Below are 72,089 nucleotides of genomic sequence, written 5' to 3' on the forward strand. Positions count from 1 at the left end.
ACGGTTGTCATTTTAGCAGTCTATAAATAATGTGTTGAATATGTAACATGTTCTTTTTTCTTACCCATAAGACTTAATATTGATTTAAGCTAACACGATTTAACACGTGATAGGTAAAATTATGAGCGCGTCATCGGTGAAATCCGTGTATAGGGTGTTACAAATATCCGCAACCGCGGAATTTCCGCATTATTTTCAAAATCCGCATCCGCATATAATCGATGCGAAGCTTACTGTAGATGCGGATGTCGAACAAGTCGGCACAGGAACGTCTTAGCGGCGGCGTAAGTGCTAGGTAATTTCGTTGTTACCTATAACAAAATCCTCTAGATCCAGAAAAGTCGGCCAAGTTACTGTTTATTATTAGTACGAGTATTACATACAACGCACCTATATTCTTGCTGAAATACTAATCTTTTTTTTTTAAATAAAACGACGTTTTCCGTATCCGCGGATGTCAAAAAATCTTCATCCGCAACATCCCTGGTTTATAGTGTATAATATATTATGACTCACTGCCGTATTCGAACTTCAAGATATTCACAAGAGACGACACGTACTAGATCCATTCTATATACGGTATAGTTTAGATATCAACTAGTTCTCTTTTGCAGCGCAATTCGGGCAACCAATGTCACTTTTACGTTAGATAGAGTAAGATATCTATTAGATGTGAATTGGATCTCTAAGTCATAATCCTGTGGAAATCGTTCAACAGTATCTCCAGAATCGCGCAAATGTCAAATTTGACAGGTTAGATCTTAAACATATCGTTATCGGTATCTTGGTGATGTCTAATAGATGTCTGTTTCAAAATCCGAATCGGGCCCCTAGTCTATATTTTTATTCTTTATTCAAACACTATGTATAAGTTTACAGCTCAAGCCAAGGCACTTATACTGTTAATTAGGTACATATATGTTGTCAGTATCAGTCAGTATCATAAAATTAGTAGGTACACTTATTGTATTACACACTTATCTTTATAATTGAACATACATATTATGTATTACTAAGTTACATAGAGATAAAAAAAAGAATCTGATATTAAATAACATAGGTAGAGTTTAAAAAAATCCTGATACTACGTTGTAGGGACGGCCACTTGTCTGCGAATATGTCTGCGTTTTGGACTGTAGCTATGAAGTTATTTAGTAATTCTATTGCTCGGTACGTGGGTGCGTTTGAACCGTGATAGGTGCGAACATTTGGATATGCTATATATATTACATGTTCCCAAGCAGTTGGTAATACAAAGCCGATTTCAACGAATGCGGTATTGTATCAACCGATTCGAATTTAAGCATGGACGCCTTATAGAACGTTATGGACCGACTTTGAACAAAAAGAAAACTACACGAAAAAATTGCAAATAGCCGGTAATCTGCAAATAACTTCACAGTATTAACTTTTTACTTGATTCGACTGTACAGTATTTTAAACTAATTTTGCATGTAAACAATAAATCCGCGAAAGAAGTTGAAAGTGAAACAAATTTCAAATATATATTCTTGCTTGCAACAGCTTCACAGATGCTGGCAGCTATTCTTTGCTGAACTTTCAAAACACATTGTATATTCGATTGTTAACTCATCTCCAGTATAGTTTGATCCATAGATTTATAAAAACTGAAAATTTGTACGTGATTCGAGATAAAAGCTAACTGATCAGCTGTGAGTGTGACATTGTTGCCAGTTGGGCGGCTAAAGTTTACATTCGGATCCAAATAGCAGCTACATTACTGACGTTGACGTTCGCGCTCAATCACTGTCAAATTTCTAAATAAAATAAGTCTTGTCAGTAATGCGATAACGATCGTCAGTTATTCTATTAAGGATCATCAGGACATTTTTGGTCATCCAATCCAACAATAAATGATTGAAATTGACACCTATTCCTATTTATTTAATATTTATGAATATTAAATTAGGCACACTTCTTAGTATACTTATAAATTAAAAAATGAGTCTGCAAACCTTACGTATTTCAAATATGGAATGTCTATCCAAACATTGCAGATTGCACTACTAAGGGCCACTTGCACCATTCACTAACCCGGGGTTAACCGGTTAAATCTGGAGTTACCATGGTAACCAGTCCAATTTGATACTAGGTTAACGTTTTAACCGGTTAACCCCGTGTTAGTGGGATGGTGCAAGTGGCGCTTACTAAGGTAAGGTACTTTACATCGAAGGTGAGTTACTTAAGTTATTTTACCTTTAGCCAAGAAAAGTCCACATTTTTGCTATGTCTGTAGAGAAAGTTTGTGAACTTTGTGAAGAACCGCTCTGATATCATGACTTTGATACATTGAACGTAGCTGCCAAGTCGAGGTGGCGCATTTGAAGTTAATGTACTTGTACCTACCGAAATAGTAATAGTACCGAGCCATTCAAGCAAGGTTTTTAAAATATTGAAATCTTGTTACATCTTGTTTTCTATTTTGTGTATTATGTTTAATATATTTTTTATTGCCCTAAAAACTAAACTTTTGAACTATGGTAAACAAGAAAAATGGATGATATAGACCTACGAGCAACCATGGAGTGGTAAAGCTTGTAATTTTTTTTTGCAGAAGTAGCTTTGCGGACGATGTGCTCAATAACATACAGACGGACTGCAATCCGACTGCAAGTTACAGTCGGGTTGCATTTCCTTATTTTCTTAAGCATGACAGTTTTGTTAAGTTTAATCTGGCCACCTCTCTCTACTTAGCAATTATTGCTGCTAAATAGTTGTAGGTACCCACCCTACTTGAACTGTACCTAGTTGTAATGTTGGTTAACATGTAACAGCAAACTTTGTTGTTTCACTATCCAAATAAGATAAAGGACACAGCAAAAATAAAGCATAATCCAACACTGTCGTCAGATGGAAATTAAGTGAAGCAGAACGTCGCACTTGCATTTTAAATGCAAGCTTTCAGCTGCACAAAACGGTTTCTGACAGTAGTTTAAATTTGGGGAGCGCATTTTTAATCTACCACGTTGATTGCAAACAAGCATACATACCTAGTGGTAAGCGGTTATACTATAAACAGTAGCTTACGGTCGGTAGCTTTAGGCTTCGTAGCATCAGTCATTTTTTCTTTGCGTCTTGAGTTAGACAAAGAAAAGTTTGCAGCGATTTTGATAGCCCACGCAGTGCAAGTGTTATTTATACGTCATAATTTCATAGAAGTTTGACGTTTAAATTAACACTTGCACTGCGTGGACCATCAAAATCGCTGCAGACTTTTCTCGGTCTAACTCTAATGCCATTAGCTGGCAACGACTATGATTGAACACAAACTCAATTGTCAAAATAGGTAAACTGTCGTAAAAGCCACATAACTGTCGTAAAAATTGAGCGCGCTGGTGGCCTAGCGGCAAGAGCGTGCGACTTCCAATCTGGAGGTCGCGGGTTCGAACCCCGGCTCGTACAATGAGTTTTCGGAACTTATGTACGAAATATCATTTGATATTTACCAATTGCTTTTCGGTGAAGGAAAACATCGTGAGGAAACCGGACTAATCCCCATAAAGGCTAGTTAGATGGAAGTCGCTTTCGTAAAAACTAGTGCCTACGCCAATTCTCGGATTAGTTGCCAAGCGGACCCCATGCTCCCATGAGCCGTGGCAAAATGCCGGGACAAAGCGAGGAAGATGATGAAAACTGTCGTAAAAAGACATTCAATTATTTGCGTATTCTTGCGGGAAAAATTCCGAATTCAAACTGTTTGTTACCTGATATATTGCCGTGTGCCTGCTACACTGCCACATCTCAAAAAACCGTTTTTTCGAGAAATCGCGTTTCAAAGTTCTGAGAGTATAGTTCAGGGTGTTTAATAGGATCTTACTCCTTTAGTTTTAGGTCTATGCATTTAAAATTTAGCTTTTTTTACTCGGAATGATATAACCCTCCTTATGACCACGCCACTTTTTAAAACAAATGTATATTTTTTAAGACACAAGGCCCGAAAGACAGGTATTTAGAGTTGTGGCCAGTGTTTTGGCCGTATTGCAGACACGTTTTTTAAAGATTTTGGGATGCGGCCAAATTTAAACACAAAATTATTGGATAAAGGTTACCATGCAAATATAAATAAAAACACCAAAATAGTTAAAATCCCTTTATTTTATCAACTTTGATAGGAACAAGATCACTGTACGCGATAATATGTGTAACTAGCTTATAATCAGCAACATTATCTAATTATTATTTTCTAGGACGCAACTCAAAAGCTTCATTTAAAACGTGTGCTATATAGCCACAACTCAAAAGGGCCGTCAGGTTCACGTGCGAACGCCGCGGGAGCAGGAGGCGGCAGACTGGCAAGTGGCTGTATTGCAGGGAATCGTCTGACAATTTATGGTCAAATCCATAAGGCCACTTGTGAGAAAAAGGCTCTTAAAGACCTTTTGTGCTGTGGCTCTCGAAATAAGGTCGTAAATTGAACAATTTTGAATACGAATCTGCAATAATCCAGAAAATTAAATTTTTTGAATTGTGGCCGTATAGCACGCACACGGCGAATTATGTGTGGTGGTGAAAATTCAGCCCAATGAATAAGAAAAACAAGGCTCAGGAAAATATTTGGAAATTCAGTGCGACAGTAATTTTCAAACATTCCAAGCGTTGAAGAATCAAAGCGCCAGCGATGAGAGGCCGAATTCAGAAACGAAAATAAAATACATACTTACATGTAACATCAATTTAATACATCAGTTTGTCCTGCTTTTATATATAATGTGGCCTTTATGAAGCGAGCGCGCACGCTCAACAAGTTTTCGTTTTAATTTTGATATTCCACGTGCAGGTTCAAATATAAGGCCCGAGTTGATCTTGACTTAACGATATATTTTTCCTTATTGGGAAGAATCCGGGAAAGGGCTTTGATAAGGACTTACCCTACACCTCGCCGATCAAAAATATAAATGTATAAAATAGAGAGTACCTCAGGGTTATTTCATAACTTTTGTCATGGCTTCACCTACACGTTTTTGACTATATAAGTTGTTTGTCAAAAATTGAATTTTTGATACAAGCTTTTATCGCTGACTGTACTTTTCTTTCATCAGGCAACTAGTACTCATCGAGACAATTGCACAAACCCAAATACAATTAGGTTGCGTTGCTTTATCACAGAGTTCCTATGGCCACCTCCTGTCCCCATAATCAGATCAGCTCGATGGTACCATAATATTGCACTGTCATCCAAATTACATAATTATGCAAATTTTCAGCTTCATCGGAAACCGGCAAATGGGTCAAATTTAACTTCCAAAGGTTAACTAAACAAACATATACACATTTCAAGTTAAATAAAAGCTTGTAAAATAGAACAAAACAATGAAAAATCGTATTAATAAAAAAGCCTAATCTAACATAAGTATCCAAAAAGTACACATGACATACAAGTATATAATTATGATATATGAAGACAAAATGTAAAACATACCTTCAAAGTCAAAACACTTACGACGCTTCAGCTCAATTAAAATTCTTTTAATAAGCTTACAAGGGTAACGATGTCATTTTACAAAATTGGGCACTTCGGAAAGATATTAACTGTCGGCTATCTTCGGGAAATGGTTTGGAAAATTACATTCTAGACTATACGAGTAGGTACTTCTACTTTAGTACCCCAAGCTCAGCTCACATTTCTTTCTTTTAATCTATGAAACAGTAGGGAGTCAAAAAAAAATAGTCACAGCAAATATGTAACAATTATGAATCATATACGATTATTTACATTCGTTTGCTTTCATAAGTAATAGTTACTGATTTTTAAAAAGCGTTTTTCAATTAAAAGACACGTCAAGATCGCGTAGTCTTTTTCTAATGTTATAAAAAACATAACTATACGCTACTGCTTCTTTTAAATTTTGTGGCTGTATTTTTGCGGAGATCTCACATAATTATACTCCTCCTATACTTTTTTTGAATTTTACAACTTTTAGCAAATTCACACCTCTAAATAATGAAAGAGGTAGTGGTTTCACCTGCTAGTGTCCTGAATAAAACGAAGACTTTTGGGCCACTCTCAGTAGGTAAGTAAATAGGTCTAAAGCTTCTAATTACCACCATCTTATATTTTATATGGAGTCATAAAAATTAGTCCTCAGACAATAATTTAAGGACTATGTCAAGTGATTTATCGTAGGGTAGACCGGGGACAATAGAAACACGTCATGATTGAAACAAGTCAAATTTCTCGAAAACTATAATACCTACGCGTCTGACGCAACACTCGGTACTCGCGGTCGGCCATGTTTGAATCCTTGACCAGTAGGGCTCGAGCGATGGTGCGAGACAGGGGTGTCCACGAGTTAAACCAGTTTTTCGCGGTAAAAAGTAAGAACTTCCGCTCTCGTATATTTTCTTATAACTTCGTTTACTCTTGTATTTTGACTAATCAAATTATTTTGGTATTTTAGTTAGGAATAAAAGATTGTTTTTAATGGCCATTGATCAGCGTTCGAGCCTTTCTTATATTTGACTTTGAAGTGATAAACGAGGTGTGGGGACGATAGAAACAACTTGCTTGTGGACGATTGAAACGTTTCACTCGTCCCCAAAAGTAGCCGACTTCAAAATATAAGGAGGTTCTGTATTTGATGCACATATTTGTTCTATTGATGTTCACTATTATTTATGTAGTTTTTGACCTAGTTCATAAATTATGGATCTACGAAGCTTTTTTTAGAAATCTGCAGTTTTTTTATGCGAACATTTGTTTTTAACAGACTTAATAAAGGAAGTTCTCAGTTTGACCCGTATGTTTGTATGAATGTTTGTTCGCGATATTTCGCGTTCGGCTAAACCGATTTTGATGCGGTTTTCAGAAAAATATTTGTTACATTCTGGAGAAGGTTTTGAAGGGAAGGACTGGAAGGAGGATCTCTGTTTGAACCGTATGTTTGTAGTTATACAATATTACAAATGGTAAGTAACTCATGCAGCTGCTCTCGAAAAGAATCATTTGGTGATTGTGACGATAAGCTGATGATGAAAGCAAAAAAACAATATTTTAAATAAAATTATAATGAACCTTAGGTAAAATTATATTTAAAAAATAACGGCCTTAAATAAAAACTGACAAAGCAAAAATAATCCGTTCATTTAGGTACAGATTATGTACATTTTAATCACGTTTTAAAGTCAGTGACAAACCTTACGTAATAGTTATTCATTTTAGAGAGTTAAGGATTTTTTTATTTGGCATATCGCCATGTTTTTGTTTAATAAAACAATTTTAACTGATTATTTTATTGCGTCTATTATTTCATTTTACATCCCGACGTGCAACACTCGTTGTCACAGGGTAGGTACACGGAATGGTTGTGATTGAAACATTGTTATAGTTGAAACAAGCACTTTTGTATGAAACATGATTATGCTTTTTTCTGCGATTCTAATTCGTTATATTTTATAATTGCATTAAAACTACTTTGGTTTAGATAAATGTATAAGGTAGCAGCAACAAAGAAAACTGAAAGTCGTATACTTTTTCTTTTTACCCGCGTGTTTTTATCGAGATGTTCAGATGCTCATAAATTGAGAAATATTTATTTTATGCTTGCGATCTTTTGATGAGCTCATTGTATGCAGAAGTAGTGATGAAAAAGATTAAAACAGATATAAGTACTTTCATTGTGCTGAAGATATTCGAGTGTTTCAATTGACAGTCATGTGAGGTCACAATTGACCTAACCAATAACCAGGGGCGTATTTTGAAATTTGGCGCCCCGGGCCAATACGTTTCGCTACCCCAGAAGTCAAGGACCGTGTGGCCAAGACAAGTGGCCGTCCCTACAACGTAGTATCAGGATTTTTCTAAACTCTACCTATGTTATTTAATATCAGATTCTTTTTTTTATCTCTATGTAACTTAGTAATACATAATATGTATGTTCAATTATAAAGATAAGTGTGTAATACAATAAGTGTACCTACTAATGTTATGATACTGACTGATACTGACAACATATGTACCTAATTAACAGTATAAGTGCCTTGGCTGGAGCTGTAAGCTTATACATAGTGTTTGAATAAAGAATAAAGAAAAAAATAAATTGCAATCCGCCAGGGGCGGCCAAGCCGCCCCTGGGGGTTGGCGCCCCGGGCCATGGCCCGGATGGCCCTAGGGTAAATACGCCCCTGCCAATAACCAATAACCATGCTGCCCCATTCTCTTTATTAAATTATTGTCAAAAAACTATGGATTTGTGGATTGTCAAAAAACCCGCGTGTTTTTATCGAGATGTTCAGATGCTCATAAATTGAGAAATATTTATTTTATGCTTGCGATCTTTTGATGAGCTCATTGTATGCAGAAGTAGTGATGAAAAAGATTAAAACAGATATAAGTACTTTCATTGTGCTGAAGATATTCGAGTGTTTCAATTGACAGTCATGTGAGGTCACAATTGACCTAACCAATAACCAGGGGCGTATTTTGAAATTTGGCGCCCCGGGCCAATACGTTTCGCTACCCCAGAAGTCAAGGACCGTGTGGCCAAGACAAGTGGCCGTCCCTACAACGTAGTATCAGGATTTTTCTAAACTCTACCTATGTTATTTAATATCAGATTCTTTTTTTTATCTCTATGTAACTTAGTAATACATAATATGTATGTTCAATTATAAAGATAAGTGTGTAATACAATAAGTGTACCTACTAATGTTATGATACTGACTGATACTGACAACATATGTACCTAATTAACAGTATAAGTGCCTTGGCTGGAGCTGTAAGCTTATACATAGTGTTTGAATAAAGAATAAAGAAAAAAATAAATTGCAATCCGCCAGGGGCGGCCAAGCCGCCCCTGGGGGTTGGCGCCCCGGGCCATGGCCCGGATGGCCCTAGGGTAAATACGCCCCTGCCAATAACCAATAACCATGCTGCCCCATTCTCTTTATTAAATTATTGTCAAAAAACTATGGATTATAGACCATCCAAATACATTTAATTTAGGAACCAGATAACTAACCTTGAAATATTTTGGGTGTACATCTTTCTACTCATAAAAATATAACGGTTACAGGCGGTTAAAGGAAAATTGTTTCTATTGTCCCCGGTCTCCCCTACTAATTCCGGTACCTAGATCGTCAGGTGAGAATACGTTTGTGCCATACGCCACTTACATGGTTTGCAGGAGAGCGAAAACAAGCAAAAAAAAATATTTTTTGGAAAGTTTTACATTTAGGAATTATTGAACGTATTTATCATTTAAGCACATGTTTACTATTTATAGTACCAAACAAATATTGTGAATACAGTGGTAATCATGAAACAAAAGCATTTTTATTATTGCCATATCCGTTTTTGATGAGTAAATGTTAAACGTATAATGTATGATATGACACAAAAGTTGTGGATATGTCACACTTTTATGATCATTTTCTGTTAACAGACTGTAATTATCCTATAGTAAAATGCGGATATGGCTCAAAAATTTTCAATAATAGTTTTTTTTATAAACCGATTAGTGTCAATTATAGCTATTTTTTTGTTATTTTAGGAATCACTAAAAAAAGATTTTCCCAAAAATGGATATGGCACAAACGTATTCTCAGCCGACGAGATGTGTTTTTAAAGTTCCGTACCAAAAAGGTACAAAAGGAACCCTTATGGTGGGATTCTCTCTGTCCGTTCGTCCGTCCGTCTGTCTGTCACATCGCTAAATATCTCGAGAACTACTGAACCTATCGATTTGTTATTTGGAATACCTAGTCATGAACAACGCTAACCCAGATACATTGAAAGTGTTTTTTATTTTCTTTTCATTTTGCGTTAGTCGATGTATGATTGTCATTTTAGCTAGGCTCCAGGGATCTAAATTATCTCATAAAACCAATAAAATCAGAGACTTTCCTGGCAAGGTGTATGCCTTATGTAGGGATGCCCTGCGCCCCGCTCCCGCGCGTCATCTTCAACCCGGAATAATACTTTCATCATCATCATCATCATCATCTCAGCCATAAGACGTCCACTGCTGAACATATGCCTCCCCCTTGGACCTCCATACGTGCCGGTTGGAAGCGACCCGCATCCAGCGTCTTCCGGCGACCTTAACAAGATCGTCTGTCCATCTTGTGGGTGGACGTCCTACGCTGCGCTTGCTAGTCCGTGGTCTCCACTCGAGCACTTTTCGACCCCATCGGCCATCTTCTCTGCGTGCAATGTGGCCTGCCCATTGCCACTTCAGCTTGCTAATCCGGTGGGCTATGTCGGTGACTTTACCGCGTATAAGTATTTAGACCTATGGCCGATCGGCATTTCTTGCCGCATCGATCACAGACGTGTCTTGGCTGCACTAACAAGTCTAGAAAAGGCTTAAATTTGTGTTGGATACTTAGTTCCACATTCCACCTAGCAAGACGTTACTAACGTTAGCTTTACCATCCGAGCCAAGTGCCTGACGTCATTTATTCCTTCAAGAGTCCCGGGGGCGAGTCCTTGAACAAAGCTTCGTACTTCGCTGCACTTAGTGCATCGCGGGGACAGAATACTTTTACAGTGACACCTTTTTTTTTTATTTAAAACATAGTTATTCACATTGAGATTGGTTTAAAAAAATACTTATTTATTGGCGCTCTACTATATTCAAAGAATATATGTGTCAAATATCAAGGTCTCAGCTTCAACGGATTAGGCTGCCAGTAGTAACGGTGTTACATAATTATAGATTAAAAAGTTAAAAGAAATAATGGTATTTGATAAGTTTTCTTATAGTAGCACCACGTTTGGGAGGCGATAAGTCCAGGCCCCTATTTCACCACGGCGACAGGTGCGACAATTCGACAAATGTCACTGTTGCTGACGTCACCGGCATCCATGGGCTACGGTTACCACTTACCATCAGGCGGGCCGTATTCCTGTTTGCTACCATCATTGTATTATTAAAAAAAAACTGTATTATATCGGCAAAAAACAGGTATTTCTCTTGCGAAGTTTATGATGATGATGATGACAATTATCAGACGATTTAATAGGACTTTCGGTAATTCTTGACAGGAAATGAGTTCTGTGTCGGAATTTCGTGACAATTGTCGTGTTTCTTGTGACAATTGTCATTAGCTTCGCAAAATAAGTACTTATTTATTGGCGATATAATGGAGTTTTTTTTTAATTAATATGTTGGTGGCAAACAAGCACACCGCCCGTCCGATGGTAAGTGGTTTCCGTAGTCTATGGACGCCTGTGATGTCAGTAACAGTGATGTCGACAATTGTCGCACCTGTCACCGTGCTGAAATAGGGGCCGGCGTTTTAAATGAAGTTTCGTATTTCAGAAAATAAATTTTTGGCGTTTTTTTGTACTAAACGACCTCGCTTCGCTAACTCTCGCTCTACTATTTTTTTGCAATATTTGTATCCAAATGTACTTTGACTTATAATTTTGATAATGTTGCATTGAATGCACTGCCTACTCCAAACTAAGCTACACAAAAAACAACGATTCAAGTCAACTATCCTAAAACTCGAGCGAGCACCGAAAACTCTCATTACTCCAGTGCAGTTAAACTCCTTGATTGCATTCATTAAACGACTTTGTAAAGATCCTTAATGTAAGTACTTCTCTCGAAATCTCAATCGAGGGCACTAGATAAGGGGATGATATTCCAAAGCCACTGAGCGCGATAAGGTAAGCGTATTGGTACTCGACGCGGTCCCAGTACATGTCATTTTGAAACTTAAGTCATTGGCAATTTATAGAGGTGTCATCTAATTGGGCATTAGCATGTCGAGCACTAGTACGTTTACCTTATAGGTAAGTCAATCCAAATCATTAAGGTACCTACCGCGAGGATTCAGTCTACACCAGCATCGCTGCATAGTAAGAGCGTTTTCACATTGTCCGATCCGATATCGGATGTCGGAAGGAAGTAAAATGTAAGAAACATGTGTTTATCTGTATTTATTTATACATTTGATTAATCATTATTACTAAAAAACGATAGACTACACAAAAAAGGCGGACTTAATGCCAATGGCACTCTCCTGCACCTGTTTTTGTCATAGGCGCCTTCTGACATCTGATATCGGAAAGGCGCTTCCGATAAATTCTGCCATGTTGGAGCCCCACATCAGCTGTCGAACCGATAATATTTGTTTGTGTGCGTATATGTAGGCTTTATGTTTATTGTAGTGTGCGTGGGCGCGCCCCCGCTGCCCGACTACGGGGATGTAGGATCCTACATCCGATATCGGACCGGACAATGTGAAAACGCTCTAATGCTGCGTGACATTATTGCTGACTGGGCGACCATCCTAGTTATCGGGCATCAACATTGATTTTGGCATTTGCGGCAGCAATACGTCAGCAGTCTTCGAGCAACGGGAGGCGGCATTCGCGCTATTTCCCCTCTGCTTAGGTACAAGATCAACTGATCTAGCGCGGGTAATAAAACTAGTTGCGCTCGGATTTTTCACTAGACCGAGTCCAGACGCGCGCGTGAAAACAGCAGCAGAAAAAATGCCTAATTGCTCGATTTTTTGTCGTAAAAAGAGGTCGGAGACATCAAATTTACAAAAAGAAGGTGTTACATTTCACATGTAATATTTTTTTTACATATCATACGTTTAATTACATTTAAACACAATTATTATATTTAGTCTCATGTAATTGTTGGATTTATCGATTTTGCTCGCCCAGTACATATTGCGGATCGGTCGAGCGACAAATCCGACTTCTCATCTGTCAGAATACAATAAAATACTTCGACGAAAATGTGTTAGTGTGCGTGTTGTGACACTTGTGACTCGTCCGTACACAAAAACAGATCGAGGTTTGCAAGATTTGTCTTTGACGTGTGTCATTTTCTATGTATTTGTGTCGTCATTACAAATTGGATTTTGTATGTAAGTGTGTGAGAAGTGCGACTGTGTGCACCTCTCCCCCCGCAAAAAATGGCAGAAAGATCTGTACGGTAAGATATCGCTTGGGCCCCTCCCTTCCGATGTGTCGGAAGCCGGTGTAGCTCGAAGTCAGCAGTAATGTTGCACCGCAATACGGTACCTTAAATTGTGAATCTAGATATGTCCACAGGCCCATACAAATGAAAAATCCAGAATTTGCCACTGAAATTTGAACCTTTAGTGCAGGGAATAGAGTTGATTTTGCTTTTGTTTGAAAATTGAACCAAATAAAATAAATGCGACTCTGTTCCAATTGAATATGATTTAAATTTTATCGAACTGAATAAGTACTATAGGTACCTTGGGCCTTAAGAGGATAAGAGTTCTTTTTACGTTGGTTCATCTAAGAATTGCCCGCGCTCATTTGAGTAATGAGAATACACGACAAGTCCTTCCTTCGGATCAAAGGGTCTTTTGATATTTGAGAGCAGGATTTCAGTTTCTTGAAATCTCGGAAAAAATCCCGTTATTAAACATGGCGTCTAAAAATATGAAAAACAAATAAAGCTTAATTAAATACCTTTCGCGAAAATTAATTTGAACTTGATCGGTTGACCTATTTATGACTTTTTCCAAAAACCTAATCTTCTTATTAAAAGAACGTAAATGCCGGGAAGATAGGCTCTTTTACTGGTATGGCATTTCATATCACATGTTGAAGGTAGGTACGGAACTCACACAAGTAATTGTATCCTTAAGTAACATGTTTAATGAAGCTTTATTTACCCATTTCCAGAAAATATGTTAGTTGTGTATTTACTTGCCGCGACTATACACCGTGAAATTTTAGTGGTTGTTTTCCCGCAGCGAGATGATTTTGAACATGATACTGAACAACTTTCCCCAAGGAACATAGGTCGAAATGTGAAAAAAAATTTCGACTTCCCATAGAAAATATGCAATCAGCTGATCAAGTCTAGTATGGGAAGTCGAAATTTATTTTTCATATTTCGACCTATGTTCCTTGAGGAAAGTTGTACAGCATCATGTTCAAAATCATCTCGCTGCGGGAAAACAACCACTTAAAAATCAATTTTGTATATCTAAATTACGATATAGTACGATCTAGTGGTAATTAGACTTACCTTAAGGCGAGATATGCCCGAGGAAAATTTTAAGATTCTGTCAAATTACCCCATTTCACACACAAGCACGCTTCACGCACACTACCTCACTTTACTGGGACAGGTCAGTGACCCATCCTGTTTTTTTTAAGATGCAAATGAGAGTATTTTAAGTTTCGTGTTAACCACTAGCCTCCTTTGAGGAAGAGAAACTCTAAAAAAGTTCCATTGAAAGAAGGAAGAGAAACAATATATTTTATCTTACTCTCCTTGTCTGTTCATGTCACATGTGACGTATTTAAATAAATAAACCGAATAAATACAGAAGTCGTCAGATGAAAAACGTTATTTAGGTACTACTCTATTCAATAGGGCTTTCGATAAGGCGCAAAATCAATTCAATGACAATTTCATTGAAATCATATGTGTATTCCGATGATGTTATTATTATATAACTTACTTACCTTAACTTAGCTTCAATCTGTATATATTTAGTTGTAGTGCCTAGCTAATAAGAAAATTTTGCATGCTTTTTCAAGTGAAATGTAGGGGAGAGCGGGGACATACGTAACGGCGGGTGGAAAGGAAAGTAACTATTGCTCTGTAGGGTATCTAATAGTCAAAACACCACTCCGCTGCTATTAGGTAATAGACAGTCAGTCGAAACGGGCGCCACGTGCTATTAGGTTGTGTGAGAGGACGCAACGTGATTTTTCGAATCAAAAGTACGTTTGACTTTTAGTTATTTGATGTTTACGTTGTATTAAAATACATACATTTTCTGAATATTTGCATATCCCCTAGAGTGGCATTGTCCGGCTCCCGGTCTCTACGGTAAGTGGCGGGGAGCCGGGAGACGGACAGACATAACAAGCCGTTGAATGGCGGCGCCTCAGATTTAACGGTGGGTTGAGGTTGAGTGGCGCGGCCATTTTGGAAAAATATACGTCAAGTGGCGGGGCCTCCAGGATGGTCATCGCGAATTTGGCGCGTGTTAGAAATATGACCGTTTCTCAAAAAATATGTATGAATGATATATATTAACTATGTATTATTGAATTCAGCATAAAGTGGTTTATTTGATTGTATACCAATGAATTACATTCTATTTTACGTGAATTATGCTGGACTTGATCAAATCTCATATTATTACCAATTTTTTTCTACTTTCATGTATAAAAATACGTATAATTAGGAAATAAAACAATTGACTGTAGAAAAAGCAGTTTTTATGACAAAACAATACATTTAATATGATTCACACAGTTCTAACAAACTTTATTTTAAGCGGGAATTCGACCGTTAAGGAATACCATCCTTGTTTATTGACGAATGCATCTTGCAAGAGTGAGCAAGCAAGGCATAGTTTTAACGGTTTTATTTTAGGCGCGAAATACGATGTCGCACAGAGGCCGGGAGACGGTCTCTGCCACTCACGGGCTTGTTATGACGGAACCGTCTCCCGGTTCGCCGCCAATTAGGGAAGTGTCCGGCTCCCGCCCTCTGCCACGCAGGGGCATATTTAAAAAAATGGCCGCGCCATTTCTCCTACCCTTCAACCGGAGGCCCTGCCACCCGAAGGGATATTGATTATTGATTAGATTGATTGCAATTTATTTTCTCGAGCACGTTCCGTTTCAAAGATATCTTTCATGTTTTCAGAAAAATGCGGTCGGGTACAAAAGTAACAAAGCCGTATAGGTACAAAAGTAACATTTACATCCCATACAATATATACCTATTGAATCTAATATGGTGTCACATGCTTAATGCGTCAATGATGATTTAAACGATGTATGCCATATTTGTGAGTGAAAAAACTCTGACCCTGAATTATCTGAGTAGAAAACATGTTTATAACAGAATAATTGATCTCATCACTTGAAATAAAAACAATTTCTAACGAGGACTTAATATTGATTTATTTTCTTAAAATGCTAATGTTTATGTAGTTAAAATGCAAATATTAAAGTGTGTGATCAATAATAATTTACATATTTAATTAGTACTTTTTGATTTGATATACCTATCATATTATATTAATTACAGCCCACTGTATCTTGTTACTTTTGACCCACACGTGTTACTTTCTGCACGCCAACGGGGTCATGAGTAACAAAAGACGATTTTTTAGTCACTCTGGTACTTACATACAAAATACACAATTATAAGGTTCATCAAGATGTTAATGTACAGAACATGCAATGAAGTTATATATAACTACATTAATTTCATCAAAATAATAACGGTTAGCCAGAAACTAAGGTCAAAGTACAAAGTGTTGCGTTTCTCCCCGCTCTCCCCTACGCATCCAAAATTACTGTCCACCTATGTTCATCACTACATTTTTGCAAACATATCGTTATCTTCATCAATAAATAAAGTCCTGGCAGGGTGGAAATTTAATTTTGGCGGATTGTTTTTCTCTGCATCTGACTGTACAGCTACGCCAAATTTTTGGTAAACTTACGGTTATATGTTCAGAATCTGAATCTGTGTAGTTATTTAGTACGAAAATACTGAACGAAGATATATGGACATTCCTCTGGTCCTTGAACTACGTCCAAAAGAGAGGTATTGGGCACTGTGAATTACATCTCGCTTTGTGTGGTAGGACACAGCACAGCGGATGTCATTCCAGATCTAGAGCAGAGCTCAACCTTACAGAAATCTGCAGCCAAATAACACTAGATCCTACTCATAATAATAATAAAAAATAAAATAAAATATGCACAGAATATAATTAAACTAGAAACTTTGTTTTATTTTATAGTAAATTTGGATAACAACCGATACATAGACAATCACAGTAAACCAGTCCGCAACGGTATTGGCCTGTAAGCCTCGTAGGCAAGTATATATCGGCCTCACGAGCCGCAAAAACTCACTAGGACTGAGGCTAGACCATAGTCGTTTATTTATTCTTGATTTCATGAAGGTTTGCAGAACAGCACGTAACCGCATTATATATCTGGGCGGACCTCACAGCAACAAAATAGGTGTACCGCTTCAAGATTTTCAAGTAGTACACGAAATATTTACATATCGTTCCGTATTAATAGGTAATATTTGAAGATCAAAAGTTCTCTAACATAAATACAAGATCACAAAATTGTCATCACAATCAGTTCATTGACGTTGACGTACAGAAGTCACATGGGTACGTTTTTAAAATTACGCAATATTAGGTAATACCAGCATAATGAAAATTAACTCCAATCAGTAAGTATGAGTCTTCAAACTTTTTTCATTTTAAGCGGGGTTTCAAGGAGCAAATTACTTAAATGATTTTAGAACCGTATTGTTTTAAGATAGTTTACTGCGTTTTTCAATAATTATCCCCCGTAAACAACAACAAATCAAATTTAAGATGAGACTCGAGCTCTATGTGATGATAATTAATTTACCCTATTTTTGTAAATACAATTTGTCTACTGGTATACTTTTTCGTATACGTATATGATTTAATGTCAAAATAATTGCAAAACACAACTGTCAGTTTAGTGCGCCCCGCGATAGGACCGCCTTCGTTCAAGCCCAGCGGGCATCTGATCAAAGAAGTTGCGTGCTCGGGACCGCTGATATCATGTTTTTGAACTTATTTATTTAATGTTAAAATAAAAAAAAAAGTAATCGCGGAATTCGCTCAAGCATAAAATTACGCGTTATTAGAAGCAGTTTTCATATTTTTATCTTTTGTGCACAAATTGTTACGAATGTTTAAAGTCCGTTTTAGACCTATGTTCGTGATCGTTTTCTATCGAGCAAAAGTCAAAAACTTAGGATTCGAATCGCGGAAGTCACTAGAAAAAGCCCTCAAGATTGCTAATTGAATGTATGGCAGCCGTATTGTGAACCAAAAAAGAGCTACGGCTTTTTAAAAACTTCGTTTTCTGAACCCACTGCACCTTAAGTCCCCGTACAAGTACAAATTAAATTCGAGTTTTGAACTCATATAGAAATTAAAGAAAGTTCCAAATTCAAAAGCTCAAAAATTGCCCTAAGGTATTACGAGGCATTCAATGTGTTTGCCAAATTATACCTATTACATAACCTATTTTTTACGTAAGTTTTTCATTGCATGAATAGTGCTCAATTAAGAAGTAATTTAATTTTATCTAATAAATTAATTACGAAACCAATTTTAGAAGTCATTACTCCTAGTAGAAATATAACTTTGTTTTAGTGAAATCTACATTTCATTGAAGCAGCTATGCAACTTTATCTCTCCTTAGAGACTAAAAGTTTAATCGTATTACTAAGTACTTTACAGTTTAAATTGTTTAGGGAATACTGAATCCAATGTTAATGTTACTCAGTTAATTTAATTTAGAATTAATAGATATTTTGTACGGCATGATCAGTCGCTTGAGCTATTTGTTACTCTCGAGGTTCTTCTACCAACGGTAGATTCTGTGATAAATCAGCCACTGGCGTGTAATAGTACGCACGTACTCTTACACTGTAATATTACTGCGGATTCATGCACACAATGGCCAAATGGTAAACGTGCGGATGGCAACACCATCTATTAACTCTGACCAGAACTGCTCCCGTGTAACGCGGTAGGCAACGTCCTTGGAGATTTAACTGTACCTATACTTCATTTTTACAAAATAATTACAGTCTTGTCTCAAAAAATACTTCCAAAATGCTAAAAAAATTGTAAGAAAAAATTATAAACTTACGTAACTTTTGTATTTTCATTGAACTTTTCATTACTTATTTTTCGCACAGCACTTTTAACCTCCGTTCACTTCAAAATACGACATAACGCGCGTATCCTAAACAGCTTCGTGGATTTTAGTGTAGCGTACTCTGATCGGATGCGTGCTCTTAGACCAGCTTACCCTATACAGGGTGATTCATGAGACGTGAGCAGGACTAATCCTGCACACTCAGTAACTGATAATTGATCGATCACCGTCGTATTTAGGTGAAACAACCACACTTTTTCCTATTTTTTTACTTTTTGGTGAAGGCAAATGTTATTCTCTACAATCATGGTCACCCTACAAGACCTAATTAATAAACATAAAACCTCTTTAACCGTAATAATGACAGCATTTTGATTACGAAGAAAAGAAACTGTCAAACTTGAGTGAGATACAGTAACCAGACCGTGACTGATGAGTCATGAAGTGCTACCTAAATGCCATGATATTCAATTTGACACAATATCGGTACCTAGTTTAGTATTCTAATTTTAGGGTGACCATACATGTCGTAAATAAATTAATTACTTTTTTTTGCAACACGACTTGAAAATTAACGTTAACCTCACTAATACTGATACGAAGCAGTTGCTTATAATTTACGAAATGCGCAGTGTCAGTCCTGCTCAAGTTTACTGAATCAACCTGTATAGACGTGTAACGATATAGTTTTTAGTTTTCTGACGTTTTGTTGCTGATGTCAGAAACAAAACTAATAAGAAGAAACCCATAAGGTTAGGTAATTAATGTATTATCTGTTACATATACAGGGTGTTTCTGACCATAAGGCTTTAAATTCAGGGCTCGATTCTACTCGCTAAACTGAGCTACTTTTATTATGGCACACTTTTTAAACTATCAGCACTTCAGCTATTTATAGTAATATTAGTAGCACCATCGTACAGTAAATAACTATAATACACTTTTAGGACACTTTTTGTCAGCATAGGCTGTTAAGGTCTTACTCCTAAGGCTGCTCAGATAATAACGGTCGCTTCAATGAGGAGCAACGCCTTTTATTAGATCATCACCGCTCCAAGCCTAACCATCACTTCTACCTGTTCGTCAGGTGGGGTAGGCGACCGGTAGTGACGTCACAATTACTTAATTATTTGAACTAAAGTTCAATTGGCAAGTTCAATCACATTACTTTTTATAAATGAACACAAGTAAATAAAAATGTGATGTTTTATTATTCTTATTTTTGGAAAGCCGCTAATATATATGTAAGTATTACACATAATATTCTACACGCACAGTCGTACAGCCTAGACTTTTATGTCACGCAATGTGACCTGACTGAATTTATTCATCCCATTACTGCAGATCAAATTCTACTCCTAAATTCTAGATCCTTATAAAATAGACACAAAAGAAAACCTCTAAGCTACACCTTTCTCGCACGGAAGGGTTATATACCCACTGATCACTTACTACTAGACTACTACTAACTACTAATACTACTACTATACTAATTGTATGTTGTTGTACTATTATTAATTGTATGTTATTTTTAATATGTCCTTTTGAGAGTTTTCAATAAAGAGTTTTCTACTACTACTACTACTACTACTAGACGAAGCATAATGCAAAGAAGACAAGAATGCTGTCACCCAAGATGGATTGATCTCCCATCGTCAAAGTAATTGAAAATAACTGGATATAAAATGGCTAAGTACACATGAAGCAAACGTGGCCTCTAATTTTAGAGGATCTAATAAACCCGTAAAAATGGCATGTAGTTATTGTGGCCGCCACTAAAATCTCTCAAAAAGTGACACTTAAGTTGCCAAATGCACTCACCAAATGTCACTTTCACTAGTCGAAAAATCACTCACCGGCCGCAGGATGCATATCATGCTGGTGTTTAAAAATATAAGAGTGTCGTTGTGTAGTAATGCTAAGTCGTGTAGGTACGTGCTAAGCCAATAATATTACTGACGGTACCTAATTAGGCATATTAGGTATGTGGAGTCTATTAGAGGTTTTCTATGTTGCACCCAATATCGGATACTTCCATTTTGTTCCTGTCAACTTGCTATGTTACCCGAAACGCGTGACAGTCGACATTTACATCGGGAAAGCCTGTTTCTATAATAAACAGGATCCTAAGGGATTTTTTGTGTTATCGCGTTACGTTTCACTTTAGTTCCTGTCAATGTAACGATGCGGCACAAATGGTACAATGAACACTTTCTCAACCTCTGGCGACTATTGTTGCTATAAATATTCCTTAGTCTAAAATTTAAATTGAGATTTTAGAATTCCACCGTTTCATGTTCTGTTAGCTGAATTTTTTGTTAAGATATTAAAATATGAGTAACTGTGGCTTTCCAACAGAAAATGGTCCTTAAGCTTCATGTGTATTAATAGAAGCAATTATTTCATGAAAACTTAGGTAAAATCAAAATCTAAAACCATTATCAAAAACACAAAATAAGTATGATGCAAACACTAAATAAAAAAAAAAATATTTTAATTCCATATAACAAATACATACACATTCAAAAACAATCACAGGGTAATAAAAAAATATTAAGCAAAACAAATACAATAAAGAAGCAAAAAGAAGAAAAACAACACACTAATAACGTTTAAGGGATCGTATAAGACTTAGTACCCGATATGGTGGGGTAAGTCGATTTCGATTCGACCAACATCATTTCCGTCAAAAGGTGATCCTTGAACGTGAATCCACCAGGCTGCGGAGAACATGATTTGCGCTGAACGTGCAGGTTCCAATGTCCACCAGTAAAGTGCATGTACGCAAATGCTGGTACATTCCCAACTAAGCGGCGGGTCTCCACCACGTACCCATAGTCTTTATACTCCATGGCGTAAGTTGTAGCCCCACCTTTTTCTGCTGCAGACAAATTGTTGAACTGGGCAGCCTCTCGACCGCCTTCAACGTGCCGGAGACGCAACATCCCGTTGTTTAAAGGAGTCACTGTCCATGAGCAGCCGCTGAAGTCTGGAGTGAACACGTAATGTGGCTGGTTAGCGTTAGGTGTATGAGGAATGTCAATGGAGCCTCCTTGAGGTAGCCAGTAGGCGTGCTCGCCCGATCCATCAACTTCAAGCGCGTAGATAGATTTTCCTCCTTTCACTTCAGCGAACTTGAAGCTTGCTTCGGTTCCTGGTCTAGGCGATTGTGGATGTCCGACTGGACCGGCGGTGAAAGCTTGCTGTCCGAAGTTGTTCATCACTTCGCTGGGCGTCTTCGTGGATTTTACGGTGGCCTTCAATTCACTAGATGAGCCACAGTGAATAGGAGTAGCGTTTGGTAAGTCTCTGTCAGCGCCTTCTGATAGTCTGTTCCCTGGTAGCTGGGGGAGATTAGAAGCCAAGCTGGTCCCGTAGAGCTGGATGATTAGTATCACAATCGGGGTAATGTGTCGCAACGCCATTGTTGCAACGTTGAAATGAAACTGTAGCAGTGGACAGCAGTCTAAGTCTTTTATACAAGTCTCGAACTCCGGCACAGTACCTACTGACGCAATAGTGCATTTCAGGACAGGAAAAACATGCACGTAAACAGATTTTTTAATTTCGATTGATCGAGTCATTATGTTATTAAGTAGGCATATTTAATAAAGATTGAAATATATGTATAGTACCTACTTGCACAATCAGCATTATACGTTTATGTATGTAAGTATACGTTTTTGCTATTAACTCGTATTTCCTGATAAATGACTTATGATAATAGCAAAAATGGACCTTTGATAATTTTGACATGTCTGTTTGACTGGCTACATTTTTTTTTACATTTTTCGCCAAAAATGTATTTATTAAAAGAATATACCATACACCCTTTTGATGGTACGATTTGTAGTTTGTGGCCCTCATTGTTTTTTAGGGTTCCGTACCAAAAGGGTAAAAAAGGGGTAATTACTAAGACTCCTCTGTCCGTCTGTCTGTCCGGCTGTCTGTCCGTCTGTCTGTCACCAGGCTCTATCTCATGAACCGTGCTCTCTATCTCATGAGCTAGACAGTTGAAATTTTCACAGATGGTGTATTTCTGTTGCCGCTATAACAATGAATAGGCACTAAAAACTACGGAACCCTCGGTGGGCGAGTCCGACTCGCACTTATCCGGTTTTTTTGCTAACTAGTAATACTCATTGTCTGAGTATGTACTGATAACTATAGTCGTAGGTTGGGATTTCGAATGCGTAATAATTATTATTGACGCTTTTTCCCGTCGGTAATACCTGACCAAAACACCAAACAAAAATAGTTAGCCGGTACTTGGCCTAAAAGTTTTCTAGTAATCGATTTTGGCACAAGTCATCTCGGATGTACCTTTTTTGGTACCGTAAAATGGGGTGAGTAGGGTCAAAACTGAAATTCAAACCTCGATAACATTTTATTTTTACATATGAAAACTGAATGGTTTTTTTTTTTGTTTTTTTTTTGTTTTTATTTGCAAGAACACGGTTACAATAAAAGGTCTTAAAAATATAAAAGTTCCACGTATTCAACCTGCAAGCAGGTGTGCAAATTAACATGCAATGTGCTGCTAAGCATCACTTATTTTTACCTACTTAAAATCTAGAATTCTATACTTATTTACAAATATCATTATTATCCTATTTATTAAAGTTATTATTTATGTCAAATACTCCTTAACACTATAAAAACATTTTTCTTGGAGCCATTGTGTCAACCTAATTTTAAATGCATCTCTACTTTCTAATTTAATTTCGTCAGGTAATTTATTAAACAAGGTTATACACATATTGTAACAGTTCTTTTTATAAATATAGGAGTGGCAAGGAGGTTGGTGCAGCAAATTTTTGTATTGTGCCCTTGTGTGTCTTGTACTCGTCTCACTACGAGATGTAAAGAAGTTTGGGTTATCTTTGACAAGTAAACATGCATCTTTAATGTATTGGCACGGGAGTGGTAGTATGTTAAGTTTTTTAAACAATGGTTTACAGCAGCGGTCGGCAACCTTTTTTTGCGTAGTTTTAGTAGCGTAGTTAACGATGAGTAACTTGACGCGGGCCGCACTTTGTTAATATTTATGACTTTATCAGACATTGTCGTTTCTCAATATTACATAGCCAGAGAGGCTTGCAGGCCGCAAGTGAGAGTTTCACGAGCCGCATGCGGCCCGCGGGCCGCAGGTTGCCGACCGCCGGTTTACAGCTTTCTAAAAACCAAGTGTTTTCTATAGCCCGGATACATTTCTTTTGAACAATAAAAACTCGTTCCACGTCTACAGAGTTTCTCCACAACACTAGTCCATAGCATAACACTGAAGACACGTATCCATGATACGTTATGAGCGCAGCTTATGTTGAGACCGTTCGTCTCAGTCGCTTCAGTGCAAATATAAATTTATTTAACTTTTTACAAACTTGATCTATGTGGAGTTTCCAATTTAAATTTTTATCAATATTAAATCCTAAAAATGTGCACATGTCAACTAAGTCTACTTTGGCGTTATCATAATTTATATCTAAAGGTAATGTGTTATCATTATAATTACAAAATGTCATCGCTTTCGTCTTGTTTATATTAATTTGCAACTTATTTCTCTTGAACCAGTAATAGCGTCTAATAAGGTTTTATTAACATTGGCCTCAAAAGTGTTCTTGTCGTCTCCTGTTATTACCAGGGTAGTGTCATCGGCAAATATAATACAGTCTTGGCTAATACAATTCGGAAAATCGTTAATTGCAATCAAAAAAAAGTAAGGGGCCAAGGATACTACCTTGAGGGACTCCAGTATCTTTAACCAAAAATGTAGACCTAAACCTTTCCTTGCATTGGCTCTTATTATTTCTACAAATGATTTTCTCGATTTCCGTACACTGCATTCTCTAGATAGCTTTTGATCCATTTGTTAGCATTCCCTCTTATACCGTATAGCTCTAATTTATTCAAGAGAATTGAATGATCGATGTAATCGAAAGCTTTGTTTAAATCAATAAAAATAGCCATTATAGGAAGCTTCTGGTTTAAGCTCTCTGAAACACTTTTCACTAGATTGAAGCAGGCAAGTGTAGTGGATTTTCCCTTGCGAAATCCAAATTGATTGGGTGTTAGAATATCGTGCTTGTTTAAAAATTAATTCAGTCTCACGTGAAGTGCTTTCTCTAATACTTTGGATAAGACCGGAATTAAAGTTATCGGTCTGTAATTATTCGGGTCTGATTTATCACCCTTTTTAAATAGAGATTTTACAATCGACAATTTTAACTCCTCAGGAAAGATTCCTTCAATAAAAGATAGGTTTATGATGTGACAGAGTGACTTTAAGACCATAGTTACAATTTCATCGTGTCCATAAGCTTTACTATTATTCAGTGATATAATGATTTTATAGACTTCACTCTCGTCAACCGGTCTCAAGAAAATTGTATGTGAATTGTTTACAGTTTTATGATATAAATATTTATTTAATGTCATGTCAGATGAATTATTCCGTTCTTTACTTGTTAAGGCTATCTAATATTTATTTAAATAGTTACAAATGTCATCAGGGTTAGAAATTATTTGATTGTCATAATTCAAAATGTCAATTTCGTTTTTGGAATAATATTTGTATACTGTCGTTGCAATAGTATTCCAAGTAGCTCTACATTTATTTTTATTCTCTTTAATATATTTGATATTATTAATTTTTGGGCCCTAAAGATACAAGACTTGAATAAAGAGTTATATTTTTAAAATTTAAGTTTATTACTCTGTCGGTTTACGGTACTTGCTCTATATATATAACTCACGTTTTGTTCTGCTGGATTTTTTTTAAGCCTTTCGTGAGCCATTTTATTTTCTTTGAGCGATTTGTAATTTTTATTCTAATAACAGGAAAGCATAGTTTGTAAAGTAAACAGAATATATTATAAAAAATTTTAAATGCTTCTGACATCACATTTGAGTTAAAAACGTCATTGAAAGAAAGAGGTGACATATATTGGACAAACTTCTGTATATTTTCCATATTGTAATCCCTTTTGAATTCAAACCAAGTCGAAAATAACTTTGGCTTATTCGATTTTATCTCTAGTAGCTGAGCCGACTCATGGTCCGAAAGTCCTAAATATACCAGTTCAGCATCAGCGCCGTTTTATTACTCGCAATTAAATCTATACAGGAGTTTAACCTGGTCGGACTTTTTGTATGAATGTTAAAATCGCAGTTCTGTAAAATACTTAATAATTCTTTTGTATGTGAATTATCTTTTAATATGTTTAAATTCCAATCGCCACAGATTATAATCTTTTTTCGTTTAAACTTTTCTGTGACAAAGTGTAATAATACTTCTAATTTCTGCAAAAATAGTTCTATTTTGGACTTATTTTCTTCAGGTATTCTATAGATACAGAAGATTACTGTATTTAGACCAGTTATTTCTGTCCCACGACATTCAAAATACAGTTTTGTGGCTAATCCGGCCGGAATATTAATTGGTTTAAACTCAAGCATTTTGTGCACGAGGATACATGTGCCACCTCTACTAGTTTCTCTATGGAATGAAGCCGCGAGCTTGTAATTGTTCAATCTAATATTGGTCTCAACTCCTTGCTTTACGAATGTCTCACTTAAACATATAATGTCAACCTCCTTTCCTTTGTCATATAATTCGATTAATGAAAGTTCAATTATATCTAATTTATTGCACAGTTCTGCTATGTTTTGGTGAAGAAGTCTAATTTTACTATCAGATATTTTTAAGTCATATTTTTTATATACATTATTGTCGAAAAAACATAGACTTTTTATTCGTTGTATCAATTTTGTGGAAATAATAAGGGATAGTCCCTTTTTTTGGGGCCAGCATTTTCGGAAGAGAAGCTTTTGTTGTTAGTAACGGAACAATTGGAAAAAGCATCATTTTTATTGGCAATAAAACTATAGTAATCATACTTATAATCTATTTGGTCCACCATACGAGATATTTTGAGGGCCATATTGCGAAGAAAACTTACTTATATTAACTTGTATATAATAAGTGTTTCGGACGTTTGTATTTTAGTTTTTATTTTATTTTGGGTAGTTCCATTTCATAACTTTGACGATAAAGAGGAAAACCCACCTCACCCCGTAGTGCCTCGTATTTGGGGTGAGAGGGGTTTTCATACAAAGGTGATTTTGGAAGATTGTTGGATCGATTTTTTTTTATTATACGTATTACTATAGCTCCATTTTAAATTGAAATACATTATTTTTATAGCAGTAGCCTTAAAATCCCTTCTCACCGCACTCTCAAACCTTCTCTCCCCATTCATAACCCACCTCTCCCTACGAAACCTACTCACCCCGTTTTACGGTATCAATTAATCTAATGTGATTTTATACCTTTTACTTATTTTAGTTTTTTTATACTCGACGTATTTCCGCAGTCTATTTCTGTAATGTTATACATTCTATCAGTTCAATGTACTTACCTACATTAATTAAATTTTCTTAAAATTTAACGGAGTAATACATTTTCACAATGCTAATATCGCAATCTGTGCTTATCCAGGTTCCTTCCATTGTGCCGTCCAGATAAGTAATTCCGGAAAACAGAAAGCTTGTTATGAAGCAGTTTTAGTAAAAAACGAGCGTAATCCTTCTCGCCGTCTGCGAGGAACAAAGACGGATTTGCGCAAAAAATATAACAAAATTTAGGGAATGAGTACAGAATACCAGTTCCCGGTACATCAGTGCATACTTGCAATAATATTTTTACATTTGAATAGAGAAGATTCTTAGTTGACGACCGATCTGACCTAGTGGGTAATGATCCTGCCTGTGAAGACGATGGTCCTGACTTCGAATCCCGGTAAGGGCATTTATTTTTGTGATGATTTTCTTAGTAGCGTGCGTCTTTCAATCCGGAGGTTGCGGATTCAAACCCCGGCTAGTACAAACAGAAACACTCTTAACTGTCCATCGGTGGACCTTATGCCTTTACGGACTGTCAGTTAACAGTGTGGGTGATGGTACCAATGAGATTTTTGGAACTTATGTTTGATATATCTTTTGATATTTACCAATCGCTTCTGGCTAAAAATCGGACTAATCCCAATGAAGCCTCGTTTCCCTTCTGGATTGGAAGGTCAGGTGGCAGTCGCTATTGTAAAAACTAGGGCCTACGCCAATTCTTGAGATTAGTTGCTAAGCAAAAAAGGCAAAAAGCTGGGACAACGCGAGGAAGACGATGATGATTTAGAGAAGACTTATATTGTAGGCAACCCGAATTGGATATACGATTTAACATGATGTACTAATCGCTTTACCATTAAAATTTGTCCTTTTTGAAAACCTAGTTGTAAATAAAATATATAGTTATATTTAGTCATATAAAATTTTCTTGTTATAAAGTAATTTTATGATCAATCTACTGATTCGGTCAAATTGTGTGTTTTGAAAAATAAATTATAGCCAGCATTCGATGAATAGCGAACTAGTTTGCTGTAGATTGATTATAAAATTATATTTCTGCTATAGTTATAACTATAGCAGAAATATAATGGTTAAAATGTAGGTATAATAGAAATATGAGTCGCCAAAAGTTCGCAGCGCAAATGAGCGTTTAAAACAGAAACCAGAGTTGACACAACTTTGCAGTAACCTAATCAGCTTTCAAAATTGTTCTAAAATTCCCTTTCCAAAGCAAAATTTCCAGTGATAGCGAATTCCCAAGTTAGAAAGTAAAGCACCCAGTTGAACTTTTTGCGGGAGCGAAATAAGCGTTATGGAGTTGAGAGTAATTATATTCCGATATTTGATTTCGTATTTGAACATGAGCCACATGAATGTGGTTTAGAATTTAAATTGCAAATTGATTCGTAACTTTGTGCCGGATTCGTATAAATGAGATGCTTCTTTGTTAAGAGGTGCTTCCAATATTAAATCGTGAACGTATATTTAACCAGGAGTGTAATTTGAATGGAAAGATTTTTAGTTCAATATGATAACATTATTAAATACAAAATGTTAAATGATGATTTAAAATATTCTTTAGGTAAATAAAATACTTAAATTCAACTTTAGAATGTAACAGGCTTTAATTTTCTGACTAAAATTGGAGTTCAATATGTGTGGTTTTAAACTATGAATTTTGAAATAGACTTATGATTATTATGATTTTATATGTATAGCTTTAGGTTGTTTAGCGTCATGAACTACTGAATATCAGCATCGGAGCGAAAAACAAATTTCATACAAATCTTACATAGATTTGTATGAAATTTGTTTTTCGCTCCTAATTTTTTAAATAATTAAAAAAATCGAAAAAATTCAAACGTCGGGGCATAGCTATATACATCAAGTTATGTAAAAATATATTCTATAATGCCAATACCAAAGAGGAAAATGGGGACTACGTTTTAATGGAGAACCAGCCGTCCCCTTTCCTCTTAAACAAAGTGTTTTTCATCATGTTTTCTAGAACAAAAACCGCGTGATGAATTACTGCACAGATGCATTCTAGGTTTCCCATAGGCTTTCTACGTTAGGGCTGGAATGGTTTCGGCCATAGTTAATTATATACGGCCGCAGGTTGATTGAAGATTAAATCCAGAGCTTGCGGCGAATTAATCTTCCCTGGTGCTCCAATCTCAGGATCTAGATGACGTGTTAAGGGGAAGCGTAAGTTTAAAGTACCTACTTACAGTTTTAATTGTATTTAAGTAGTTTACAGTTTCTATCCTACTTACCTACTTTATATACGAGATAAATGTGAAAGTAACTCTGTCTGACTGTCTGTCTTTTCTTCACGCTTCACGCCTAAACCGCTGAAACGATTTAGATGGCATTTGGTACGGAGACACCTTGAGGATCGAGGTTATCCCACGTAGACAAAGTCGCGGGCAGAAGCTAGTCAGATATAAGACTATAATATTTATTCAGATATTTGTAACCACGTTGACCGCTCCAGTATCTAATGGTGAATGTGGGACTGTAGATAAGGTAGGTATGTGCAAGTTTAAAAAAACCGGGCAAGTGCGAGTCGGACTCGCGCACGAAGGGTTCCGTACCATAATAAAAAAAAACGGAAAAAAAATGCAAAAAAAAACGGCTACCCATCCAAGTACTGACCACGCCCGACGTTGCTTAACTTTGGTCAAAAATCACGTTTGTTGTATGGGAGCCCCATTTAAATCTTTTTTTTATTCTGTTTTTAGTATTTGTTGTTATAGCGGCAACAGAAATACATCATCTGTGAAAATTTCAACCGTCTAGCTATCTCGGTTCATGAGATACAGCCTGGTGACAGACAGACGGACGGACGGACGGACGGACGGACGGACGGACGGACGGACGGACGGACAGCGAAGTCTTAGTAATAGGGTCCCGTTTTACCTTTTGGGTACGGAACCCTAAAAACCAGACTGGTTACAAAAGTATTTAAGCTATGTGAATCTCCGTGACTTGTTTGTAAGTCATACTAATACCGCTATAGTTGAAATGTGGAACCACATCATTAATTTACCACAAATCTTCACATCAAATCACTTGTATTCTGAAATGTCTAAACCCTAAATAAATCAAAACCGAAAAGAACCTAGTAGGTGCCTGACCAAATTGGCATAGCAACAGTCTCTTATAACTCGGTCAAACTATTATATTAATGTCACACTTCATTTATCATATTGAGGATAATACAGGGTGATTTCGGGGTCGTGGAGCAAGCGAGCCAGACATCATACAGAATTCAAAGATGAGCCTAATGATGTTGTTAATTATTGTTTATCACCAATAATGATGATTATTTTCCAGATGACAAGTAGAAAAAACTTTTTTGCATACAATTTGGTCACCCTACTCAATGCGACGTCTTGTCGCTTTCCATACAGCGTATGTCAAAAGTCATAGGGTGACCATAATTACTTTGTATAACATTAATTTTACATGAAGAATTCGAAAAAAATAAATAATTCTATTTTAATCAAATACTACCATATGATAATGTGGATCATTTACAGAGTCAGAAAAAGTGGTTCTGGCTCACGACCCCGAAATCACCCTGTATACAACATACGAAGATGACTTATAGGTATTTTTGTTTTGTGTGTTGATCAGGTATTACCGACGAGGAAAAAGTCAATAATTATTACGCATTCAGAATCCCAGCCTACGACTATTGTTATCAGAAAGGCAAAGGCTACAGTACGTCTACCATCAGTTTTGACATTGACATATACGTTCACGTCTGCGTAACTTACTTTCTATGCATCTCGCTCGTACTCGCATATTAGTGCAAGCGAGATGTACAGAAAGTAAATTACGTAGACGTGAGCGTTATGTCAATGTCAAAACTGGTGGTAGCCTTACTGCTCTTTATCATCTGTCACGTTGTAACAAGTATGTAAGTGCGAAAGTGACGCATACATGACAGGTGATAAAAACGCGACCATGATACCGCTGCAGTATTAGACAATTAGGTACTTACTCAATTAGTATAACTTGTTCACAATGAATTACGAAAATAAAAACAATGAAAGCAACCATAAAAAGAGTTGTTATACTAGCTGTTGCCCACGACTTTGTTCACGTGGATTTTTATATTGGTTGATGTAATTCTAGTGTGCAGCTAAAAAAAGTAGTTGAAAACACGTGACATTTCTGTCACAATGTCTTCTTCCAAAGTTACAACACCCTGAATCGAAATAAAATATTTGTTCTCCCCCCTTACAAGAACACTCGATAATATTCACGTGTTCGAAACAAAGTTTCAACACCTTTTTACTCTCTTGACATGACGAAACTAAGAGTTTAATTCTCGCCATGATGATTGTGCAAGTACCTACTTATTTCAATCTTTCAAATATATATATATATATTATATATATATTTACGTCGACCACGTTTTTCCTATTCTGAATAATGCACAATGCGTCAGTCCTACGCCCCTATGTTCGCGGCTTGTATAAAAGACTTACACTGTTGTCCAATGCTACAGTCTAACTTCAACGTTGCAACAATGGCGTTGCGACACATCACCCCGATTGTGATTCTAATTATTCAGCTCTATGGGACCAGCTTGGCTTCTAATCTCCCCCAGCTACCAGGGAACAGACTATCAGAAGGCGCTGACAGAGACCTACCAAACGCTACTCCAATTCACTGTGGCTCATCTAGCCATGTGAAGGCCACCGTAAAATCCACGAAGACGCCAAGCCAAGTGATGAACAACTTCGGAAAGCAAGCGTTCACCGCCGGTCCAGTCGGACATCCACAATCGCCTAGACCAGGAACTGAAGCAAGATTCAAATTCGCTGAAGTGAAAGGAGGAAAATCTATCTACGCACTTGAAGTCGATGGAAGAGGCGAGCGCGCTTATTGGCTGCCTCAAGGAGGCTCCATTGACATTCCTCATAGACCTAATGCTAACCAGCCACATTACGTGTTCACCCCAGACTTCAGCGGCTGCTCATGGACAGTGACTCCTTTAAACAACGGGATGTTGCGTCTCAGACATGTTGAAGGCGGTCGAGAGGCTGCCCAGTTCAACAATTTGTCTGCAGCAGCTAAAGGTGGAGCAACAACTTATGCCATGCAGTATAAAGACTACGGGTACGTCGTGGAGACTCGCCGCCTAGTTGGGAATGTACCAGCATTTGCGTACATGCACTTTACTGGTGGACATTGGAACCTGCACGTTCAGCGCAAATCGTGTTCTCCGCAGCCTGGTGGATTCACGTTCAAGGATCACCTTTTAACGGGAATGACGTTGGTCGAATCGAAATCGACTTACCCCACCATATCGGGTACTAAGTCTTATACGATCCCTTAAACGTAATGTATTGTAAAGGTTATATAAGTGTATTGTTTTTCTTTTTTTAGCTTTTATGATTTGTTTTTCATAATGCTTTTTAATTATCTATGATTGTTTTTGAATGTGTATGTATTTGTTATATAAAAATAAAATAAAATAATATTCTTATACAAAATAAATATTTTCATTATATCTATCTTTTTGAATCTAAAGTATTAATGAAAAATTTTAAGAATCATTTACTTAATACGTTATTGTTGGTTACAAATAAAAAAATATTGCTTCTAAACGGTTAATTGGCTACTTTCCTACTTGTCAAATCAGCTTCTTTTTTAGAACTGTCAAAACGATTTGCCAATATGGAATTTATATGAAAACGTGTATAGTGACGTCACAGTCAACTCACCTACTTTTTATATTTCAATCCGATTTATAGAAATTGTGGTTAAAAATAACTGCTATCTATGTTTTGCTAATAATTATCTGGTGTTTTATTTCGAGCACAGTGTGAAATAATTTATTTTAAATAGAGGAAATTACTCAATTGTCGCTCGGAGAGTGTAATTTTTGACTGTCCATTGTTGTACACCATATTGGTGGCAAACAAGCGTAATTCCCACCTAATGATAACCAGATCCGGTTGTAATTTTCTAGGACACGTGCGCATCACTAAACCTTTAAAACGCTCTTTTCTAAGAGTACAGTATAGGGATCTTGAAAAGTAAAAGGTGTAGTCATTCACAGAAGAACCTCCCCTTAACGTTTCATGTAGTTGTAGCTGAAGATAACGTTACTTAGTGTTCACACCTACGTTTCTCTACCATATCTGCAGTTCCTAATGTAAGGATGTAAGTCCCCTGGCTCGACGTTACAACTTGGAACGTTGTGTTTCAGTTGCAACCTCAGAGCGGACAGTGTAATACACAATCTTTATTTATGTTCTAGAATTACTCGATAGAACGATGACTTTTGGTCAGTAGGTACTAGTGTAAAATTTCATTCGATAGCGTGATGCGACGTACGCGTTTGCGATAAGTGTCATTTTGTATCTATGGGATTTTGAGTTTCCAAAACGTCCGTCTTGGCGCGCTGTTCAAAATATCGTCTAGGGGTTCTAAAATCTGTAGGTAAGTTTGTGTGCAATTGAGTAAACGTATGAGACATATTGTTTTTATGTGTGATGTAGATACCTATAGGATAGAGGGCCAAGACAGGCTAGCATAAAAACTTACTTTTGTTCATATACATAGATCCTCATCATGTCATCATGCTTAATATTATTGCACACAAGGAAACTAAATCAGATGTGATAGGGTGAATGACTTGCAAAACAAAATTGGTATCAAACATGCACACTACGTTAAAGCGCTTTTACATCATACGGTCGCCGGGCATCCGGCACGTGCGAATGGGGGCCCGGGTGCTACCATCCTATTTAGTATTCCGTTCCACGTAATATCAGGACACCATCACTAAAATTATTTAAAATAAAAATAAATCTACATTCAACATTTCTAGTTTTAAAAAGTTATTGTTTAATATATTTTTCGCGATTCGAGACAAAGTATATTTTTACATTTAAATTTGGAAATAGGTATTTTAACAATGTTTCCATATATAGCGAAATGAAAAACTCAGCCCGGCCATCGGGAATCCGTGAAACCGGCCCCGTCCGCCCGATCCCGGCGCCGGCCCGGCGACCGTGTAGATGTAAGTTGCCGCTTTGCTTGTAAACTGCAACAAAGTTGACACAACGCTGCACAAAGCTACTAAAGCTAAATCGCCACCCTAAAATTAAACGCCGTTGACAAAGAAACTAAAATCGACAAAGTTGCTGCTATTCCTTAATTTACATGCCGCGACTGTTGCTAAAATGGGCATTAAACCTTCCAGTTTCGTTGCTTTGTGTTTTCGTTATTTCATTTTTTTACAAAAGTGACTTTGATGTTTGTTAATTAGTTATATAATTGTGACAAGCCTATTATGTTAACTTTTTCAATTACTTACATCTTAGTTAAGTCATAAAGAAATAATAGAATAAGTAAGTACATAGAATAGATAAAATTATCTATTTTGCGTTCAATAAGTGGTACAAGCGTTTACAAGAAACTATACATCGACAGACTTGTAAAATTGTGTTTAACTAGTGGGGTACCTAGAACACGCGTATGATTTGAAGTATTTTAGCATATAAAAATAGTGTTTAGTTTTTAAGTTTATAATATATATATATATGTATGTTAGTCTGTAAGGTATTTGTAATATGGGCCTTGTTGCCTGATTTAAAATTTTAAATAAAATATAATCAGCCGATAAGGCGACCTTATTATTTAAATAACATTGATCAACAAATACTAAACATTTATATTTTTGTACGGTTTAAGGGTTTCAGGAAGAAAAATAATTACACTTAAATACTTAAACACCGTTACACTTTTTTTGTTTTTTTTTATCAATTAGCATAGTACAAAAATAAATACAATTACCAAAGATCAAAATACTTATATATTTTTTTCTTAATTCAGAGTCCGTGACATTAGTGAACCTTAGGCTTAAGACTTCTAAGAATAAATACATATATCAATAAAACTTGTCTCCTTAAAATTATTAAATGCTTTGACAATCATAGAAATTTTAGAATCGTTACCATTTAGGTATTGCCTCTTTAAATTTTAGTTTAATTTTTTTAAAGATAAAGTAAAGACTGAGGATAATAAACTTAATTAAAATACACTGAACTTGTACTTACTACCTACTTCACTAATTATGCTACAAAAAGTCAAGTCCTCTAAGTACAAAAATATTTCGGCCCAGTTGCAACAAAGCATGTCAGCGTTAAAACGATCGTTAAATTTCGTAGTTCACTGCTGATTGACATTTATCAGTCCGTCAATTTTGGTTAGTGCAACCAGCCCTAAAGCTATATAGTACATTATTGTCGAGGCTCGGAAGTAGCTACTTGCAGGCTGAGGATTCGTTTTAAACGGACGACCTTGGGAGTCCGTTTAATTGAATCCGAAGCCAGCAAGTAGCCTTCCAGCCGAGTCATATATAGTGCTTTTCTCAAAAATGGTGCAAGAAATATAAATATCATAGAAATATTTTACAAAAGCAACGTTCTTAGGTATATATTTTCACAGAGAAAAGTAGAAACAATTGAAAAAATTAGCTTTGCCGCCTTTTTATTTTTTTTAATAAAAAAGTAGAAGTGTATTTTTCTCCCGAAAATACGCCAACCTATTTGAGACAGGTAAATAGTCGCGGTACTAATCATCTGTTTGGCTGTTTAATGGGCCTGTGCCTTCATTTGATATGGCCATTTCAACTTTTAAAAAGTTTGGAACTCGACAAATAATGGAATTTGTATGCAACATTGCAGTCCCAAAATCGAGACTGCAATGTTTTTAACTTTTTAATTTTTGACTGACCATAAACTACGCGCTTCGCGACCTATTTTTTAAACGGCAAAGTCGACTTTGCCGTCCATTTTTGAGAAAAAATATTTGATAAACAAGTTGAAAACCTACAGGTAACTTCAACATGGCTTAGCTAACACTCTTATTCTTCAATTTGAGCACAAATTTCTTATTATCGCCAGAATTTTCCGTCTGAGTATTTTTATCAGAGACGCTGTGTTGATTCTTTCCTATATCCTTCACTTGGTCCTTGACATCATTGATTGCAGTAGCCAATTCTTCCAAACGACTCATTATGTCTCCAAACTTTGTTCGTATCTCCATCCCCTTTTCGACTTTCGAGTTTTCTATTAATTCAGTTAATGAATACCTATCATCAGTTACTATAGTCTTGAAAAGCATGTCCATTTGGTCTCTGTACATTTTCTTACTGGCTTCTCGTTCTTTTTGCTGGTATTTTGTCTTTACTTTATGCAATATAGAGTCTAAAATATGAGGTGGTAACGATTGTTCTTTGGCAAAATAATGTGGTTCATCAGCATCAGCAAGAACTTCATAACAGACCTCCCAATGCTTGATAATGCAAGGTCTTATATAGATTTTTCTTATAAATCTTCTACAGTGAAATTTCTTATGAACCAAAGTTCTAAATACGCCTCCAAATACAAAAGCATCTAGATGGCTTAAGAAATTCACTTGTTTCTTTAATCTTCTAACATCCCCTACCATTTTCAGATCTGCTACGTCACTTACTGCCACACCTATTAAGAAGTTCACAAATACCATTGATACCAAAATCAAGAACAGTACAAATAACATATGGTCTATTGTCTTTGTGTATGCAAACTCTTCGGAATGGAAGTCTCGAAAATAGTGATGCAATGGGTTAGCAAGATTTGATGCATTTCCATGATTTGTAGAATTCACAAGATTTGTCCCATTGATAACCGCTGACACATTTGCCCTAATACGCCTTAATGGTCTAGCGTGGGTTACGTTGGGTTCCTTAAATAATCCACTATAGTCAAACTCTGACGTCATCATGGCTACTGTCTTCACAAAAGCCGCCCATGGCCCATCAAAAGGGGGGTATGCGTGATATTGAACCATGAAACTTAGTGCAAAAGCAATAAGTAAGAAGGCGCATGTTAGCAATATCTGAAATAAGAAAATATTGTTTTACATACTTATTTTATTTAATAAATTGTAGTTATAAGCAGCAAAAGAAAGAACGAATACTTGATCAGAAGATATTACTCTTCTCTTTATTCTTATCTATGTTTTCTTAATTCAATATTAAATTTTAAAAAGTATTTATGAACACCAAAGCAATAAAGTACTCAACTAACCTTGAAGAAGTTAGTAGCAACTTTACTGAACATCTGTAGATAATATCCCCAGTATGGGAACCTGGAGAGGAGGTACATCATATAAGCCCACGTCAGAAGCAGAGCTCCAGTAGCCACGTGTCTTAGAGATTCGTGCTCGAGCCACTGATCTTCCTCAGTAAAGAGCAGTACAAGTGTCAGAACTATTGAGCCAAATTTTACCCAATTCTCCAAGCAAGTGAGATAGTGCAGCCTTTTAACGTATATGAATAGGAGTTCCTGTGAATAAATAACACAAATAATTACAAAGATGCAAATAATAGAAAAGATTTGTGATATTTTACGATGCATAATTATATTGAGTATACTCTAAAAACGTACCTGAACGATGACCAAAAGTGTCGGGGCATAGAGCAGATTGCTGCTCATATAGTTATTTTTATCTTTATCACAGAAATTAACTATTAAAACAAAGTTTAGTGTCAAAACAAATATGGTGTAAATTGCTACAATCACGTAAAAGAACGGCACCAAAGTGATCCATTTTAAATAAATGAGACTCTCAATCAATGGATGCTTGAGGATATTTTTCTGATTACATCTGACTAGTTCCTCTAATACTTTAATTTGACTGGTTTCATGATCTTTCAATAAGACTCCATAATCTATACTGATCTCACAACCAGCTTCACCTAATTCTGGCAATTTTGATTCTATAAATTCATCGAATACTTCTTCAAAAAACTGTGTCGCATTGGGAAGCTTCGTTGCTATAGTTTCTATAACAGTCTTTTTTCTTTTATCCCGGTATTCAGAAGGGTTGGATAAAACAGCACCCTTGCGTAATATCGTTGAAACTACTTCTCGATGGCATCGATCAGCGGCTAAGTTTAAAGCAGAACGCCCTTTGTCATCAATATCGTCAATGGCTTCTGGATCAATGTCCATTAGAGCTCCAACTACATCTGGACAATTTTTAGAAGCGGCTATTTGTAAAGGCGTCCAATCTGTTATGAACTCCCCTTTAGTTTTGAGTCTTAAATTTGCTTTCTTGTAGTACAACATCTTAATGCATTCAAGACGGTTATTCATTGCAGCAATGTGCACCGGAGCGTAACCGCGATTGTCGAATGAATTTATCATCGTACGTGTAGCATCGTCATCGTAACTGAGAATATAATCTACAATTTTCTTATCGCCGAACTGTATGGCTTCGTGCAAAGCGGTACTTCTTTCTCCTGTCACTTTGAATAGATTGGCACCTTTTCGGATTAGCGCTTTAACACAGCCAAGATGTCCGCTTCGAATAGCTATGTAAATTGGCGTCTGATCTATTTTATTGAAGAGATCAACATTGACATCATTGGTGCCTAAGAGTATTTCGAGTATTTCCTTGTCTCCGTGATCTGCTGCCAAATGCAACGGTGTTTCGTGGATCTAAAACAATAAAAAGGTAAATACTTCAAATATAACACAAATATGTAGTCCTAATATATATTGTTATCGTAAATTAAGCGTTGTAATACATTGCATATTTTTAAAGACATGATATAATTGCCGCTTAGCAACTGTACAGCAGACACCATAATCCTTCATTATCTATAATACCTAGGTAATACCAGTGACCGTGAGAAACTAGGTAGGTACTTATATAGATAGGTATAAATCGCGTGTCTGGGTAGTTGCGTGGCGTTGTTTACAAACACACTCTTACTCCTAGACTTCGACCACACTAAGTATGCACCAAGTTGATACCAAAGAGTAGTAATGTATAAATTAAGACTCAAGTGGCCTATATTTCATCAAAGCAGATCATATTTAATATCTGGGAGACCGAGTTTTACTCGGAAAACATACAAAAACTCAAAAATGCGCGTTTTCCCAGAGATAAGACCTAGCTAGCTATCTAGATCGATTTATCGCCCCCTAAACCCATTGCAAAGCAAATTTCATTGAAATCGTTAGAGCCGTTTCCGAGATCCCCGATATATATATGTCGACGCTCAGGTGATGTAATTGGTAAATTGAAAATAATGGGCGCTTACATGACATACTTACGATTTATCAAAAACACTTGTAAGCGACGTGGGTAATAAAGATGTCTGTTCAAGAGGCTATGGGAGCGTATTAGAGGCGTCAGGGGTTTTTGTAACGTCTGAATGTGTTCTCGGAAATTGCTCTGTTTGATAATTAATTAGCTTACGGTTTTTGTGGACTAGAGTAAGTGGGATCGCCAGGCTGCAGGCTGGCGTCACTCTGGGATTGAATCTCAATCTGGTCGGACAGTAGCAACAGAGACTGCATTACGCCTCGCGTACTTGTACTCGCGTTAAATATAGTAGCCCTACGGATGTACCACCTAGTGCATCTAGCCATTCCTGAATACCTAAACCTACATTAAGCCCCGACATCAGATCGTGGGATCGTAACGCGAAAGTACTGCGGGGTTTGTACCTAAAGAAAATTCGATGCATTGTGTATGTTGTGATTTGTGATATCGTGGAATTATGAACTGAAGAGTGAATATTTCAATTTGTGCAAAGACGTAAGGTGTAAAGTTAATATGCGGTGAAACTGGTGGTTTCCTGTAAATCCTGTTTGGAGTGTCCTGGACATCAAATCGGGTCAGTTCGTTCCATTATGATTTATGATTGTTACCTTGATGATTTATCATTCATGTCGTTAATTTGCATGCATGGGGTTGACCCTTAAAAGTGGATTGTTACGTTTTACGTATAAGCGGAAATGTTATTCTTGAGTATTGATCATGAAATTGAATCGAGTAAGGTGTATTCGGGTATTACCGAATGTCGGATAATTCCGAAATTCAGATGAAAATCACCCTTAATTCCATCATAATAAAAGTCTCTTTTCGGAATTATCCGACAGTTTTCGACATTCGGAATTACCCGAGTAAACCTTATGTACTTTATCTCTACTTAAAAAACATTGTGGCATTTGTCCGACGGTGATATAGTATGTAGCCTGTTTGGAGAATTTGTAATAATTTTCCAAGACCATAAGTCGATGTTTTTATATGGTAATTAATGGAAAAAAGATACGAGTTGAAATCATTTGCGATAGAGATTTAAGATAACGATCGAAGAGTAATTATCTTCGTTCGCCATTTCCCTTTCATGTCTGAATCCCTGCCTTTGCCTGGAGGAGATCGGCGTTTGGCGATGAGTCCGCCTGTTGTTACGTACGTACCGGTTTCTATTTGTCCTCGATCCTGTACCATTTTTTTGTAGTGAACGATGAAGCATTTTTTTTTTGTTTTTATTATAAACTCGTAGCTGGGCTAACACTATCGAGATAATATGAAATTCCTGATTACTTACTAATATTTTGTCTATTTCTAGACTAGAGTTCTGAATGAGGTATTTAAAAGCGAGTATTTTCAAATTACGAAATTGTCGCCTTTTTATAGCCTGTTATGGAATCTGTTTTTTAGTATACCTACTTTAAAACTAAAACAAACATTGAAGTTAGTTTCTCATTTAATCCGTTAATTAATGCAATAATTTTCAATGCTTCATTTTAAGCGAGTAATACGTACCTAGTTACTACGTTGTAAAGAGACATTTCGTAGCAAACTAAAGAATTATTTACTTATGTTGTTTAAATTAACGGATATTGGTTGAAAATTTATTTTTAAAGGAACTGAGGTTACCTACTTTAATTTTGATTTGATTTGAATGTTTCGACTGAACAGTTGATTGTCCACCCTTCCATCATTTTATGGACTTTAGCTTGCATAGTTATCGATAAAAAGAGTTTTGTCCGTTCTTAAGTATCTGACTGGTATTTTGGTTTTGATAAACTCGAATAATACGTTAAATTAGAATGAATGCAAAGATCAATGAACATGATGCAAGAGCAATGAGGGCTTGAAAAGTCAATGGATGGATTGAAGTTATTCGATTAGTAACCTTTTGTAAGGTAATTGTTTTTATGGCGACTGGAGAGTTCAAAAAAAAATATTTTACTTAGTCACCTAGTTTTCAATTAAAGATGCTCATGTACCTAAATTAAGATTAAAGCTTTCAATCTGATTATTTTGGTCTAGATATGTGTAACACATTACTTATCGACGTATAGTCAAAGTATTACAACCGATAAATTACGAGATGTAAGATGTACGCCCATTTCTGTGAAGAATAGAAGTCTTATTATCGATTAAAATAGAGTCTAAAGTATTTTGGCGATGAATCAGTGAAATACAGTGTAGAACTTCGGAGTGTTGCTATAATGGGTAATGGGCACCTACCTGCTGATTTTTTTTTGTTTATGGCCGAATGTTGCACAACTTGTACAAGTGTTGTTTGTCTTTTAAAGTACCCAATGATTTGGGTCGAGTTTTTTTTTGGTCGTCAAGATGACACCAATTGACGTTGTTTGATAACGTTGTTTGGCAACAAAAAAAATATTACAGAATACGCTTTTGGAGAGACGACAAAAACATGAACAAAAACATCGTTACTTTCAGATCATTAATCAATAACGTTGTTAGTATAAAAATATTAAAAACATTATAAGTGATAGGTACATTTAATCAATACCTAACTATTAAAAAAAAAACTTTGTGAATTCTAACAACGAATGAAATGCCGTGATATTTCTTTATTTAGGTTCTAAAAACTTCTAAATCAGCACTTTCCAATAATATGAATAGCTGTTAATTTTTTTGAGAGAATTAACCTTTTGCGTTTTCTGGTTACATTTTTAATGGTACGGAAATAAAGTTTTCGAGACATTGAAAATTGTTAAATATCATTCTAATTTCGAATATCGCGCCTTATTTGAATCCGTCTCGCACTTGACGATTCTTATGTCAATGTCACTTCATATTCTTGTACTCCGTGACCCATGTATTTTACGAGTCCTTTTTATAGAAAATTAAAGCAATCTTTACTAGATTCCCGTTAATTTTCGTTTAATTTATCAGGTTATGGGCCCAGTAAAGCCTAGAAAAGAAGGCAGTGCGAAACTCTCAGTGCAAAAAGTGTAAAAATGTGTACATTGATTTGACAGAAAAAAAACGTGATTTGCAATTGTTTCTTCGTAAAAAGATTGTAAAAAGTGTTTGAAAAATGGCATCAAATAATCAAATGGCATTAATTGAAAAACTAACCGGCCGTGATAATTATGCTACATGGCGATTTGCGGTAAAAACTTACCTTCAACACGAAGTGTTGTGGGATTGTGTTGAACCGGCTGCAGACGCTAAAACAGATACAAAACGAGACACAAAAGCAAAATCAAAGATAATTCTTTTAGTCGATCCTACAAACTACGTACATATTCAAGAGGCTGGCACCGCCAAAGAAGTGTGGGAGAACTTGTCAAAAGTGTTCGACGACTCTGGGCTGACACGCAAAGTCGGCTTACTGCGTGATCTCTGTAATACCTCGTTAACTGAATGTCAAAATGTAGAAGAATATGTGAGCAAAATAATGAATACTGCCCATAAGCTCCGGAACATAGGCTTCAAGGTGGACGATGAATGGCTCGGAACATTGCTACTCTCTGGTCTACCTGAGTCATACCAGCCTATGATCATAGCTATTGAAAGCTCTGGCGTGAAAATAACCTCAGATTCTGTAAAAGCAAAATTATTGCAAGATGTCAGATGTATCGAGACTGATTCTTCACCTTCAGTATTTGTCGCTAGCAAGAAGTTGCACAGAAGCCACAAGAAGCAGTCTAAAGGGCCAAGATGCTATTCCTGTAACAAATATGGCCATAAAAGCCCAGAATGCAAGGAAAAGCCAAAGGATACACAGCGTCATAAGCCAAGTAGTGCATCATATGCTGCAGTGTTTATAGCTACATCAAGTCAAGATGATGTGTGGTATGTAGACTCAGGAGCAGCCTATCATCTTACGAAGCACAGAAATTTGCTACAGAATGTAGTAGCCCCTCCGATAAACAATATAAAGGTTGCTAACAAAGAAGTGTTATCCGTACATGGTGCAGGGCAAGTAAGTTTAGACACATGTGATGATAAAGGTAAAGAAAACAAGGTGCTCTTTACCAATGTGCTGTATTCTCCTGATCTTGCTAACAATCTCCTGTCAGTAAGTGAGATCGCAAAAACTGGTGGAAAAGTAAGTTTTGATAATGATGGGTGCGCTATTATAAACAATAGAGGTCAGATAGTAGCAACAGGCACTCATGTCAACAACATGTACCGGCTAGATATACCTGGTAAAGGCTATGCATGCATGTCTGATGTTGAAGAACAAGAAGATACTTACTTGTGGCACCAGAGAATGGGACATCTCAACTTTCCGAGTCTAAAGAAGATGACAGAAAATACTGATCATGTAATTTTCTCAGCAAAAACAGAAAATCTGACATGCATAACATGCCAAGAAGGTAAACAGACCCGACTACCTTTTAAAAGTGAAGGCCCCAAAGCTAAAAGTTTACTTGAAGTCGTTCACTCGGACCTATGTGGACCTATGGAAACTCAGTCGCTTGGCGGGGCAAAGTATTTCATTACATTTATTGATGACTTCTCAAAGAAAGTGTATGTGTACTTTCTCAAAAACAAGTCAGATGCACTAGAAAAATTTAAAGAATATAGAAACGAAGTTGAGAACCAGCTCAATGCCAGGATCAAGGTTATTCGTACCGATGGTGGAACCGAATATGTTAACAAGAAATTCTCTTACTTAAAAGGTGCAGGTATCATACACCAGACAACCACACCTTATAGCCCCGAAAGCAACGGCTTATCAGAGAGGATGAATAGAAGCCTTGTGGAACGAGCAAGATGTATGCTTCAGAATGCCAAGCTACCAAAGAAATATTGGGCTGATGCAGTACACACTGCTGCTTATGTGGTCAACCGCTCTCCAACTAAGTCTCTATCATTCAAAACTCCTCAAGAAATGTGGTCTGGACAAAAGCCGAATGTGAAACACATGCGCATATTTGGCTGTGAAGCTATGGTCCACCTGCCCAAGGAGAAACGTAAGAAATGGGACCCCAAGGCATACAAGATGATCTTCATTGGATATTGTGATCATACTAAGGGCTACCGATTTATAGTACCTGAGACCACTACAGTAATAAAGAGCAGAGATGCTGTATTTCTAGAATCTACTGTGAAAAGAGATTATGTTCCTGTAGAACTATCTTCAAGTGACCCGGCAGAAAATGATAATACCCAGGAGGAAGCAAATGAAAGTGTCAGTGACACAGATGTCACAAGTCTAGACAGCTCATATGATACAGTATGTGAAAACAGGTCTACCTCAGACAGTGATTATGTACCTGACACAACTCTGGATACAACTGCAGTCAATAAGATGGAGCTGAGACCTAGAAAGAATATGGGTACTAAAAAGTCAGAAGAAAATACTTACCTGTGCTATGACGAAGAACCTATGGAAAATGTTCCTGAAACATATAAACAAGCAATTAAATCAACTGCTGCAGAAAAGTGGAGAAAATCTATAAAAGAAGTATAGAATGAATTAGCTTTAAAAACAGTAACTGAGGAACTGAATAAAGTATTTCAAATTAAAGTTATGGATAAGCCTAGCAATTTTGTTGGGATGCAAATTGAAAGGTCGAGTGACTATATATTTATTCACCAAACAAAATACATAGAGCAAATGTTGAATAAATTTAATATGCATGATGCTAATCCCAACAGTGTTCCTGTCGATCCTCACATGAAGTTGCAGAGGGGAGAAGAAGAGCCTGAGAGGAATCTGCCATACAGAGAAGCAGTGGGATCTCTCATACACCTGGCAACTGTGAGTCGACCCGATATAACGTTTGCTGTCAACCTGGTGAGTCGATTTCTTAATTGTTACAACCAAACACATTGGAATGCAGTGAAAAGAATTTTCAAATATTTAAAAGAAACAAAAGACTATGGTTTATATTACAAAAACTAATCAGTCTTCAGAAGTGACTGGTTACAGTGCTGCTGACTATGCCAATGACCCAGACTCACGTCGTTCTGTGACCGGTTATGTTTTCCTAAAGAGTGGAGCAGCAATAACTTGGTCTAGTCAAAGACAGCAAACCGTGGCACTATCGACAACCGAGGCCGAATTTATGGCTGCATGCGCAGCTACTAAGGAAGCAATGTGGATCAAACAATTTCTCACCGACATTGGTGAATATCAACAAGACACTTTGTGCCTTCACTTAGATAATCAAAGTGCCATAAGTGTGATTAAAAATGTAAACTTTCATAAAAGATGTAAACATATTGAGGTGAAATACTTCTTTATTGAGGAAAAGTATCAGCAAAAAATCATCTCTTTAGAATTTGTTACAAGTGAAAATCAATATGCTGATATTCTTACCAAAGCTTTGTCAAAAGATAAATTCAATTCTCTTAAATTCAAACTGTGTGTTCACTTGGATCTATATGATTGTTATTTCTTTGAAATTGTTCTTATGTTGTACTTTTGTCAAGCAGCTACATGCTATTGTTATGTTATTTTAAGAGGCTCGAATTCAAAGGGAGTGTTAAATGTCATTCTAATTTCGAATATCGCGCCTTATTTGAATCCGTCTCGCACTTGACGATTCTTATGTCAATGTCACTTCATATTCTTGTACTCCGTGACCCATGTATTTTACGAGTCCTTTTTATAGAAAATTAAAGCAATCTTTACTAGATTCCCGTTAATTTTCGTTTAATTTATCAAAAATGCTAATCTAAAGTTAATATTACAGGTTCGATTCCTGGTTTGAGCTGCTAGTAAATGCTCTGTTTTTTTTTTTTTGCTGAGACCAAGTAACAAAGAATAGTCAGTTATAGCCGTTGTCGACGCATAAGAATGTATATTCTTTGAATAATTTGGATGGCTGAATATTGGAACTGAAATTCAGTTGGTTTATGTGACTTCAATGCAAAGTTATTTTAGAAAGTGACAACTAAGAGTAATTTGAGTATTGATGACTTTAGTGACTTATGTAGGTGCATCACTTTGTGTTTAGCTTGTCGGTCGATCGTAGGTCACATACCCGAATCAGATATATTCTCACGCATATTTAGTGAAAATGTGTTTGGTAAAGGAGGCTGCGCGGCGACCACAGGTGATGATACATAGTGTTAGGGATGATGATGACACCCGTGGTGGTGTTGATGCCTTGTGTGGCATGGTTTGGGTTCCTGTGTGGAACCGTTGGAGTGATCGGTGTATCACTTTGGGAGTGGCCTGAGTGCTGCTGTGGTCAGTGGACCATATGTGTTGTGATGTGACAATGTGAGTCACGCGTGTTGTGGCCGGTGTGCTACAGGTATTAAGACTGTTGAGAGTTGATATGTGATAGTTGAGACATGACATCTTTGTGACTTGTGATGGACGTGGTCGGTGTACCACACGTGTTGTGACGTGACAAGGTGTGTCACATATGTTGTGGCCGTGGTGCCACAGGTATTGAAACGGTTGAGACATGACAGCTTTGTGACGAACGTGGTCGGTGGACCATGTGGTTACGGCAGGCGTGCCGTGTGACAATTACTATGAGAGACAGTGACATTTAGCGCAAGCCTTATCGCCTGTAGACTTGCAGTGGCGGTGCCCGGATGTGGTGCGGGCCAGAGTGCTTTGAGATTTGAGATTTGAGAAGTCACATAAATGTTGTAACAACGAGGTGTTGTTTTGATCAATGTAATTTAAATGATATTGATGATGTTCTTATAAGAAAATATAGGTACTCAAACTATTCTTTGTTGCTTGTATTTGTAAAAGAGTTCATTCGATTCGAGCATTTTATTGATTATTTATGTTTGTACTCTTAACGATATTCGTGGCAGAATAACCTTCGTTAGTTAGGTCGAATCTTCGCCGATCGTTCGTCGAAAGTTAGGTCGGATCTGTAGCGATATTAATTGCCTAATGGATCTTAGTGACCTGTAGTGATGTTAATAGCCGAATGGATCTTAGTGATCTGTAGTGATATTAATAGCCGAATGGATCTTAGTGATCTGTAGTGATGTTAATAGCCGAATGGATCTTAGTGATCTGTAGTGATATTAGTGGCAGAATAGCCGAACGGTAAAGTTGAATTAAAATTTGCTGAGTTGTCATAATGACTATTAAATGTCTTATTGCACACGAAGACGTGTGACAGTCAGGATCGCCGTGTCGACGCTCAGGTGATGTAATTGGTAAATTGAAAATAATGGGCGCTTACATGACATACTTACGATTTATCAAAAACACTTGTAAGCGACGTGGGTAATAAAGATGTCTGTTCAAGAGGCTATGGAAGCGTATTAGAGGCGTCAGGGGTTTTTGTAACGTCTGAATGTGTTCTCGGAAATTGCTCTGTTTGATAATTAATTAGCTTATGGTTTTTGTGGACTAGAGTAAGTGGGATCGCCAGGCTGCAGGCTGGCGTCACTCTGGGATTGAATCTCAATCTGGTCGGACAGTAGCAATAGAGACTGCATTACGCCTCGCGTACTTGTACTCGCGTTAAATATCTACGCCCTACGGATGTACCACCTAGTGCATCTAGCCATTCCTGAATACCTAAACCTACATTAAGCCCCGACATATATATATATATATAAATAAACAAGAATTGCTCGTTTAAAGGTACGTATATAAGATTCTATGTATTATTAAATTCTAAGCTAAAATCTCCCGCTATATTAGATCTGTATCTTATCATCGTAATAGGATCTAAAAAAACTGTTGTTTAATTAACAGTATCTTCAACAATAATACAGTATATATGTAATACCTGATCTAGTCGATAAATGAGATTCTGATCGTCATCCAGCGTAACATTCTTGAAGCGGTGGAAGGGCTGATTTGACGTAGCCGTGACTTCAGCTCCAGCGTCCAAGATATCGCAGACTCCAGGCACCCAACTTGACATCACGGCTGCTTGGAGCAGCGTGGCTCCATCATGGTCTCTCGTGTTTGCTCGCTCTGCTAAGGACTCCAGGTCATCGATTCTGTGGCTTAGGAGGACCTGAAAAATTGTTTACTATCTTTAGTTGGTAAATCGATAGCAATACTTTTTACTTACTTTATGCAAAGTTAAAGTACCGCGACGAACGAGCGAGAGCTTGTAAACGTCATACATCGATAGTAATAGCTAGTTTCTTAGTGCACGACACCTTGCACTTTGTGACTATGCGCTGAAACTTGGCACAGTTGATTCTTAGCTGGTCATGAGCAGATCAGACCGGGAGACCTCGAGAGCCACGTCTCATTTAGTGGGGGGGAGGGGGGAAGTTCGACGCCGCCGCGCTTCACTTGGAGCAACATTTCTCTAAAACTGTACCTATTAGGGCATGTGATATATCATTTTCGGTTAAATTAAGGATGAGGAATTTTTTTTTTGGAACCAAAACAATGCACTTTCTAACAAAAAAAACAAAGCAGAAAAGACAAAAAAACGTATCTTGGATTTTTTCATAATTACCAATTTTTTTTTAAGTGTAGTAGGAATCTGAAAACAAAAAATATAGTTGTAAAGCTACACTTATTACGTTTAAAAAAATATATAGTTTATTATACAAAACTGTTGATAAATGGGAGATAAAAAATAATATTAAGCGTGGGCCAGAGTGATCTCAATAAAAAATATTATGAATGTGGGAAAGTTACTTATAATTTGTTCTACAATCGTTTATTTTTTAGTTTTTCGTAAATAACTCGTAAACGGTAGCCCACAGCAAAAAAATATCTTTTACGTAAATAATCTGTTTCAGATTTCTTATAAAATAAGTGCTCCTTTTTTTCGCTAAGGTCAATTCAAAAAAATATTGAAGGGAGAAAATAAATACTAAGGTCCTCTTTTTTAGTCATTCGTAAATAACTCGTAAAGGATGTCCAATAGCAAAAAATATTTTAACACAAGAATAATTAGCATAAAATTTCCTACAAAAAAGGTTATTCAAACTTTTTGGCTAGGATCAATATTTAAAAAGGGGACCTTAGAATTTATTTTCTCTCTTTAATATCGTTTTTAATATTGATCCTAGCGAAAAAGTTCGAATGACCTTTTTTGTAGGAAATTTTATGTAAATTATTCATGTACTAAAATTTTTTTTGTTATTGGCCTTCGTTTACGACTTATTTACGAATGACTAAAAAAGGGGACCTAAGTATTTATTTTCTCCCTTCAATATTTTTTTTAATATTGATGGTACCGAAAAACAGTAGTACTTATTTTATAAGAAATCTGAAACAGATTATTTACGTAACAGATATTTTTTTGCTGTGGGCTACCGTTTACGAGTTATTTACGAAAAAACAAGAAAAATAAACGATTGTAGAACAAATTATAAGTAACTTTCCCACATTCATAATATTTTGTATTGAGATCACTCTGACCCACGCTTAATATTATTTTTTATCTCCCATTTATCAACAGTTTTGTATATTAAACTATATATTTTCTTAAACGTAATAAGTGTAGCTTTACGACTGTATTTTTTGTTTTCAGATTCCTGCTACACTTTAAAAAAAAAATTGGTAATTATGAAAAAATCAAAAATACGTTTTTTAGTCTTTTCTCCTTTATGCTTTTTTTTTTGTTAGAAAGTGCATTGTTTTTGTTCCGAAACTAGATTCCTCATCCTTAATTTATCCGAAAATGATATATTACATTCCTTAATAGGTATAGTTTTAGAGAAATGTTGCTCCAAGTGAAGCGCGGCAGCATCGAACTTTCCCCTTCCCCCCTCACTAAATGAGAGGTGGCTCTCGACGGCTCCCGATCTGTATCTGCTCAAGACCAGCTAAGAATCAACTGTGCCAAGTTTCAGCGCATAGTCTCAAAGTGCAAGGTCCCCATACAACGGTGTGCAGTAACAAAGCAGCTATAATGGGTTCCAGTGCATCACTACACCTTATAAAACAAAGTCCACCGTCGCGTCTGTCTGTTTGTATGTTTGTGTGTTTGTTAGTTCACGATAAACTCAAAAACTACAGAACGGATTTTCATTCGGTTTTCACCTATCAATAGAGTGATTCTTGAGGAAGGTTTAAGTGCATAATTTGCTAACCCGTGCGAAGCTGGGGCGGGTCGCTAGTATTAAATAAGTGGTTAAACAACACGACAGTTATTGGTCGTTAATCGTGTTTAAATATAATGGTATTTTTCGTGTTTAAATATATGACAAAATCTATGCTAGAAAGGAGTAAGTCAAGAACAAATGTTACAAAACATCAAATCATTCTTTCCCGAGATAAACTGTTCAGGACATAAAGCACTATCAGTCAAATAAGTAATAACACTTTATTAGGACCTCGAATTACAAGTAGGTATCAATTGGTTGATATCACTGATAGCGCCCGCAATGCCCGCATGTCTAGTCTACCTACATACTACACAGTCCTATATGGTCGAAACTATGATTTAGGAATAACAAACAAAGACACGTGTTTATTTTGTTTCATTAGATTAATACTACGAGTATATACAGGATGGCTAAAAAATAAGTGCATTCCCGGTGCCAGGGAGGTTTTGGGATTATATTGAGCAACTTTTGCTAAGGGACCAACCCCGAAATCGCGTTAAAAGGACCATGGGCACTTTAGTATGGAGTCTGGTCCATATCCTCAATACTTATGAAACCTATGCCAAATGATAGCTTCAATGCTATCATTTATTTCATACTATGACAGTTAAGTCGAAGTCGCGGGCCAACATGGTCTTTTTTATATAAATAGAACCCTACCCTACTCCACCCTACCTACAATATTACCCTATCCTACCTACAATATTATTTCTATATTGTAGTTCTTAGGTCGAGGTAGACTAGTGGGTTTTAATCCACCGGCACTTCATCTAGACGATTTAATTGTAGATATTTAATATTGTAGGTAGGTAGATACCTATATAATACCTATGTTATTTTTTGATGAATATAAGTACAATGATAATAAAATGCATAACGTGTCGTTTTCTTTCTATCATAATAAAACATACTATGGTGAAACCGTTGCCTACTGGGTTCTATTTATATAAAAAAGACCATGTTGGCCCGCGACTTCGACTTAACTGTCATAGTATGAAATAAATGATAGCATTGAAGCTATCATTTGCCATAGGTTTCATAAGTATTGAGGATATGGACCAAAATTACTCATTGTCCTTTACCCTCCCATAGAAAATGGACCAGCCAAAATTTTTTTCGTGCAATGCACTTCTTTTTAGGCCACCGTGTATTTGTGTAACTATAGGTAGAGCTACCTACTATAGGTACGTGCGTCTTAAAATTTATAGCTAGCCTGAAAAATGTCAAGTGTTGATATATTCAGTTTTAATCTATTAGTCTAAATATATGAGATAACGAACGTCCCCGGCAAAGAAAAGATCGATCTTACTACTTAAATACCAATTTAGATTAATTAGAGTACACAAGTCACAAACAAAATCACACATTTAACGAATATAAGGATTGGCCTATTTAAAAATATGTCATATTTACCTTAAAAGCTTCATCCATTTTATGCTTCACACAAAGATGCAGCGGCGTATACCCAGAGCTGTTCAAGCATTTGACGGACGCGCCGGCGTCCAGCAGCAGCCGAATGGACGGGAGGCATCTTATTTCGACCGAGGTGTGTAGAGGAGTGTCGATGTTGTCTATCTCGCCCTTCATCGTGTTAAATGTGCCGCCTGCTTCTAGTAGCATCCTTATTACGTCCGCTAAGCTAAAAAAGGTCAGATCAATTTGATTATCTAGTAACGTAGGAGGTGTAGTAGTGACCTTGCCAACGAATCATGAATTCTTGCTTCAAATCCTGGTACAGGTGTAGAGCATAATTGTTTTCTATCGTACTTTCTCGGTAACATTCGTATTGGTCATGCTACTTCAGTCAACCTCAGTACTTTTTGTACCGAGATTGACTGAAATAGCAAGACACGTTCGTAAGTTACCGAGAGAGTACGGTCCGTGAAAATACGATGGAAAATAATTATGCACCACAACCGTAATTTGTGTGTTTCTCACCAATCTTCGTCCGTAAGTTTAAGATGTTGTATTGCCTATTCCCCACAACACAAGACTTATTGAACTTACTGTTATACTAGGTTGATTTGCGTAAGAATGTCCCAAAATCTTACGCAATTATTTATTTATTATATGATTGATAGACAACAGCTAGAACTAAGAATATCTGCACAGATGTGCCGTTAGCTATCCTCTAACAGGTTTCTGCAATATCAGATTTACGGTTTACATTGTTATGGGATTTGCGGGGCTTGTAAGCTACGTTTTCGATACGTAGTCGAGACTTAAGAACTATGTTATCCTTAATGCTATCTAAATATGTGGACCATCGTATTTAGTCGCTATCGTTTTATGACGATGAAGAACTTACTTAACAATTTTTTTCCGTCGATAATGAGCGTAGCCTGCTACGTCAAGCGCAGTCCTGCCTCTGTCATCGCAAATGTTGGGATCGTGGCCTGAAAGAAAACTTTAGATATACTATGTATCTAACACATCGAGCTGCAAAGTTGCCTGGCCACTTAATGAATAGATTTCATTCATAGTGTGTCCATGCAGCTCGCCGTACAATCAAAAACATTAAAAGCCAATCCAGGCACTTAACTCTATCTGTGTAATTTGGGCTGCTATTTGGCTGATTTAAATTTACTTGGCTCAGTATTATTAACGTTTAACTAGCTATAGTATACGATAAAACAGCAATTATGTGATGTCTGGTCATGGCATGGTCTGCGCATTTTCCTGGCCGATGATCGGGTTGACACAGTTGTCTGGTCATTCGTGAATCTTGTTTAAAAAGAGTGAGATCACCAATGATCAGTTCAGCATATTGCTGTTAGCAACGCCTTCTCAGTGGGACCCTCAATAACATATTTACCTGCGTTTAGAAGCACTCGAATGCGAAACCCGAGATTCTTGGCGCTGGCGTGGTGTAACTCCGTCCATCCTGACTGATATCGAGGAAGGTGACTGGAAACAAGTAAATAGGTTAGTAAAAAAATTGTATAAGGCCACGGGCACGCCAGCGGGCACAGATGGATGGCAAGCGGCCGCTCAAGGCCATTCATAGGTACATTGATCTTGTATGAACGGTATTGAAATGCCGCTCGTCGCCCCGCTGCCCGTCGACGTCCAGTCTGCGACCCCTCAGCATTGCATTGTAAGGAGAGGTGCAAAATTGCATGGAGAAATTAGAATTAATTCATTGATAAATTCGCCATGCACTTTTGCGGCTGATGGTACATGAACTGTCAGCGCACTTTAAAACGTTGAATAGGTACTTAGACATTATTTTTATCAATGTTTCAATTACTAATTCCATTCGCCTTTTTTTTAATTTTAAATTGGCCTAAGTATTCAATTTATTAATTTAGGTACATGTGGCATAGCAGTTTTATGAAATTTAATGATTAATAAAACTAATAAAACGTACTAGCAGAAATAATATTTATTCACAAACCCCTTTTTCGATAAAAACTACGTGTCAAATTTAATGCACAGTTTGTACAGGTGCAGCTAGTTCGTAAGAACAGCAAAACCGGCCCGATTCTAACTTTAAGACACGTCAATCTAGAAACGTCAAGATCTAGAAACGATATGGATTAGATATGTCAGTGTCAAATGTGACGTTTCTTCAAACAAATGCGTCACTTTTGACACTGACACATCTAATCCATATCGTTTCTAGATCTATTAATTGACATATCTTAAAGTACGAATCCGGCAGCTTACGTTTAAACGTTGCACGTTGCAGCATTTTAAACTTTAAATCTAGCGGCAAATAATAGCAGAACATTATTCTGTCGTAATTGGAACGGTCCAGTTATCAAATCGTTATCAATTAGTTTAGTTACCTAATGTTCAAACTTATAACTCTGACTCATTGATAAAATTAAATGGTAAGGGTATTCCCCGACTCGATTGTGAATTAAACATTCAAAACTTGAAATTATGTTAATTTATGTAATTATGAAATCAAAACAAACAATAGGTGTTAAAATAACCCAGTAAGATGAGTGTTCCTTTTGCACTCAGTAATAATGTACTCGTATGCGCAAGGCGACTTCTTACAACATACTTACTTATATAAAGTAAATCGTCCTAGTGCTCGACATGCTAATGCCCAATAGATGACAACTTATTGTCATTACTTAAGTTCAAAGATGACACAATTTTATTTACTGAGACAGTGACGATCACTGGGACGTTTATCTTATTTATTTTTAATTCAAGTCTAAGCTTCCGTACATGCCTAATTTCATACATTTTCTATTCTACTGTTTTTGTATACAAAAAGTATACATATACTTTCTCACACGAAATATATTGCAATGGCGAATATCTAAACTGACTTTTAAGCTGTCAATCAATATCAAAATAACATATGTCACTAAACTTCCCCAGTTAAGTCCAGTTTGAGAAAGTGCCCGCTCGGGGAAACCCCTTCCTTAACGCACTTTGCATGCGTCTGGTGAACATAAGTTGTTATTTTGCATAACTTGCTTATGTCGCAACATAGGGAAAACCTGATTGGTTATTCCAGGTTAGCAAAGGCTAAATATTTACGTTCATGTAGAGTTATAAAAGCGGTTATAGGTATATTGTGTCGGTTAATTTCAAACTCGGATAAATCCATTCGACCCTCTCAACGAATATCTACCCTATTAGCTTTTTTTAATACCAAAATCGCATAATCTGACAGATGGATTTATCCGAGTTTGAAGTTAAGCGACATTTATACATGATTTAGTTTAATTTAAGCGGTTATATTTAGTTTAATTTAGTTGGTTGTCTTACAGTCTATCGAAGGGCCCGAGATTTAAGGAATGAGTCATACTCATTTCCCTTGTGAATCACTGCATGTTTTTTTCCTGACATTGTATTCGTGATACAAATTAACTTAATAAGTGTGACAGCGTGAGAAAAATAATAAATAAACACCATCTTAATGAAGTACAGTACTACGATTTTGTATCTTTTTGTAGGTACATATCTGGTTGCCCTAAATATTAGCGTCATTGTACGAGACCAATAAGATTTTCATTAAGGTAAGGTAGGGTAAGACTATCACCGGGGTAAGACTATACTTGTATGGAATCCTCATACTGTTAGTCTTGCCCCTAGCAAATTAAACTATGTTAGTGTTACCCCACCTTTCCTTACTTGTATTTTACGTAGAATTATTGTATTGTATCTAACAGATAGTTGTTCAATAAAGCATTCTACTTATCTTAATAGTTTTCCCTTACCTCTTCCGCACAGTATCATTGAATGTTGACTCAGTTGGGCTGGTGGGTTCACTGTCCGGAGTTTGGAGCGGCGGCGGCCGTCCATACACCGGCGCAGTCAGTTCGAGTAGGGATTCCCTGGGAAAATAATTATTACGTCGGATATGTCATTACCAAACTTATATGGAGCTGAGAGGGACATGTTGCCAGGCAAAGTGATGGCGGGTGGGCCAAAATGTTAACGGAATGTTGGCCGCTTACAGACGAAAGGAGTGCCTGGCGTCTGTTGGCTCGTTGGGTGGACGACATTCGGGAGATTGCGGGTCACTTCTAGATGAGATTGGCTCGGGACCAGGATAAGTGGCGTACTCGAAGAGAGGCCTATGCTCAGCAGTGGGCAATAAAAGGCTGATATGATGATGATGATGATGACTTTATATTAATATTAATACCTAAGGTTATCATAGGTCACGCTCTATATTTACAGCATGTATTATTAATACGACCACATATTCGAAGGGTAGTTAGTATAGGCCCGAACGAATTAACTTTCATATGTTTTACTAAAAATTCATCTTCCTCGGGTTATCCCGGCATTTTGCCACGGCTCATAAGAGGCTGGGGTCCGTTTGACAAGTAATCCCAAGAATTGACGTAAGCACAATTTTTCTTATGAATCAGAGGGTCTATAAAATTACCTACCTTACCTACCTACTCTACGAACAAAACTGACAGTAAGTAGGTTCCTACGTCAGGGGTACAAAACTAGAGTGTTTCCATTCTCGGCTCCGTTCGGCTCAGCAAAGCTCAAACAATTATTAGGATTGGCACAACTTGACGTCCATTTGCGTGCACAACCACAGATAAGATAATTACTTGAATTTTGACAACCCTAATTAGCCGAAAGGGATAGTGCCATACATTACAAAGGGACAACATGATTCGTCCCTCAACCGCTGTCAAACTTCGGTTTTGTCACAGAATAAATAATAGTACTACCGTACAGAAAGGAAAATTCCTACAAAACCGAAGTTTGACAGCGGTTCAGGGTCGAATCATGCTATCCCCTTCTAATATATGGCATCCCATTCGGCTATTTAGGGTTGTCAAAATTTAACCCTTTATCTTATCTGTGGTCGTGCATGCAACGTCAATTTGTATCAACCCTAATAATTGCTCGGAGCAATGCTGAGCCGAACGGAGCCGAGTTTGCCCGAAGGGAGGAGTTTCGCACCCCTGGTTTTGTAGGAAGTTTCTTTTCTGTACGGCAGTACTATATTACTTATTCTGTGCCTACGTATGTACGTACGTTCCCACACCATCAAAATAGATGGGAATGCAACTAGTGTGACCAAACAGTAGCAAGTTAGAAGGAATTCCCTGTGGGTTAAACCACCTCTAATATGCATAAAGACAATACATGACGTCATTCGGGTCATTGCGGTCTGAGTGACCAGTTTCCCTGGAGTTTTAAGGATCACACGAACCTAGCTGCCGCCGTACAATATAAGTAACGTTCTCATTTTTTTTTTAATTGTAATACAAAGAAATTTGAGCGATTAGAAGTCAAACATACAAAACTTATACTCACTGTATTTTTTTTGTATAACAAATTTTAGCAAGGAAAACTTAAACATGAACTGTAAATAATTATTTTTTCTTAATTGAGCACATTGGGCAGGACGATGTTATGAATAATCCATTACCATAGTGTGATCTTAGGGCAACTGACTCCAACAAGATGGCTGCAGCATGCTCACAGAAAAGAAAATTGCCGGAACACTTAGATGCATTGCTTCGAAATTGCATTCAAAATAGTCCAATGAAGAAATAATGATGGCTTTTTCTAAAAGCTAGAAATCTAATAAAATAAAACAATGTATATTTTGTGGACTATTTTTCTATTGTGTGAATAGCCGCATTGTGTTTTGCGACACTGTCGTATGTGATCCGACTCCCACGATAGGTACAGGCTTTACCTAGTGTGGAAGTCACTGTCTGTGATATCATTGAATCTATTTCTTTCTATGATAAATAAATTATTCTTAATATTCTAAATAAATACCTTTCAGGGTCATCAGGTCCCGGGAAATGATTGGAGTTCCTCGAGGGTAGAGGTATCAGCGGTATGCTCTGCGTCACCTCCAGCAAGCCTTGCTCCACGTCTAGACAATTTGTGTTAATTATTATCGTAAATTAGACTTCACTTGTCTAGACTCAATACTTTAATAACAACCACGGGACGATTACGTTATAGCATAGAGAAATATAGTAAGAATAGAGTGCTCACACCATACATCAGTTTTGATACCAAAACGACTATTATTTTCGCAGTCGACATCTAGCATCGCGTAGCGAAATTATCAGTCCCGCTACTTGATACTAGAATTCTCTATAGTGTCGCGTGTCGCGACTTACGAAAATTGTATTGAACGACAATTTACAAGTAATTTTAAAAGCAGAGGGAGTTGAAAATAGAGTTCCGGTTAATCCGGTTATAGTATTAAATGAAAGTTGCTGAGCATTAGATTTTTCGGTCGTCGGAACGTCTATTGTCAAGTAGCAGTACTGATAATTCCGCTAATCGATGCTAGATGTCGACTACGAAAATAATAGTCGATTTTGTACTAAAACTGATGCATGGAGTGAGCACTCTATGTATTTTTTATCTATGGTTATAGCAAAGAGTTATGAATTGTAGTAGTTGTCTAACCCTTGTGTCTCTAATTAACAGCTGTAGGCGTACCTATTATGTATGGCTTTATTCACGTGATAAAACTGATAAATAAAATAAATAAATAAAATAAAATTTGTTTATTTCAGACCATACAGATCCATATTATTGTTAGCTAACCAGAAGAACTTACATCCTATGTTAGTACTTACATAAAACTTATAACTATTTACTATTTACTACCTTAACATATACATAGCGTGCAGAGAGGAACACGGGGCAAGATGGGTTATTTAGCCCTGCCTATCACCACCTCTACCCAGTATTTTGTGAGGCGGCAGTCCAGACGTTCGGACAACGTCCTCAGGAGGCTGTTATCACTGCTACGCACGCGCTTCAGCAGAGACGCTATTCTTTTACGCCTAATGGCGTAAAAGTCATCTACTCGCGCCTCTGCAAACATGCCAGAGGCACTACAGTGGTTCGGCAGTTTCAACAGCATCCTCAGGACGTTGTTGTACTGAACTCTCAGCGTATTATAGGCCCTCTGCGTAAATGTTGCCCACAGACTGCACGTGTAAAAAGTTTGACAATATGCCCTAAAGAGCGTTAACTTTACTTGTGTGTTACACCGATAAAATAACCGTCACTTTTTAACACTGTGGGATCGAAATTGACTGACACCGTTTTATCATGCTATCACGTAGACAAGAACGACCATCATATCCGTATGAATTAGATGTCGCGTTAACTCTGGTTGCCAAGAGTTGACCTTTGACAATTCAGTTATTCAGGCTCCGTATAGCGCCATCTAGTTTGATAGTCAAATTATTTTTACGCCTTTTCTACTATTACAATCCAAAAATTTAATTCCTGAATATTTTTTAGTATTGGAGACTGACAATCACTTGAATCACTACCCCTAATAGTAATCTTAATTAACTCGAATGAATGTATATCAATTTAAATTTTTGTTTGCCCAGTCTTCCAAAATTTCAGATTAAATATAGCTTAACATTAAAAATTATCGGGCAAATATCTTATTCACTGACTTAAATGATGTTTATCAGTGAAATCCATTGTCTAAATAATAAGGGTGACAGCTGTTATACTATATTATAACTGTTTGTGGATCTCTTTGCTATAAGGTTTAATAAATCGAACCATAAGTACTAACTTTTCCTCAAGTTTTGCTCACTTGAGTCAGCTAGTTCGGGATTTCATTTGAGTAATGTCATTGTTATTTTTACACCGATATCAGTTTGACCCGTTACTCATCAGTCACTAAAACAATATGACAAAATGATGTTACGATTGCGTGATATCGCACCCAGTAAGTTGGGAGGAGGAGGAGACCACTCCGTCGGAGGACGAGTGGCAGCAGACACATGAGGTAATCAGCCCGCAGCGCACGCAGTGGGCCATAAACAGTTTTGACTCCTTCAAATCTCCAGGAATGGACGGGATCTTCCCTGCGCTACTCAAATGGGGCGGGAGGCATCTCACTTTGAAGCTGACCACCGTTCTGCGCGCCGTTCTGGCTCACAGGTACGTGCCGAAGCGGTGGAGAGAGGTCAAAGTCATCTTCATACCGAAACCAGGTAAAAGCGATTACTCGGATCCCAAATCCTTCAGGCCCATCAGCCTGACCTCCTTCATGCTTAAAACCTTGGAGAGGTTGTGCGATAGGCAACTGAGGGAGAGGGTGCTGAGTAACGTGCCCCTGCATCCCAACCAACATGCCTACAGCCCTGGCAAGTCTACAGAATCGGCGCTACATGCAGTGGTAAGCAAAATTGAGGTAGCGATTAAAAACAGGTCCATGTGCTTAGGAACCTTTATAGACATAGAAGGAGCCTTCGACAGGACTAGGTTCAGCAGCATTGCAGCAGCACTGGTAAGACACGGTGCGAATGCAGTTATGACCAAATGGATAAACAACATGTTGAGCCAGAGGGTCATAAAACTTGGGACAGGCGAGACACAGCAGGCATTAGTGGCGAAGGGATGCCCCCAAGGGGGAGTTCTATCGCCACTCTTATGGAACCTAGTGGTGAACGACCTCATAACAACATTAAACAACAATCACTACTACACAATCGGCTATGCTGACGACATAGTGATACTAACGAGCGGCAACCACTCAGGTACGGTATGCGATGTCACCCGCTCTGCACTAGCCATCGTGGAGCGCTGGTGCGTTAACAACGAACTCACAGTCAATCCCCGAAAGACGGAGCTGGTAATGTTCACCAACAAACGCAATTTGGGAAACTACCACCTTCCCAAACTGTTCAATACAGAACTCCAACTATCTTCAGAGGTAAAGTATCTAGGGGTAATACTTGACAACAAATTGAATTGGAGTAATCACCTAAATGGCAAAATTGATAAGGCTACAGTCGCGTTCTGGCAATGTCGTAGGATGGTGGGTAGAACCTGGGGATTAACTCCCAGGCTAACTCTATGGCTTTACCAGGCAGTGATAAGACCAATAATAAGCTACGGTGCGATAGTATGGTGGCCACGCAGCAAACTATCCATTGTGGAGGCTAGACTACAACGACTCCAGAGGTTGGCCTGTATGGCGACAACGGGCTGCATGAGGACAACACCAACCGCGGCCCTGGAAGCCTCACTGGGCCTCCCGCCGCTGCACCTCTTTATACAACAAGAAGCGCTGGCTGCGGCGGTACGTCTAAAAAAATCTAATCTCTGGAGACCGCCTAGGGTGCCACACACCGAAATCCTCTACGAGGCCATAGGTAAGGAACCGCTTATAGAAGCGGTGACTGACAGGATACCCAAGCAGTTCGTCTTCGACAAGAAATACAAAATACAATTACACGAAGAACCCCATGAAGGACTCAACCCAAGGGAGCTGAGAATCTTCACGGACGGATCAAAAACAAGGTCAGGCACTGGCGCTGGGGTTTTCTCAGAGGACCTAAACATACACATCTCGACACCACTTGGTGCCCATAACACAGTCTTCCAGGCGGAATGTATGGGCATTATAATGGCAGCACACGCAATCGTCTCAAGGGAAGTAATGGACTACCCCATCCGCATACTCTGTGATAGTCGATCAGTACTACAAGCTCTACAAAGTTATACTCTCACTTCAGGGCTAATTTACGAATGTCACAAAGCTCTGTCAGAGGTATGTACCACCAATGGCGTAACTCTGCAGTGGATCAAAGGACACAGCAACTCACGAGGTAACGATGCAGCCGACATCCTGGCGAGAGGTGGCTCGGAACTGAAGGTGGCAGGACCTGAGCCAATCCTACCCCTGCCATATGCCTGGCTCCGGAACACGCTGCGACACAACACCAAGGTAAAACACCAACAATACTGGTCTAACCTAGGCACCTGCAGGCAGGCAAAGGAAGCCCTCCCGACACTCAATCCCAATCTGTCGCGGAGACTTCGACAGCTGAAGAGACCACAGCTCCGGCTTATAGCCGGGGCAATAACTGGACACGCCTCATTTAACAAGCACCTACTAACCCTACGTGTTACAGATAGCCCCCTCTGCAGAGCGTGCATGGAGGCAGAGGAGACAGCCGCCCACGTCATTCTCGAATGCCCAGGGGTGGCAAAATACCGGGCACAACACCTCGGCTCACCGGGGTCTCTCCCAGAAGTCGTCGGCAACGTCAAGGGTCTGCTAGGCTTCTTGGTAGAGTTGGGTTGGCAGGAATAGTGCCGCCAACCCAATACGCAAAATAGGCGCGATATTATGACGTCGAGTTGCGGAAACCAAGCCCGCGAAAACCTATAACCTATGATGTTACGATTTGAGATGGTTCTTTTATCATATAGGAGACATTATAAAACATATATTAAATAAAAATATTTTTTCTTTGAATTTAGGTTTAGCTCAGTTTAGGCCTTATCACGTCTTAAATTTTATTTTTAAATTATGATGAAGGATCATTCAAAAATTTTGAAAAAACTTTTTAATTTGGACTGGCTCTTTAAAATTGAAATCTATATACCTACTCGTATTTATATAGAACATGGCCAAATGTGACGTCCCACGGGTAGGTAAAGGTACCTTATGGCGGGTGGCGCTTACGCTATTATTAACGCCGCTCTAATATTATTGCGGCGCCATGCGACGTAAGCGCCAGCGTCCATAAGGTACCTTTTGCCGTGGAAAATCACAAATTACTTACTAAACTTGCTCCAGCTTTACTACTACGAAAAATATAAGTATAGGGTACTTAGGTACATTGAATATGGGGTTGTGCACAAATCACGCGAGGTGTTTTCGGCTACTTTTTGACCCCCCTCGATAATATTTGGTGAGGGTTTTGGCTACATTTCGGAGTATGAGCAATTGAGCATGTAGGTAGGCTCTAGGTAGGTTTTTCCTTAAGTATAATAATTATATTATATTGCATGTATATGAATGTACCTGTCCTGTAGTGATTTCCGTGTGAATGAGAATAATTGAAGCAATTAGGATGGCGTGTGCTTCTGACGCTAAGATAAGTGCATGTTATTATATAGGTAAGAAATTATAATTTTAACACGTTGCCAATCGCAATTCTATGTACATTTTTTATGGAACAAGATATTGTAGTATTTTGTTTGAGAATATGCAATCTCCTTTACTGTTTTTTATTTATATTCTTTGAATAATGATTTTAATTAAAACCCAGGAAAAGAGGAATCATATTTACTAAACAATCTACTTGAGCTGGTTATTTAATTCTAAATAAAACATAATGAAGTAAAAATAGTAGAAGAGCCGGCCGCAAATTTTCTAACCGACTTGATACCACGATGAAATGCACAATGGTTTCCCATAAAAGTGATGCTAAGACCGAATTCGATAGTCTGCCACGGCGGAACTTGCCGAAAGTACGAAAAAGAAGGCCACTTCCGGTGCGAAAAAAGGGGGCTGATTTAACCCATCTGATACCGAAATAATAGTAATGGCAGCAGTTAGAAATTTACATGTAGACACAGAAAAGCGAAGTCTGCCAGTATTTTTTTTGCCGGAAGTGCTTGGCAGACGCTCTCAAAGGTGGCCACCAGGACCCCTAATTTAACCCATCTGATACCACCATGAAACCAATCCCAGTCGGTAGGTATGAACCCTCATGTCAGGAATATATATGTCTGCCAAGGCTTTTCCTGCCGAAACACCTTGGCAGACGAGATTATGTGAGCAAGGTAACCATCGGTTACCCTACACTAACCCATCTGATACCACCATGAAACCAATTCCAGTCGGTAGGTATGAACCCCCATTTTAGGAATATATAAGTCTGCTAAGGTTTTTCCTGCCGAAACACCTTGGCAGACGAGATTATAAGCAAGATGACCATCGGTTACCGTACACTAACCCATCTGATACCGCGATGAAACCAATTCCAGTCGGTAGGTATGAACCCTCATTTCAGGAATATATAAGTCTGCCAGGGCTTTTCCTGCCGAAACACCTTGGCAGACGAGATTATGTTAGCAAGGTGTACATCAGTTACCCTACATCAACCCATCTGATACCACCATGAAACCAATTCCTGTCGGTACCTAGGTATGAACCCCCATTTCAGGGATATATAAGTCTGTCAAGGCATTTCCTGCCGAACACCTTAGCAGACGAGATTATAAGCAAGATGACTATCGGTTACCGTACATTAACCCATCTGATACCACCATGAAACCAATTCCAGTCGGTAGGTATGAACCCTCATTTCAGGAATATATAAGTCTGCCAAGGCTTTTCCTGCCGAAACACCTTGGCAGACGAGATTATGTTAGCAAGATGTACATCAGTTACATGAAACCAATTCCAGTCAGTAGGTATGAACCCGCATTTCAGGAATATATAAGTCTGCCAAGGCTAGGTCTTACCCATCTGATACCTTGTTTGACAAGTCCAGTCTGCCAAGTCAAGTCTGCCAAGGCCTTGGCATACTTATATATTCCTGAAATGCGGGTTCATACCTACTGACTGGAATTGGTTTCATGTAACTGATGTACATCTTGCTAACATAATCTCGTCTGCCAAGGTGTTTCGGCAGGAAAGGCCTTGGCAGACTTATATATTCCTGAAATGAGGGTTCATACCTACCGACTGGAATTGGTTTCATGGTGGTATCAGATGGGTTAGTATACGGTAACCGATGGTCATCTTGCTTATAATCTCGTCTGCCAAGGTGTTCGGCAGGAAAAGCCCTGGCAGACTTATATATTCCTGAAATGGGGGTTCATACCTACCGACAGGAATTGGTTTCATGGTGGTATCATATAGGTTGATGTAGGGTAACTGATGTACACCTTGCTAACATAATCTCGTCTGCCAAGGTGTTTCGGCAGGAAAAGCCCTGGCAGACTTATATATTCCTGAAATGAGGGTTCATACCTACCGACTGGAATTGGTTTCATCGCGGTATCAGATGGGTTAGTGTACGGTAACCGATGGTCAACTTGCTTATAATCTCGTCTGCCAAGGTGTTTCGGCAGGAAAAACCATGGCAGACTTATGTATTCCTAAAATGGGGGTTCATACCTACCGACTGGAATTGGTTTCATGGTGGTATCAGATGGGTTAGTGTAGGGTAACCGATGGTTACCTTGCTCACATAATCTCGTCTGCCAAGGTGTTTCGGCAGGAAAAGCCTTGGCAGACTTATATATTCCTGACATGAGGGTTCATACCTACCGACTGGAATTGGTTTCATGGTGGTATCAGATGGGTTAAATTAGGGGTCCTGGTGGCCACCTTTGAGTGCATCTGCCAAGCACTTCCGGCAAAAAAAATACTGGCAGACTTCGCTTTTCTGTGTCTACATGTAAATTTCTAACTGCTGCCATTACTATTAGTTCGGTATCAGATGGGTTAAATCAGCCCCCTTTTTTCGCACCGGAAGTGGCCTTCTTTTTCGTACTTTCGGCAAGTTCCGCCGTGGCAGACTATCGAATTCGGTCTTAGCATCACTTTTATGGGAAACCATTGTGCATTTCATCGTGGTATCAAGTCGGTTAGAAAATTTGCGGCCGGCTCTTCTACTAAAATATACCGTTATAATAAGAACTAAACAACAATAACGAAGATTAATCTTGTTTAATATGTACTGTATAGTATGTTAAGTGTTTTGCTATATATTATATAATTTGGATTATAAAAACTCAATAAAAACATCCACTTGGCGTCAATTAAGAATGCTTAAGAGTCTAATTATTGTTTTTTACTTATTTAGACCAACTCGAAATTCTATTTTTATTTAAATGAGTTTTTGTTTATAGAAATAAGCCCAACACAACTTAAATAGGTAAGTATAGAAAGTATTTAAAAATAAATTATTTAAAATAACACTGATACCTTTCGGCATAGTTATATTTTTATCAACCACTAACACGATTCACAACATTGAAAAAACAAAACACTATTCAAAATTAAAATCCACATTCTCACTGTCAATAAAACTAATTGTTATTTAAGATTGACCTCTATTCTTAAATAATAATGTCAACAACATGACAGTAGCATAAAAAAAAACACGATCAACGCACGGCAGCGTCTGCGCACAACTAACAAACAGGTTGATATGCAGACTTAATAGTGGGTTTATGACACGTCGTTGACTGATCATTCTTAATCCTTATAACAATGGTACAAGGTATATTGTTAATCAGTGACATTGGTATTATACAAACGAGTTCCTACGGTCTGGTCATAGCAAATCCCAATGTTGCGTCACTTTGGGATATCAGCCATAATTGGATCAATGGGCAAGACACAGATTTTATTATGGCGGGAGATGCCCATGGGTTTATGTCTGTGTGGGTCTGTGTTGTGGGTATCATTAATATCATTTTTCTTTTTTTTTCTTTTTAACAAGCTTTTATTAGGTCGACCTGTATGTAACTAACGTGTAATGGAATCTAAGGTAACTAATTTAACCATCTTCCAAGGATCGTAGCGTCATGAAAATTGGCAGCTGTATGCAGTTCTGATGACAATACAATAATATGGTACTGTCGAACTGATCTGATGATGGACACAGGAGGTGGCCGTAGGAACTCTGTGATGAAACAACGCAACCTAATTGTGTTAGGGGTTTTTAGAATTATCTCGATGAGTATTAGTTGTCTGTCGTATGAAAAGTACAGTCAGCGATAAAAGCTTGTACCAAAAATTAAATTTTTGCCAAAAACTCATTTATAGGTCAAATTTTGGTACCTGCAATAATATGTTACTCTTCGAAGGCCGCAATAATATGTGACTCGATTACCTACATGGCTCTACAAATAAGATCGTGTCAGATATTGTTGTGTCAATGTAGTCAGGTTTTGGGGCCACGATAACAGGAACTGGGTGATTTAAGGGCTAACATTTTTTTAATAAAAATTTTGGCTTCATTTGAAGCATATACTGCTTATACTAATTGATACAGTCTAAAAAAAATGATTTAGCTGCTCTGATTTTAAAGATGTTAGAATCACTAGGTAACGAGCTGTGATATTGTAATGTTGAAATCCATTAAAAGAAGATAACGGTAAATGATTAATTCATTTATAGCAGACTTTTAATGAATTAGGAGCATTCACTATTGAAGGTTTAAGTAAGTTAGTTTAAAACAAATATAAATAGTTTTATTGTTAACAAAAACACATCATCGTCATCATCATCATCTCAGCCACAAGACGTCCACTGCTGAACTCCCCCTTGGACCTTCATACGTACCGGTTGGAAGCGACCCGCATCCAGCGTCTTCCGGCGACTTTAACAAGGTCGTCTGTCCATCTTGTGGGTGGACGTCCTACGCTACGCTTGCTAGTCCGTGGTCTCCACTCGAGCACTTTTCGAGTTTTCGACCCCATCGGCCATCTTCTCTGCGTGCAATGTGGCATGCCCATTGCCACTTCAGCTTGCTAATCCGGTGGGCCATGTCGGTGACTTTAGTTCGTCTACGGATCTCCTCATTTCTGATTCGATCACGTAGAGAAACCCTGAGCATAGCCCTCTCCATAGCTCGTTGAGAGACTTTGAGTTTTGAGATGAGGCCGATAGTGAAAGACCACACCCAATCCAAGCAAGCAATTATTTTACATCAATATAAGATAAATTAGTAAGTAAATGCTATAATTGTGACGTTATCTATGAAAAGGGACCTTATTGTCGATGGCGCATACGCCATTATTAACGATGCTCCGTTATAAATACAATGCCGAGCGACGCTGTGCGGCGTAAGCGCCATCGACAATAAGGTCCCTTTTCATAGATAATGCCCCTGTGACATTATCTATGAAAAGTGACCTTATTGTCGATGGCACTTTCGCTATTATTAACGCGATGCTCTGTTATAAACAGTGTTGGGCATTCAAGAATAAAATCATTATTTGAATAAGAATTCGTAGGAATAAAATCATCTCGATTTTATTCCCGTCAAAAATATTCAAATAATTTTGGTCGGGAATAATTGGTATGAGAAAAAATTTAATGAGAATAACTTATTCTTAATCAAATAAATATTCCACGAATAAAAATGTAGTCCTAGTACCGTATAGGTACTAATTACGTATAGTTAGGTAGATGTAATAGTAGTTAGTCTTTTGTCTAATTTATACCTATTTTATGGAATAAAATCTTACAAATTAACTGTCGCATATCGCATAGTTTCAGTAACCGTATTATTTTTAATTTACTAACCAAATCATTAGGTTCAATTTAGCTGGTCTAGGAGCCTAGCCAAGATGCCAATCGTTTGCGCTCCGACAACGAAGCGCTTTGTCTCTATCACTACATCTCTACATACATATTAGTGCGATAGAGAGACGGAGGTAGCGTTTCGTTGTCGTAGCGCAAACCATTAGCATGTTGGCTACGCACTCAAGGTGCCTAGGGCCTAGGTATCATTAACATCAGGTAAATTGAACCGTTCTGGGGGCCTATTCAACATGCCAATCGCTTGCGCTCCAACAACGAAGCGCTTTCTGTCTCTATCACTCTTACATATTAGTGCGATAGAGAGACAGAGATAGCGTTTCGTTGTCGTAGCGCAAACGATTGGGATAATGGCTAGGCCCCCAGAACAGCTAAATTGTACCCAAAGATTTGGTTATTAAATTAAAAACAAAAATTACTAAGAGCTACAATCGCTTGCCCGATTAATTTATTTTTGTCATATTTTCTCGCCGGGTGTATTATGGCGCGCGTCTAAACACTGTCTACGGAATTAATTTATTCATTTAAAACTAACGTTAACCAGTCGTCCTTGAATTCTAATTCGTTATTGTAGATAATCAAGTTTGTTGGTTGGATTTAATAAAATACACAGACACCAAGATCGAAAGATTTCTAAGTAGTCCCAGGTTTTAATTTACAGGATTAAAAAGGAAAAGAAAATTCAATTCAACAATTCAATTGAAATGAGATCATTGTTTCAACGAGCTTATTTTCTGTATGTATGTAGGTAATAATGTTTACCATAAGTAACATAGTATCCAATAAACTGACCAAGTGCGAGTCGGACTCGCGCACGAAGGGAAGCGACTCCGTACCATTACGCAAAAAACGGCAAAAAAATCACGTTTTGTTGTATGGGAGCCCCACTTAATTTTTTATTTTATTTTGTTTTAGTACCTATTTGTTGTTACAGCGGCAACAGAAATACATCAACTGTGAAAATTTCAACTGTCTAGCTATCACGGTTCATGAGATACAACCTGGTGACAGACGGACGGACGGACGGACAGCGGAGTCTTAGTAATAGGGTCCCGTTTTTACCCTTTGGGTACGGAACCCTAAAAAGTACTATATCATTTTCTTAGGCTTAAACTTATAGTGTATCCTTAATCAGCCAAAAAAAATATTCGATTTATCTGTTATGATCGCTCCATTTTTTTGCAATAACGTAATAACGGGTAATTTCGTCAGCCGAGTCCGATAATCATTTGTTCATTCTTTGTTACATCGGTGATTCTAAAAAAAATTCACAGATTTCGTGCCTCACACGACTATCGAGCACATTGGAAATGAATCTACGGAATTCGAAAAAATATTGTCGCTGAGCGACGAAAAAGTCTGGATAAGGAAAAAGTTACAAAATAAAACTACAACGTTGAATGATAATTATTTTATTCTTAGACTAACACAAGTATCCTGGACATAACGCATGTGAACAAACAAATTGCAAAATTTCCACACGCGTATCCAAGTTTGAATAATTGTCGCCGTGGCGCATAAGTATAGGTACATATTTCATTTTTCGATTAATAAGCAGGATATATTAATGTTCAAAGTACAAGAAAATTATTACACGGCAAATCCGTAGTCAACTCGAGAAGTGGTGATCGGCAGCGGCCCATTTGCTGCAAGATGAAATTTTCTTGACAGCAGTTTGACGCGACGAGAGATGACTATAACAGCGTTTGTCTATGTTGCACCAAACCTGAGTTCCAATAGGTACTACCAGGGTTCAGCATCAGCTATCTTGGGTAATGCTCTACCATGTGCTCATCATGACGAATCGGGTGTCCAAAACAGCGTGTGCCTATGTTGCACCAAACCTGAGTTCCGCTAGGTACAACCAGGGTTCAGCATCAGCTCTATCTTGGGTACTACTCTCCTAAGTGCTCATCAAGACGAGTCGGATGACCAAAACAGCGTGTGCCTATGTTGCACCAAACCCTAGCTCCACTAGGTACTGCCAGGGTTCAGCATCAGCTATCTGCTAGCAGCCGCCAGCAACATGCTGAGGTGAGACCATTTCGTGGCACTTTTTCTTTTTTATGTTTCTCTGTATAAGTTTTTATTTTCTCCCTCTCCCTCTCCCTCTCCCCCTCCCCCTCTCCCTCCCCCTCTCCCTCTCCCTCTCCCTCTCCCTCTCCCTCTCCCTCTCCCTCTCCCTCTCCCTCTCCCTCTCCCTCTCCCTCTCCCTCTCCCTCTCCCTCTCCCTCTCCCTCTCCCTCTACCTCTACCTCTACCTCTACCTCTGCCTCTATCTCTGCCTCTATCTCTGCCTCTATCTCTATTTCTATTTCCATCACCACAAGAATGCATAGAATTCGAATAGTGCGTTATCTACGCCCGTCTCAAACAGGATAGATAGAGTTAGACCAAGAAAAATCTGCAGCGATTTTGAAAGCCCACGCAGTGCAAGTGTTATTCTGCCGTCATAATCTCGATAATTCACAACAAACACCGATAACGAACTCTGCGAAACATGAAGTCATAAATGTCGCCTATTCCACCTATCCCTACCGCGATATCCCCCCCAGTGGGGATATGTGGAATATTTTTCCATCTATTTCTACTAGTAGGGATACTTTTCCATCTATCCCTACTAATTGATGCCAAATGGATTTTTTTCCGCATATCCTTACCATTTTCCCCCTGGTAGGGATAAATGGATTTTTATCCTCCCGTCCCTACTGTTTCCCCCCCTGGGGGGGACAGGTGGAATTATTTCTATGTATACCCATTGGTTTCCCCCCCGGTGGGGATAGGTGGATTTTTTTTCACTTATCCCTACAACCTCGCTATTTGGTAGGGATACATGGAAACTTTTCCAATCATCTTAACCTGATTATATTTTGATAGGGATACATGGAAACTTTTCCAATCATCTTAACCTGATTGTATTTTGGTTGAAATACATGGAAACTTTTCCAATCATCTTAACCTGATTGTATTTTGGTTGAAATACATGGAAACTTTTCCAATCATCTTAACCTGATTGTATTTTGGTAGGGATACATGGAAACTTTTCCAATCATCTTAACCTGATTGTATTTTGGTTGAAATACATGGAAACTTTTCCAATCATCTTAACCTGATTGTATTTTGGTAGGGATACATGGAAACTTTTCCAATCATCTTAACCTGATTGTATTTTGGTTGAAATACATGGAAACTTTTCCAATCATCTTAACCTGATTGTATTTTGGTAGGGATACATGGAAACTTTTCCAATCATCTTAACCTGATTGTATTTTGGTTGAAATACATGGAAACTTTTCCAATCATCTTTACCTGATTGTATTTTGATAGGGATACATGGAAGTTTTCTCCAATCATCTTTACCTAATTACATTGGAAAGACTGGCCAAAAAAAATGTGACGAGGCTATCTGAACATATATATGAAAAGGTGCAGGGGCGGGTGGAATAAGTCCATATTATATATCTACTAAACGCCTGTGCAAACCGGCGGAGCGCAGCGCAGATCACTTTAAATTTATCAATGTGTATTCTTCCCTATTTCAATTTCATTCAGGTATAAATTTGAATGCTCTGAGACATGGAGCATCTCGGAGCATCACGGAGGATTGTTACTCCGCGGCATCGAGGAGCACGTTAATCCTCCTGGGTGATCTGCGCTGCGGTCCGCCGGTTTGCGCAGGCCTTAAACAGCTAGGTAGCAGGGCGAGTGGATGAAATTCCATATATATCCCTACTAGGTAGCAGGGACGGGATGACTGGAAGAATTTCCATATATCCCTACTAAACAGCAAGGTAGCAGGGACGAATGGAAGAAATTCCATATATCCCTACCAAACAGCAAGGTGGCAGGGACGACTGGAAAAAATTCCATATATCCCTACCAAACAGCAAGGTAGCAGGGACGAGTGGAAGAGATTCCATATATCCCTACCAAACAAAAAGGCAGTAGGGATAGGTAACATAAAATCCACCTGTCCCCACCTGGGGAGGAAAAAAGAGGTTAAAGTGGAAAAAAAGTTACTTATCCCCACCAGGGGGGAAATCAACAGGTACACGTGGAAAAAAATCCACCTATTTCTACCAGGGGGGAAAGTAGTTGGGAAAAGCGTAATAAATTCCATCTGGCCCTACCATTCAAAAATAGGGGGGATAGATGGACGACTTGATTCCATGTATCACTACCAGTAGAAATAGATGGAAAAATATTCCACATATCCCCACTGGGGGGGATATCGCGGTAGGGATAGGTGGAATAGGCGATAAATGTCCTGTGAAAAATGTCGTTCTGACTTTTTGACTATTTTAAGGTTAGGCTACAGGGCAAACCCTTAACCCGATCGTTTTTGTTTTAGACTCAAATTGTAGCTGACTAAATTGTCCA

At 37.7% G+C, this 72,089-nt stretch overlaps 1 protein-coding gene across 1 annotated transcript; it reads right to left on the bottom strand.

The window, feature by feature from the left end:
• Positions 1 to 35,915: 35,915 nt before the first annotated feature.
• Positions 35,916 to 57,529, bottom strand: LOC134801303 (transient receptor potential channel pyrexia-like). Its single transcript, XM_063773841.1, has 9 exons — positions 57,410 to 57,529; positions 55,366 to 55,482; positions 52,995 to 53,086; positions 52,488 to 52,575; positions 51,593 to 51,818; positions 47,887 to 48,120; positions 37,537 to 38,592; positions 37,177 to 37,434; positions 35,916 to 36,985 (listed from the first exon to the last, which is right to left on the bottom strand). Exons 5-9 carry the CDS (start codon positions 51,797 to 51,799, stop codon positions 35,957 to 35,959), a joined length of 2,784 nt encoding a protein of 927 aa, XP_063629911.1. The 5' UTR covers positions 51,800 to 51,818; positions 52,488 to 52,575; positions 52,995 to 53,086; positions 55,366 to 55,482; positions 57,410 to 57,529; the 3' UTR covers positions 35,916 to 35,956.
• Between the last annotated feature and the right edge of the window lie 14,560 nt (positions 57,530 to 72,089).

This window comes from Cydia splendana, chromosome 21, assembly GCF_910591565.1.
Source record: "Cydia splendana chromosome 21, ilCydSple1.2, whole genome shotgun sequence".
NCBI lineage: Eukaryota > Metazoa > Arthropoda > Insecta > Lepidoptera > Tortricidae > Cydia > Cydia splendana.

What these genes read in the sequence shown, in the direction of transcription:
- LOC134801303 (XM_063773841.1), bottom strand. Translation starts at nt 51,799, where the DNA reads ATGCTACTAGAAGCAGGCGGCACATTTAACACGATGAAGGGCGAGATA. An exon ending in TCATTTATCGACTAGATCAG is followed by an intron (nt 38,593 to 47,886) that starts GTATTACATATA and finishes TTATTGTTTTAG; the next exon opens with ATCCACGAAACACCGTTGCA. An exon ending in CACTTTTGGTCATCGTTCAG is followed by an intron (nt 37,435 to 37,536) that starts GTACGTTTTTAG and finishes ATTTATTCACAG; the next exon opens with GAACTCCTATTCATATACGT.